The sequence below is a fragment of the Dysidea avara genome, chromosome 14 (genome assembly GCF_963678975.1).
Source record: "Dysidea avara chromosome 14, odDysAvar1.4, whole genome shotgun sequence".
NCBI lineage: Eukaryota > Metazoa > Porifera > Demospongiae > Dictyoceratida > Dysideidae > Dysidea > Dysidea avara.
In genome coordinates, this window is record NC_089285.1 from 8,234,297 (window position 1) to 8,306,385 (window position 72,089).

At 37.7% G+C, this 72,089-nt stretch overlaps 5 protein-coding genes across 6 annotated transcripts in view; 4 read left to right on the forward strand and 1 right to left on the reverse strand.

Moving 5' to 3' along the window:
• Positions 1-27,484: 27,484 nt before the first annotated feature.
• Positions 27,485-30,839, forward strand: LOC136244025 (uncharacterized). The gene is made up of 10 exons (XM_066035552.1): positions 27,485-28,667; positions 28,936-29,038; positions 29,090-29,313; positions 29,365-29,545; positions 29,615-29,785; positions 29,846-29,985; positions 30,034-30,142; positions 30,199-30,282; positions 30,398-30,465; positions 30,785-30,839. Exons 5-10 carry the CDS (start codon positions 29,687-29,689, stop codon positions 30,837-30,839), a joined length of 555 nt encoding a protein of 184 aa, XP_065891624.1. The 5' UTR covers positions 27,485-28,667; positions 28,936-29,038; positions 29,090-29,313; positions 29,365-29,545; positions 29,615-29,686.
• On the forward strand, positions 30,760-34,612 carry LOC136244270 (uncharacterized). Of its 2 annotated transcripts, none has more exons than XM_066035818.1 (5): positions 30,760-31,652; positions 31,713-31,771; positions 33,647-33,762; positions 33,813-33,915; positions 34,376-34,612. In XM_066035818.1, exons 1-5 carry the CDS (start codon positions 31,459-31,461, stop codon positions 34,525-34,527), a joined length of 624 nt encoding a protein of 207 aa, XP_065891890.1. In that variant the 5' UTR covers positions 30,760-31,458; the 3' UTR covers positions 34,528-34,612. The 2 variants fall into 2 exon arrangements, with proteins under 2 accessions (XP_065891890.1, XP_065891891.1); XM_066035819.1 differs by having other exon boundaries at positions 30,762-31,652; positions 31,693-31,771.
• Positions 34,613-37,152: 2,540 nt separating this feature from the next.
• On the reverse strand, positions 37,153-42,354 carry LOC136244271 (general transcription factor II-I repeat domain-containing protein 1-like). The gene is made up of 7 exons (XM_066035820.1): positions 42,311-42,354; positions 41,900-42,047; positions 41,666-41,743; positions 41,448-41,609; positions 39,019-39,111; positions 37,593-37,631; positions 37,153-37,545 (listed from the first exon to the last, which is right to left on the reverse strand). The coding sequence occupies exons 2-7, from the start codon at positions 42,006-42,008 to the stop codon at positions 37,406-37,408; spliced, it is 621 nt and encodes a 206-aa protein (XP_065891892.1). The 5' UTR covers positions 42,009-42,047; positions 42,311-42,354; the 3' UTR covers positions 37,153-37,405.
• Positions 42,355-71,481: 29,127 nt separating this feature from the next.
• LOC136244026 (zinc finger BED domain-containing protein 4-like) lies at positions 71,482-71,952 on the forward strand. The gene has a single exon (XM_066035553.1). The coding sequence runs from the start codon at positions 71,482-71,484 to the stop codon at positions 71,950-71,952; it is 471 nt and encodes a 156-aa protein (XP_065891625.1).
• A 17-nt stretch (positions 71,953-71,969) lies between these two features.
• The window catches only part of LOC136244027 (zinc finger BED domain-containing protein 4-like), a 1,005-nt gene continuing 885 nt past the window's right edge, over positions 71,970-72,089 (forward strand). The window contains exon 1 of the mRNA XM_066035554.1: positions 71,970-72,089. This exon is cut by the window's right edge and continues 885 nt beyond it. Coding sequence (XP_065891626.1) covers positions 71,970-72,089 — 120 coding nt within the window.

Sequence of the window (72,089 nt, forward strand, 5' to 3'; positions counted from 1 at the left end):
GAGTCTTGCTAGTACAAACATATTGTCTTATTATTTGTGTGAGTAAGGTTTCTAGAAGAGTTTACATCAAGAATCCCATTCCATTCCAGAGTCACCCAATGATTTTAACCCAATACTACCCAAGTTTTAAAAAATTGCATAACGCTTTATTATCGAATGGCTAATATATTGTCATAATAACGGTGCACATTTAAACAAGTGTATCATCTACAGTGAATATCTGATTAATATGCGATTTGCACCATTGTCTTGGCAGTGAAATAACCTTCCAACTCCTACCAAAGCTGTTAAATTTGGACAAAGTATGGCAGGGATAATGTCGCTGGAACTGGCGAGATTGTTAGAAGAAGTCTTCGACTAACAATTCGAGGGTGCACGTTTAAACAAGCATATCATCTATGGTGAGTATAAGACTAATAAGCGATTTTTACCATTGTCTTGGCGATCGAACAGGAATCCAGCTGCTAACAAAACTTTTAAATTTGGATGAAGTATGGCAAGGATAATGTTACTGGAGCTCGCACGCATGTTAGAAGACAGTTTCCGGAACAATTTGGATGAAGAATGTCACCGACGATTCTGATGATGATTTAGTCGATAACAATGGTGCTGAAGACTGTCCCGACAATTCTGATGATGATTTAGTCGATAACAATAGTGCTGAAGACTGTCCCGACGATTCTGATGATGATTTAGTCGATAACAATGGTGCTGAAGACTGTCCACTTAGATTTCCTGGAGCGATACAACGTATTTTATTGTGTTTTAAGTTGTAACAGAGCTGGAAATTCTTATTTCTTCTATTGGCGGACTTAGTGGCTGAGGAAATCGATTGTGTAGGCACAGTGGTAACCAACAGAAAGGAGTTCCCTAAATTTGGTAAAGCTCGCATGAATGCATTGGGTAGAGGGGACCATTTAGAGAAGCAGGTTATAGGTGATGCAGTCCATTGCTTTGTGTGGAGAGATAGGAAACCTGTGGCTTTTGTTGATACGATTTGTGACCCAAGTGAGACAACTGTTGTATCTCGCAGGCATAGTGATGGTAATCATGCTGCCCAGTAGCTGTTAAGCTTTATAACCAGAACATGGGGGTGTAGATTTGGCTGACCAACTGCGGAGGGCATACACTTATAGCACAAAATTTAAATCTAGGTGGTACATGCATTTGTTCTGGTTCTTTTATGATGTAGCTATTCAAAATTCCTACATTTTGTTTTGTGAGAGTCCAAACCATGATTTGCCTCGATCTATCTCTGGAAGATCAAAATATATCCACTTAGACTATAGGAGAGACCTAGTTATCATGACACATCAAACATAATCTATATTGATAGCAAAGTATATTGTATAATTATAATACTTCAACATGTTGGTACACTTTTCCTTCCAGTAGAGATCATACCGTAGGCACTTCTTTACTTTTGAAGTCTATTATGACATCAAAATGAACAGAAGAGCTACATGCCAATTGCATACAAGTTAAAAAAAAATTCTGAATAGTTTTCTTTGAAACTTGGGTTTGTAGATGTTACATAACATATTCAGTAATAGAGGTGTACCGATATAAGAAAACTAAACACCAATATGATATGGATTAATCATTTTGAAACTGATACGATATACCGATATATCTAAGTGTAGCTATTTATAGTTGAGGAACCACATATGCCATGTTTAACTTTATTTTAGCTACTGAAGATAGTCTTAAGATTATTGGCTATGCTTGGTTATCCGCGGTGGTGTGGCCTCTATTGACAGCTCAGACTATAAGGCACCCACGAATATTTTAATACATGCCCCTACCAAGATTAGTCCAGATTACTCTGCATTTTAATGGCTTGTAGAGATAGCTGGTTGTTTTATGCTGTGCTCTTGGTTCATCTTTTTGCTGTTTCTCCAGGCTAACCACTATGAGTGTTTGTTGTATGATTGGTAAGCTTTGTGACAACAAAACAGTAATTATCCACACACTTAGATGGCTTCACGCAGTGTACTGCTTTTACACAAGGAAGATACTTACTGTTTCCCACCCTTGTTAGCTAAATAATAGGGTTTATAATGTGGCTTGATCATTGGACAGTGTCCTTAAGATAGTTCAGTTGTACATCAGTGTATCGTATCGGTTTTTAGCAGCAATATCGGCTCCCACCGATGTAGTAGAAATGTCTACTTTGGTCACCGATACAATATGTATCGGTATATCGGTACACCTCTATTCAGTAATATTCTATTTAGCTGGGCTTTTCTGCCACAACATACAAATCGGTCCCATAAAATCGGCAGCAGCTTGTAGTTCAACCTGAGTTGTCCAAATGCCAGGTTTGGCCATAAGTGACTAACCTTGTAAACCAATTTAGTAAAAAGACATCCGGAAATCCACTCAACTGGAAAGGAAAACAGAAAAAGAGACAATGGAAACAAGAAAAATGGGAACTACAACGACAACTTTCCTTAAGCGAAGTGCAAGACCGAAGTAAGAGCTGGGATAGAGGGCACAATGATTATACTAAAAAATAGGTGAGATGGTAGCGATTGACTGCCAGCCAATTTCAATGGTGGGATTCAGACAAGTCTTGAAGTTGCTAGCAGTGCCCCAGTAGGAAATATTTTACTGAAACTATTATTCCAAAAATATACTCTGGAATTACCGTATATCGGGAATTGTTCGTGATAGAAAACTTTCGCGATAAGTCAATTGTCACAGCATTCGCAAGAAAACATTCACTAATTTCGTAATCCGGCAAAAAAATTTTATCGATTATCATGACAATATCAAATTTTGTCTAATGTCGGAAAGGAAATGGCACTATCAGGCGAGGCTAGCATGGAGAGTTGCGTACACGGATTTCACGTCTATCAAGACGTGTGGCTCCCTGTAATGGGAGAAACTCTACTTTGCCATAGAGAGACCGATAATTTAGAAGACAGACACGCCGTTGCTTACTATAAATCTGAAGAAGTTGTTGGCCACGTTCCGCGAAAGATATCGCGTCTATGTTCAGCGTTTCTAAGGCGAGGTGGAGCAATACGTGGTACTGTTACAGGAAGTCGTCGATATTCCAGTGACTTAGAGCAAGGAGGCATGGAAATCCCATGCAAGATGATTTTTAAGGGCCCACTTACAGAGCTGCAGAAAGTAAAGAGGTTCTTTCTAAGTGCATTTAGGGTTGAGGTTATTGTCTCTGGTCTTATGATCGATGATGCATCAGCGTCAAGCTCCGTCACTACCACCGTTTCAGACTCAACTGATTATGCATCAGCATCGAGCTCCGTCACTACCAACGTTTCAGTCTCAACCCCATCAGAGAAACGCACTGTGGACGCTAAGAATAGTGAATGCTCACAGGCCAAACGCGTGAAGTGTGTTGATTCTGCATCTGTATCAAACTTGGCTGTCGCAAGCTCCTTGACTGCTTCTACTAAGCTTTTACCACCAGCCGAAAACCGCACCAAAGGTGATGTTGCAGAGAAATTTGTCAAGTGCATTACTATAAGCGACTCTGAAAGCAGTTCTACAGTCCAGTCTATAGTAAACTCGACAGAAGTGTGGGTACGATTTCAACGGAGCTCTCTCACTATGGAGGACAAAGGTAAAATAGAGAATGGTTCCAGATTAACAGATAAGCATATTGGTTTTGCCAACTTACTGATTTCACGCCAGTTTCCTCACATTGGAGGACTCCGGTCTACTCTACTGCAGAACAGATATTACTGTTTTCCATCACAAAGCATTCAGCCAATATTTTGTAAAGAGCGAGAGCATTGGATTGTGGCTTCAAATGTCATGCAAGATCACAAGACCGTAAATGTCTATGATTCCTTGTTTACTGAATTAGACCGAAGAACTTACGACTTGATTTTGCAAATTTTTCATGCTCGGAACAATGATCAGAGGGCTACAGTTGTAATGAAGGAACTTCAGAAACAAAAAGGATCAGCAGACTGTGGTCTGTTTGCTATTGCAGTGATGACATCCTTGGCTCATAAAGAAGATCCAAGTACTGTCAAATATGACCAGAACAAGATGAGGCAGCATCTAGTGGACTCCTTCTCCAGCAAGTTCCTTATGCCTTTCCCAAAACTGTAATCAAATCCTAATGATTAAACATTCAAATTTTAATTCAATTTTAATAATAAAGTTTTTTGAAATGATTAATAAAATGTTAATGAAACATGAAATACACAAGTTTATCATTTACTAAAGCAGTCCACAATACCTGCTGCTTTAAAGCCATTTTGTATGATATCAGGTTGAGCAATAAGGTGATCATACATCCTTCGGATCCACTGAGCACCTAAAGGTTTCATCTGGCTCATGGGAAACTTCACAGGTTTGATTTCTGTTTGCAGAAGGATCGTAAGTTTTCAAAACTTCTACTGCATACCAATCTTGAAATTGAGCTCTCAAAAAGTCTTTGACTGATTTGTTCACACTCAGATCCATTGGTTGGAGCTCCCCTGTACAGTTTGCTGGCACAAACACACAGTCTATATTGTTATCCTCTAGTAATTGTAAAATTCCATCCGTGCATTGGGCTTTAAAATTGTCGAAAATGCACAGTGCCCTGTGATTGGCATCAAGGTGCAAATTTTTTCTAGTGTCTTGCACATATGGAACAATAACATTTTGAACATAGTGATGCATTGTTATTTCATTGCACCAATGGTTGGGGGAAAATGTTACATCCCAATCAGCAGGGAAATTTACAGTTGGTAAACATGCCTTAGTTTTCCCTTGATACACAAGCTGCAATGGCAATAATTTGCCTGTCATGGCTGCGGCAAGCACAAGAGTAATCTGGCGCTTGTCATCAATCCCTGCAATTGGAACCCGTTTAGAGCCTTCCTTAGCCATGGTCAAGTTTGATACGGGTACATAGTTGACAGCCGTTTGGTCCCAATTCAAAATTAAGTCCTGTGGGATTTCCTCAATTTCGACAAGACCTCGGATGTCTAGCAAAAATTGCTCCACAGTAAAGCTAGATTTTCAACAGCGACCTTAGCCTTGGTGGTGGCCTTTCGTTTTACATATCCCATTCTTTCCATTAAGTACTGGGCCCAGTGCTTTGTTAGGACAATGCGTCCACCATTCACTGCCAGTAAATTGCTGTCATGCCTCCTTACAATTCCATTAGCTGCTGCTATGGCAATGGACGTGTTAACAACGCCTCCGACATCACGAAGGGCCGTCAAGTAGGCCCGTACCTGACAATCCAACTCCTGCCCTAGTAATAGCGGCCGACCCTTTTTTACAGCAGGGAATTGCTTAATCGACAAGTCTTCGTCACCCGCTTTAACTTTGATGGCTAATTCACGCAAGTAAGTTGTCTTCCACCCTCTCACTGTACTGTCCTTCAAATTTGGCATGTCTTTAGCAAAATGGCGTAATGCTTTTGTTGTGCCATTCTCGGCAGCATACTTTCCAACTTTGGCCTTTTGTTCTAGCGTGGCTATCATATATGCAGCGCGACGTTTCTTCCCACTATCATCGACTAAGGCTAACTGAGCACTCACTTCCTTGTTCGCTTCTTCAATTGAAGAAGAAGGCACAGCTTCACTTAAGGGACCAGAAGGATCAGGCAAACCATCTTTAGTCTTCACACGACTGAAGAACTTCAACAGCGACATTCTGAACACGGATTTGAACATGTTGCTGACTCACATGAACTTTCAAAAAGAAATAATGCAAGAAAATGTTCGCGAATGCACCAGGATTCGCGAAATTCGCGAACATTTTCTATCACGAACAATTCCCGATATACGGTATTGATTAGGTAATTAATTGCGTGGGCAGCCAATGATTTTACATGTCTGTTACAGCCTTGCAACCAAACCTATTCATGAAAAGGCAAGCCAAGTAGTCAAATTTATTTCTTTGAGGAACAACTGCACTGTCGTTTAATTACAAAGGATTCACATGCTCTAATATATTAGAATACATACTGAGCAATTATAGCAATACTTGGAAAAGAGTACCAAAGGGTAAGCTTTATTCAGGATGTAGTTAGTGCGCATGCGTGAGGGTACGAACACGCATTTGTTTTAGTGTAATGAAGGTCAGTCTGAATCAGTTTGGATAACACCAGAAGATGTGAGTATAGTAGTTTAAATAGTGCATCAAATACTTTTATTATAGCTGCTGAAAACTTGCTCACGCTGTAGTTGATTCGTCCACGAGGAATGTGTCGGAGTTGTGCCATCACAATGCATTTTGTACTGTGATGTTCAGAAACTTTTTAAAGGAGATCAAGTTCCTGTTCTTTGGGACAATAGTCGGGAGTATTTGGCAAGATTTATCGTTGCAGGTAGCCATTAATGCATAGCAGTATGGTGTCTAGCAGTATAGCGCCATTTGATGCTGTTCCGTGTTCTTGTCATTTCAAGAGTTAGCGACTTTTGTATTCAATACTTTCTTTATTCTCTTAGAACCCAAAACTTTTTGTGATGCGGAAGAAGAAAACTTGTGTGTAACTGATGCTGATGATGAACCAGCTACAGTTGAAAAAGAGCAGCAGAGAGCACAAGAAAATAAAGAGAATGGTTCACCAGAAAAGAAAGGAAAAGGGGGCAAGGATAAAAAGAATAAGAAAGGAGAATTTTTTTAAAAACTGGAAAGCCACCAAAAAAGAGTGTTCCATTAAATGTAAGTTAAAACATTTGCAAGGGGTGTCATTCTGATAGCCGCAGTACTACAATCTGCAACCGCAGTCAAAGCCAACCATGATCGATTTTTGATTTGTCTATATTTTTGTACACTGCAACCTACAAACCCCATCAAAAATGTCTTGCAAGTATATTGCAAGAAATGGTCAAGTGTGTTGTTTGCTTGCAAGAAACTTGAATGACTTTCACAAGAATTATTCTTGAAAAAGAAACACCTTGCAAGTAAATTGCATGGTTGTATCTTATCTTTTAGAAACCAAGATACGTCTTTCAAGTAGCATGCATGATAATATCTTACCTTCTCTAGAACAAGATTTTTCTTTCAAGTAGCATGCATGATAATATCTTACCTTCTGAAGAGCAAGATTCTTCTTTCATGTAGCATGCATGATACTATCTTACCTTCTGAAGAGCAAGATTCTTCTTTCAAGTAGCATTCATGATAATATCTTACCTTCTGTAGAGCAATTAAGATTGGATCTTCTTTCAGCATGCCCTTACCCTGAAAGTAGCTCGAGTGCATGCATGCACCTTAATTCTGGAGTGCAGCTATAGTGTTGATCATTTGTATGTTTATAGTAAATGTAATTAATTAAGTAGCACAATTGAATATTTGGGATGCAAAACTGTCAAACTCTCAAATAGAACAGTCATATATGCATGCATACATGTTTACATATATTTATCTGGATGAAGTTTACACTTTTAGGCTGGGTTCAGTGCATATATACCTACTGATCTACTGAGGGTAGGATTCACTGCAAACTAAGCTAGAAGTATTGTTGCCTATGAATAATAAACACAATTTCATGAAAAACTATAAGCAAAAGCTATTAATAAAGCCTTACACCAGACTAGACATACAGCCTCACACCATTTCTTCGTCTGTACACTAGGTTTAAATGGTAATGATAATCAAGGAGCTATATAATAACTGTATGACTTGCTAGAACTTTGTATACTTTCAAGCCCTCTAAACAAAAGTATATTTAATTTGCCAAGTATTTTAAATAAAAGCATAATGCATAATGAAGATATAACTGTTAAATAGTTTATATGCTTGAAACTATCATAGAAAGAGGAATTGACATGATTGCTGAAAATATAATGTGCCCTAATCTTAAAGTTTGCATGCTTTTGCTTGTTGTCCACCCCTCAATGATATGCATAATGTTATTGCTATAGTGCAGGAAGTCATAAATGTCCATATGAACTTTGCACCATAACTTCCGCATATTACATCACACCACAAAAATTTTAGCGCCATTTAACTCAGCTCGTAAATACACTTAGTGTGCTACCAATTTTTTTGCGATACAATTATTTTGTCATCGTTGCCATGGTAACCGTCGTGTGAACTAACTGAGATTATCCAGTAAGTCACTTTAGCAGTTTTTAAAAACTTTCTGATTGTATGGATAGGTTTGTACGTTGTTTATAAATTTGTACAGCATCTTTTTTCTGAGGTTGAACACTGTTTTGGTTGATATCTAATTAATGCTCACCACCTAGATTTTTTGTGCTTATTTGTCCACAATGAGTGAAGCAAAGACTTGGAAAAGAAAACAGAGGTATTCAGCAAGTGTTTCTGCAGCAAGAGCGGCTAAACAACGAAAATTGCAACTTGATTCTGATGCAATGTCAGCCTCATCATCTGGTGATGTGCCGCTTTATGAATCTTTGGTTTTACCAAGGGTTGAACCTGAGATTGATGAACAGGTGGACAGTGAAGATGAAGAATTTTCTGAGAACACTGCTCAAGAATTCTACAAGGAATGGATTGAATGTCAGCCTAAATACACCATTAAAATAATGGCTGTTGTTTTAATGGACACCTTTAGAATACGCTTTGGACTCACAGATGTTGCTGCTGCTAAGGAAGCTGGTCTGGTGGTTGGGTTCAATGAGAAAACTATTTGTATGTGGCGTAATAATTTTTATGAATGCAAAGGTGGATTCTCTGACTCAGTTCAAGGGAAACAACCGTCCGTATGTATTGGATGACGAAGACTGCCGGAAAAAAGCACTAGTCTGGTTGCGTGATAATGCATACAAGAAGAACCAACCTAACTTGACTGCAGCCACATTTGCAGCTTGGGTAAATGAAGATCTGCTTCATAACTCCCATCTTCCTCCAGGTTTTCCACGGTGGATTACCCCACATACAGCAGGAAAATGGCTTCACGATTTACGCTTCCACCCCCAATTCTATAAAAAAGGTATGTACTTTGATGGCCATGAAAGGAAGGATGTAGTGGAATATCGTAAAATTTACCTCCGTAAACTGGAGATACTTCAATTATCTCACTTACCACCACCCAGTTGTGCTAATGGGGAAACGCAGGAAGTTTTGAGAAATGCTGATGCACAAAAGCGACTTGTTTTGATATACCATGACGAATCAAGTTTTCATGCAAATGAAAGCCAGTTATGGCAGCGGGCTGAAGAAGATAAATTAGCACTTCGCTCTCAAAGTCAGGGTCGAGGATTGATGGTGAGTGACTTTATTGATGAACATAGTGGATTCTTATGCCTAACCTCTGAAGAGCATGAACTGGCGAAGTTATCCCAGCCTAACCTTTCACGAAATGCTAGGATTTTGTTCAAATTTGGTGCTCAAGGTGATGGATATTGGAACAATGAGCATTTTATAGCCCAGGTTGAGACTGCTATCAAAATTGCTGAGTTTAAATATCCACCATCAGATAATACTCTGGTTTTTCTGTTTGATCAAAGTTCTGGGCACTGTGCTTTTGCCGACAACGCACTTCTTGCACACAAGATGAATGTGTCAGATGGTGGAAAGCAATCATTTCAAAGGGATACTGTGTGGGATGGCAAGCCCCAAAAAATGGTGACAGCCAGTGGTATGCAAAAAGGCCTAAAAACTGTATTGGAAGAGCGAGGAGTGAATGTGATGAATAAGCAGCATAAGGATGATAGGATAAAGATACTCCAGTAAATGAGAGATTTTAAGTTTCAGAAGACGAGAGTAGAGGAGTTAATTTTGAAGAGGGGTCACAGAGTCATGTTTACTCCTAAATTTCATTGCGAAATTAACCCTATAGAATGTGTATGGTGTCATGCCAAACGATACACTCGGGCTCATTGTGATTATTCTTTCGCAGGACTTGAAAAGATCATTGATATAGCCCTTGACTCTGTCACTGTGGAAATGATGAGAAAATTTTACAGGAAAGCAAGGGAGTACCACAGAGCATATAGGGAAGAAGTGACAGTTGGAAAAGAAATGTTAAAAACTCTAAAGGTGTACAAAAGTCACCGTCATGTGTATGAAAATGAAAACAAACTTAACGACACATAACTTCCTCATTTTAATTGACAATTAAAAACTGTCTGACAAAAGTTTTGTATATTATGTACCCTACATACACAGTAAATTTTAAGCTGATCAGATTGCTCCTTGATCTAAAATTTCTATTTTAAGAAACAGGGTCAAATTTGAAAAAAGTTGAATATCTGATGAACTAAGTACATATCTAAGAATTTCTCTGACAATTTTTTAAAACTCAAACGGGTTACTTGCTGGTAGGTATTAAAGACAATAAAATAATCCCTAATGTTTAAATTTCTAATTTAGTGAAATCACACTTGTTTTGTAGTTGCCTGAATATCTGAGTACCCATACCACATAATAAAATGTAAATTGGTATGCAAACTGTCTAATGAACATATATGTGCTGTACCAAATTTTAAACAATTATCTTGTACCATTACCAAGTTACACGAGATGTAATTTGACACATTGCCGCGGACGTTTATGACTTCCCGCACTGTATCTATGTCATAATTACATAATTTTCAGTAGTAAAAAGTAATTGGATTTAAAGATAATTTTATTGCAAATGAAAGATCATTTCATGTGCATTTCTGCTGCCATTATTTAAATTTTTTTTTTTGCACAGAGTGCAATTAAATGTCTCTCTTGGTCTTTTTCTAGATCTCCTTCCAGTCCTGAAGTATTCAATTGGAACAACCTCGATTTTGACCAAACCATCCTTTCCTGGAAATTCCATCGGAGCAGCTGACAAATTTCTAATGGATAAATATAAAAAATATAGATATAGATATATTAAATCGTGAAAAACACTTGACTGACTAGACTACTAAAGCTTTGGGAATTCATTTTTAAACAGGTTGGATCAGCTTACTATAGAGTCTGTTTTCTTTTCAAAAATGCTGTCTGGAACAAACATGTTCACCAGTGGAACATCAAGTCAGTGAAATCACTTACGTAACTATCATTTTTTGTAGTTGTGATTGTCATTTTTATGATTGTTAGCACAAGTTTTAAAGCGATTAATAATTTGCCCTTTTAAAGGCACTTCAGGTCTAGCTATATGTATAGCATCAGGAACTTTATGCTAAGAATTACAAATGTTTGTATACTGCTATTGTTTTATCATGAATCGCATACAGTACTATACCCCAGTACAGTGTAATACGCTTCAGTTGTTCTTGGTAAAGCCAATTAAGTGAGTGCATGGCTACCAATTTGCTTGCTTTCCTCCAGTTGTAAGATGGCTACAAAACAACCATCTCTCTCACCTTAGCAGAAGTTGTTACATAAAACAACTTAGAAAGTTTGGTACAGCCTTAGATCAGGTGCAATATTTCTTATTCTTATTTGATGTGCTGATTGAAACAATGCAACATATAGTATTTACATTAGCTACCCAAGATAGAGACGTCTATAATTTGATAATGTTGAGAAGCATGCAATTCTAGGAAATAATCGGTCTTTGTGTTCCTGAATCCCTGGGCCTACTGCTTTTACCAACTAGAAAGTACTTAAGCATAGAAAATACCCAGTGGCTATGGTAAAAGCTGTGATTTGTGGTGTGGACCTTTCCTGGTATATACTCAGTCATAGTGGTGTTACAAAATGTCCTGCCCGTTAGCATAAAAGTCTTGTCTAGCTGTCACTTTTTAGAGGTCTGCATGTATAAGCACCCCTAAACAAAAGTTTGGTCTGTTTCTCATTAGGTACATGTACTTGTACCCACATTCATAACTGAAAAGTGATGCATTGGGTCTCTATAAATACAGTATAATGAAATGCAGACTTAATAACAGCTGGTTCTCTTATTTACCTGTATGTGGTAATTTAGATTACTGCAATTATATTGAACCCAGCTTTAAAGCAGCTTACAATCAAAACCTGGTCACAGGAAATTAGGTCATCAAATACATACAGTGTGTGATTCTATAATATAGTTGTACATTGCTCACTTCTCAAGTATTAAATGTTGGATTGCTGTGCTAGAGTATACATAAAATTGTAGCTAGCTAGCATGCAGCTTATATTTGCCTGTAGCATCACTTAATTGTTCACAAATTTAATGCTATAGTTATAGATCTTGTGTGCATGTATGCATATTGTGCACTTCATTATGATGCTTATAGGAGGCGTAATATATCTGTTCATGTATGCCCTCCCCATCTGGCTACACGCCTGCCAGTAATGCATTCTTAAAACACATGCTGAAGCTGCAATAAACAACTGTATAGCTATATATTGCATGTGCAGGCAGGAAACATTATCAATCACAACAGGTGTTGATCAAGTGCAATCGCTTGCAGCATTCACATCAAATGAGTGTTAAATTACTTACCTGTACTTTGAACGCTCCTGAGTCTAGTCTCAGGATTTCCAAAGGAGACTTCAGGTGGAAACTGACTAACGACTGGAGTTGATACCATTGCGTCTGTCGATTGCTGACTAAGACTGCAACCTCTTGTCCACGTTGCTGCGGCTGGTAGTACTGACTCGGTGCTCTATAGGGTGAAAAGTAGCTTAGCTAGCTATGACTCTTTAAACATGCAATACCTGTGTGTTTATACACTGTTGAGGAAAAGCAGCTGACCACTGCGTCTGTCGATTGCAGCTGACTAAGACTGCAACCTCTTGTCCACGTTGCTGCAGCTGGTAACGGTACTGACTCGGAGCTCTATAACATGAAAAGTAGCATAGCTATAAACTCTTTAAACACGCAATACCTGTATGCTTATAAGTTGCCAAGGAGCTGACATCGCTATGTCTGTCAATGACATAAAACAGAAAGTGCTTGGCCACGTTTGCAATCACGGGATCTACGTAAAAGTGGCTGTTTTAGACAGTCATCTATAGCTAGCCAGCTAGCTATATAGTAGCTAAATCATGAAATTTCATGTAAACAACTATTTATGTATATACATTTGGATTTCACATGAAGAGATTATTGCTGACATTCACATTAATTTTACAAATTATGTTAAAAGGATGAAACGAAAAATAAAGCTATATAGCATGGATATCAGTTAAATATTTGCACACCTTAATATATGCATGGGCAGCGTAGCTATATAGCTAAGTGGCTGCCCAAAAAGTCGCATCCTTCATGCCGATGATATGCATGGAAAAACTACATAGCTACTATATATCTTAATTATGATGCACATACTATCCATTTGAAATGTGGTACAGTGGTACAGTGTGTGGCTATTTAATTAATGTTTTCATCTATTATATGAGAAAATTTATCCATCGTTGTGTATGGTAGCTATAGCTATCATTCATCAAGCCATTTAGCCAGCCAGAATCCATGCAGTAAATGTTGCATGTAACTATATGGGCAGCCTCTGCATGCATGGGTGAAACTTGGATCAGTAGCAGTGAAAGATGCTGGCATCGATATTGATGGTGCCCGTTCACTTGCGGCATCCAGCTTTGTGGGGAGTCATGCATTGTGGACAAACTGTGAATTGTATAACAATGTATAGGAGAAAATGATACAACAATATTATGAAGGATAATCAAGACACAAATTTTACAAAAATATAGCAAGCAGATGTGGTACAAATTGAAGACAATATATGCATGCAGATATATTATTTACGTAATTAATGGTGCTCATAAACATTAGGCTGATCAATCAAATAAGTTGCTCTATCCCCTTTAACCATGACAGGTTTGCCAACAATATCATCGACATTGACTGCTATCAAATTAGAACTAAATATTACTGGCTTAATAATGGTACTTAAAAAGTCTACTTCCTTGTGTATGCAAAGTTTCGGATTGCAAGCATTTCCAGCAGATTCCATCATCGAAACACTGCCAATATGGCACATCTTTATATAAGTGCAACTGGTTTTGGGTCTGCAACAAAAAGATTGATTTGACCATATCTAATGATGCCGTTTTCTATCTCTGAAACTACAGATGGTATTTTCCCTTTTAAAATCGCGATCTTTCACATAACTTGTAGAGTAATATGAAACCCCCACTTTATATAGCTGAAAAAATACATCATTAGACTCTTGATTAGACTCTTGATTAGTCTCAGTGGCATCCTTCTCTTCATTAGTTAAAGTTGCTCTTGCTATAGAACCGTTTATATAGCAGTGATCTCCAAGATCAGACATTCTTCTTCTAGGTGGGACTAGTACTGTAGCTGCTTCACCTGGAATATGATGGCGCATTAGTTGCATTGTAAGGCTAGCATCAACATTGTGTAAAATCTGATGGTGTACATCATCATTGCCATGAAAGAGGTGCTTGATGTGTCCATTCTTACTCTCATACCCAAATAGAGAATGATCTAGAGTGGACCCCACAACCTCACAAATTTACACAAATGTGTTAGAAGATGTACATTGTGAGAATAATATTTTTCTCCATATAGTTGTGGGATCAGATCACAAAAATCTACAAGCATTTCCTCTGCTGCATCAATTTCCTCCACCAATATGCTGCTTTTAAGTAGGATATGCATAGCACACACAAAAAGTGCATAATGGTGCCAAAACAAAGACGGTAACTTTCCTAGCAGCAAGGGTAAAGAATAAAACATTAGCCAGTACTTTAATTCTGATGCTTTCCAGTATGCTAAATGTCGATTAATTGATCTTGGTGCTCGAGAAAATTCAGATGGTGGTCGTTGTTTCAACATACTTTTGTCTAGTTCTGCAATGTTACGCCGTCCTAGATAAAAGCGTTTTCTGTGGTTACTTTTGTTTGTCCGACATTTCAGCAGCATTTTGGTGACACCTTCAAGACAAGCATGCATATAATCCACAGGTATAGAGTCTACCAGATCTATGAATTTGTCAGTGGTGATATTCCCATGATTCCAAAGCAACAGCTTTCATTGGAAGCAGCTCTAGTAGCTGTTGCTTGTAGCCCGGCATCAGTTCGAGATGGATGAACTTCAGGTAAGTACACTCTGGCATTATTAGGAAGGCGTTTTCAGGGTGGAGACAAACTGAGCATCCATATTAGCCATTAAATTGCTTGGCATTTAATACGGATGCTTTTGCAGGTAAGTCAAAAATTGCCATCATCAGTTGGCCAGTTATTGTAATGTTTCTTCCTGAAATAGTAATTTCAAAACTTTCATTTCTCAGTCGCTCAAGATTGAAAATGACTGGATCCAGTAGCAGTTTCATTGGTGGTTTAGTAGGTCCTACCCATAGACCAGCCAGGATAATGTTGCATGAGTTCATACTAACCTTCACTGGTAAGTTTAAAACCAATAGGTACACTGGCCACATGCTTACAGTGGATGATTTGAAAATTGGGACACCATCGGTTGATAATGAGAAGGCTAAATTGATTGTGTCGTTTTGAGGAACAGTACAAAAATTCTGCAGTAGATCTCCATCCCAAATATCTGCTAATACTCCTTCGTTAGATGTGCGTACTGGGTGTTGTAATGTTGACCAATGACCTGAAACAAAACCAATCATAATTATAGCACATACAAAGTAGATTTTCTATGTACAGGGGAGTTATTATATAGCAATATAAGAGAGCACTTTGGAAGAAACAATGTACAGTAAATTAATTTGCACAATATCATTAAATATTTAGTGATAAAGCCATATATAGTACATGTGCACACAAATACATTTGAGGATAATATGAGTTACTACCATGAGGGTTTCAAATCATTAATAGCCGTATGAGGATACTTACTTGAAACTATAGCTTCTAAAGGTTTTTCTATAGGAATAGTTATCAGGTCTCCATGGCTGGGATCATCACAGGAACAATTGGAACTATCCTTGCGGCATTTGGAGCATGCTTTATTGTGGCTATACTCAGACCTTTTAAAGCTATACTCAGACCTTTTAAAGTCTCTAAAATGCTTTTTAAGAAGGTAGACACTGTTAGGTAGTTTATTTGGTGTAACACACAAAACCTGCAGAAGTTTCAATAGCTCATCTGTTGCCTTGTATGTTAAATGATCGTTAATACAAAACTCCATAACAGACAACACTGCTTTGCCAGCTGTAACATTACTGCCCTCATAAAATGATTCAGTCATAAATGCATAATCATCTGATAATCCATTACAATCTTCTTCTGATTCAGAACTGTCACTGTCACCTGCAGGTGAGTCTGTATCACAAGTATCAGGTGAGTCTGTATCACAAGTATCAAACAATTCCTCATTGTGATCAGTTTGGCTTTCGCTAAGTAATGCTGATGCAGGGCAATAATCATAGTCAGGGACATCACGATAGTTGTCATAAGATGATGTAGGATAGGCTGCATCCAGGTTGTGATCATCACTATAATGATTAGATCCACATTCTGCACTTGCACTATAATCATCATGATCATGTCCAGATTCAACACTTGAAGATAATATATCAGTAGAGCTGTCAGTACTAGATTCGCTTTCACTGCTATCACCTATATAATTATAATAGTTATAATAATGCAAATATATAAAGCCAACTGAATAATTATGAACGCCAGCCAGAGTGTGAACTGTATCAACATTAAAACACAGTTTTTACCTCTGATGAACATAAGTATGTATATCATACAGTACAGTACTGTAAATTAGGCCTAAGGATCATAGAGGTTTGTGGTTTCTTGTATAGTTAAAGGCAACAAGGAAGCTTTAGCAATTAAAATCCTTGTATCCGGCAGTCATCATAGTGTGAACTATATCCATGAATCAACCCTTGATCCAGGTCTGACCCTGAGGGCACTGCCACCTATAGTATAATGTAATATCATTTTTATACTGAAGTATACACGTAAGCCTCAGGGAATTAAGCTCCAAATTTTAATCATTATTCTGTTTATTATTCTCAAGATGTACATGTTCATTATTCTAAATACTATTCAAACTTTTTAACAATAAATGCAATATACATGCATACAATATGTCCAATGCTTGAACTCACTATAGTATGTTCACGTTGAGCTGAACCCTGAAAAACAGCTAAAAATTAAAAGTGGATTTTTTCTCCACAGAGCTAACATTTCTGCCAACCAGATGATTATTGGTAACAGCAAAGGTGTCAACAACAGACATGTACGGTTTGGCTCCATTACAAGTTCGGGAAAGGGCTCTAATGGACACTGTACTTATATGGCTTCTCCATAGGAAATGTTATGTGAAAATTTTGATTGGCCGTAAATATTATGTCAAACATTTGAACAACAAGATTTTGAAATATTTTTAGCGGATCAAGCAGTACTACAAATGAGCCAAATTTCAAGATCATGTGTAATTGCATTCATGAGTTATTAAATGTTTTTGAGGATTCAGCTCAACATGAACATACTATAGCTATTTTATATGCATGTAAAGCCAGATTTAGCTAAGCATTTTTTGTCTATATATGACATCCCCCTGACACTACTGCAGAAACGTAACAGTGTAGCTAGCTATATAGGGATGACTCAGGCTCCAGCCTCAGCCAGCATCCCTCTTTCATGTTACACCTTTGACTGAGGCCGGTTGAACTAGCTAAAGAACTCTCACGAGGCTCAATTCAAGTTTCTAGAAACTGAAACCTGCGTCCCTCTATACTGAATTGCTGAGCCAACCTCACTGCGATGATAACTGCATGCATGCATGGTCCCGAGTTAGCGTTACAACCCGATAATTGGGTTGTAACATCATTATTACTATTAACATGTACACTTTAGCTAGATATATACGTAGCTTCATAATGACAGAAAACTAACTAACTAGTCTGACTGACTAACTAGTTAGTAGCTAGTTAGACTAGTGATGTGCCATAGTGATGTAAAGCGGCACATCACTAGTTAGTAGCTAGTTAGACTAGTCTTTCACTGTGCTGTTGATAGGTGTTGATCAGCATTGATCTATCAAAAGGAAACCTGCAATTGTTTATGTTAGCCTTTACCCATATAGACTACAGCTGTTGTTAATAGCAAAAGAACAACATTTCTCTGGCAGCATGGCTCATGCCATCATCCTTTTTAAATATCATCAAGATTGCCAAACACGATTACAATGAATTGTACCTCCATGTACATGCACATCACATAATTACATTGGTGTACACGTATGAGGTATAATGCAGAGCAAATTTAGGATATGAAGCCTCTGTAAATGGTTTATGAAGCCTTTGGGGGTGAAATTTAGGATATGAAGCCTCTGTAAATGGTTTATGAAGCCTTGGGGGGTGAAATTTAGGATATGAAGCCTCTGTAAATGGTTTATGAAGCCTTGGGGGGTGAGGCTCTTGGCAAAGTGCCCCATGCAGAATCTGTCTGTCAGTGGCTGCATGCTGATGCTGCAACTCGTCATCATGCAGGTATAGCTGTGGAGCTAACTGGCATATTCACAAGGTACCATGCCTGGTTACCTTGTGTGATCATTGATCAAAACATAGCCCTATAAATGAGTTATTCAAAACAGAGATATTTAATCATGTAACCAGTGTACTGTGTAGTATGTACATGTATCTAGGTTAAAGTAACCTCTTCAATAAGTGTGTTTCTATGACTGACTGACCTTTCCACAGATAAGTTGAGGTTAGGTGATCAAGAAAACTGCTTTAATAGTCACCTTCTGTGATAATAGTCTAAAATTAATAGACTGTACATGTACCTACATACACATGCACCCCACTTTATGCAGTTTGCTCTCAGGAGTGAACCATGGAGATCTACAGTTTATTGGAAATTAAGCGAGAAGACTTAAAATTAACTTGGGTTGTGCTTTATACATGCTGCATTATGTTCTCGTCAGCAGATGCCACTCAATTCTTATCAAGACCATGCAATTGGTTGCATAAAACGTAGCTAGCTATGTCAAGTCTTATGACACCAGCAGCTTATAATTATTTCTTTCAGCACTTTAATTATGAGCTCCTGATGTTACAGCTGTTACGATACAAGCATAAGTGGAATAACAAACATCTAGTGTATACCCCCTTTAACCATATATTATATACCACAACTATTATGCATGGGTGACCATATACTCAGATGTATCATATATACATTACACCATAGTACCGCACAATGTCCTGTATATCATGGAAGTTTCAGGTTTTGGGTTACTTGCCTAAAGAATCCTCCAAATGAAATTGTAATTTACCAAACTTTCTACTGACCAACTGAGAGACTAATATGCTGTCACATTGAAGGCTACAGGCTTGATTTTTCACTGTTAAACTTCAGCTTCCCTTGATTTGTCTTGGATCATGCCTTATATTACATCAGTGCTAATTTGTGGTATGTTTGTCATAATTATGGCTCTTGACTGCATTGATTGCAGAGAAGCTTATTAATCAAGAATGATGTTGTTTGCATTCTTGTTTGTCTTACAGGACCACCAGATGCACCTGTCAACCTGACATTGTGGGGAGTGTCAAAAGACCAAGCATATGTATCCTGGTCTGAAAGCAACAGGTCAGATGCATACCAAATTGTTACATGGAGCAGTAATGAAAATGTGAGTTGTAGTGTATGTCTGTGAATATGCCAAAGTAGCTATAGTGAAATTGTTAGAACACTGCATGGCATGCAGTGTCACGTTCAATACTTGGCTAGTCTCTTTTGTTGAATAAATTCTAAGAAACTTTTGCACCTGCATGGGAGAATTTATCTAGTACAGCAACCAATGCAAGTTGTGTACAGTTATGTTCACAAATCATAGAAGCTGAAGTCTTTATTATGTCTTCTAATATCATAGTATCATACTGTATGATGTCAGATAGCTGCTTACACCCATTTGGGCTGTATTTATATATGTATGCATGGCGATGCTATAACTATAAGAGATTGGTGCATCTCTTTTGTATTTAATACATGTGTGTTTCTGTACTTATTTAAAACATTGCATGGATTTCCTAATATGTATATATCATGCAGTCACCTATAGACCTCATTCACTGAATTAATCTTATAGCACTTTTAAACTGTTGCAAAGGAATTGTCCACATTACCATAACCATATAGTAACATGACATTGCTGACCAAAAGATGCCACGTGCAGTGCCAAACAATGGTAGAACAACAATCAATCTGGAACTCAAAATTACGTCTTAATTTAGCATCACCATAGTGAATAGAGGTCCTTGCATGGCTTAATGTGACATCAGAGGGTGCTTATTGCTATAATTGAATGAGGTCTATAGGTATGCAGTGCCAGTATCTGTTGAAGTGTAGTTTGTGTTTCCAAACCCGGGTTTTGATATCACTATCTTATGTGACATTGTATGTGTTCTACATTACTTTGACCAATCTCAATTGCCAGTTACAGTAAACTCATGGTCCACTGCAGTTATGCATACTGCAATGGTGATGTTTACTGCCAGCCCTTCACCAACCAGCTCCACAATGTTTACTGCCAGCCCTTCACCAACCAGCTTCACAGGTTTGTATGTATAGCAAACATAATAGTGAGTGCTCTTAATTATGACAGCAAGCTTATAATTTTGTTTTTTCCATCAAGAAATATATTCTGTCCATGATAGCTATTTGTTGCAGTTGATACTGTGTACATTATGTTTACCTAATTAACAGCCTTGTGTATACTACCATGCATTATTTTAATTTTTACAGCTTCTCAAATTAACCCAATAGTACTACCAGTAGCTGTGGTGTCTGGCCTGGTCATTATAATGATTGTACTGTTACTTGTTACAATGTTATGGACAAACAGTAAGTAAAATCATTATGTGCATTGTACGTGTAATTATCAATATTCACTTTTTCAGGACACTGGCATGCATTGCAATATTAAAACTTTTATAGCTACAGAAAATTAAATATTTATTTGCTGCTGTTTGTTGCTGTTGTTATAGTTCTTTTATGATCAGTTAATTCATATGGTTGTGTCTGCAGTTTAAAGTAGGGAGTTTGAAAACATTAGCTAAATGCATGGTGGTGTGAAGAATAAGCTGCCAATATAAGGATAGCATTACATGCACGTAACATGGATCTTAACTAATAATAACTGCATGCATTCACCATATCGGGAAAAAATTGCTCCCACTGTTAGCTACTTTGATGGAATACATGTTTGTCAGTTTGGTTATATATATACGTATATGCACAGGACACATGCAGAATCAATTAACTTGCGGTACATAGCTATATATTTATCCATCTGCATGATGATCAAAAGCTGCATGTACGTACCTGCGAACCTTTTTCTACATGCCTAAGCAGGAAACTGCATAATATTATAGCTATGCATATATACGTATATATGGGTGCAATCTGTTGGTTAGTACTGATAAGTAAATTAAAAATAGTTGCACCAATCAACAACAATTAACAATCACCCAGAATGTTGCACACAATTCTGAATGCAAGTGCCCTCACCAGTTCCTATAACTTACTGACCGGCCACCCCACAAAGAGGAAAAGTCGCTAGCTATATATAGCTATGGCTATATATATGGTACTAATAATGAATGTTCTGGCTAGTGATATTAACCATTCAGGAATTAATCTTCAAACTACCGGACTGGATGCGCCGGGCTGAGGATGCTAGTCTTGGATGAGGCTCCCGACCATGCATGGCAGGTCAGTATAAAGTATCATCAAGCTACTAGGCTAGTTAGTGTAGCCAGTTATTCAAGTAATTGTTAATGTAGTAGAGTTGTGACTTGAGTAGGTAGGCAGGGGCGGATTTAGGGGGGGGGGGGGGGGGGGGGGCGGGCCTTGGGGGCTGAAGCCCCCCCTTCACTTTCAAACTTATATGATGATGCATTAAAAGCTAAAAAGATTTTTTTTTGGATTAGCATGATCATTACATAATTATGAACACTACAAATACTCATAAAGTAACCAGTTTCTCTCATTACTTTTTCTGGACTGTTTTCAAGTTGTAGCTACTGATCTAGCTACAGCTAGTTTACTACAGCACTTCCTTTACTCATCTTGTCAGTTGCAGTGAGTCAAACACACTACAACAAGGAATCAAGCCTTGCATTTTTGTAAAAAGTTTAATTGTGGGTTTTGTATTTTTTTTACAAATGTATTGTGGGTTTTGGTTTTCTTGCTCTGGCTAAAAGAGGTAATTCTTGTGGGGGTCTACCAAACAAACTATCTCATAGTCAGTCAAGTGTATTTCATTTCTTCAAGGCCAGTGAAAGATACAGAAATAGAAATAATAAGTTTGGAAGAATGTTATTGCTGCTTACTTAGCTAACTAAACTATTCAGGGGCGTAGGCAGGATTTCCAAAAGGGGGGTTCTGCCCTAAGTATAGAATCTCCACAGAAATATGCCTATGTGCTACAACTTACTAGAATCTGGCCTTCTAGATTCTGCATGGATTCTTTTCGAAAAAAACTTTAGAATACCACCTGAGGTAGCACTTTTACGCTTCATTTATTTCATAGGTGTGCACATGTAAACACGTGTAAACCTGTGTATTCTTATAAATTCATTCGCAATAGCGAGTAGAGGTACTTGAATTCCTCTGCCTGAAGACCTGTAGCTACCCATTTCAGTGGATTTGTGTAAGTTAATTCAGTTCTAGTTAACCAGTATCATGATTTAAAAAACTTAACTCTGAAAAGGGGGTTCGTCCGAACCCTTTGAATCCCCCCCTGGCTACGCCCCTGCTATTAGCTTATATGCAATTTATATTCAACTGGAAACACGATTTATTTCATCACTTAATGCATTATAATAATTTGTTAAAGACTTATAAAATGGTTTAAGACTCCAGCTATGGATAATACACCCGAGTGACATCGTGTCTGAATTTATGGCTAGCTACTATTATGCCTGTTTCCTTACAGCAAATCTACCAGTTCAGTGGCTGAACAGTCAACATAATCAGTGCCTACTAATGATACCAGCTCCTCATCATCCTCTTCATTAACAGCAAACCATTTAGCTATTATCAGTGTCTTTGGTAGATTTTACAGCTGAGCTCAGATACCACAGTCCATCAGGGTCCATGCACAGTTGACCATACTAGCTCTTCACTGTCCACATCAGTTGACCATACTAACTTGTCAGAGCCCACATCAGCTGATCATTACCATACTTGAGCCAGAGTCTACAGTAGCTAACCATACTAACTAGCTACATTCTAACTAGATTTGGCTTCTTAGTTAAACACACCTGAAAAGGCATTACATGTAGCAGACAAAGACTTTTATCATTATAATAGCTATTTCAATGTAAAGGGTGAGATAAACAGCTATAAAAGTTTTACTGGAAATGTCACTAATATATATGCATAAATATCACTAAAATTGCTATATTTTGACGTCTAATTTCAAAAATTTCCTGTATGCTGGGCACTATGCTTTCCACACATACATTCCATCTTGTCACTACACTCTTGATTGATAGTTAGCCCCCCCCCCCCCCCCATTGAGAAATCCTAAATCCGCCCCTGGTAGGCTAGCTAGCTTTTACTTATTAATTTTGGCTTTTTTTCTGGTATGTGATAAATAATTGCATGACAGTATACTAAGTCCACCACCAATCTGTTCTGCCCATAGTAGAGAGAATGCAAACAGATTAGTGTCAATATGCAGTAGCCCTAGAAGTTTGATACCCGGTGATGCCACTTCCATATTGCTGTTTTTTTCCTGGAGCAAGAAACATTGCTTAGTTTCACCCAGTTGTATAATGACCAGGTCAAAGGTTGCTTGAAGCATTGGGTTTACATTATGTTGTGTACTTAACAGAATTTTGTAGTATCACTTTTAGGATGGTAGCAGCATTGCAACACATTTAAATTACACAGACTAACTCATATTTTGATTTACAAACAAAAATATTAGAATTGATATACGCCTAATTCCCAACAGCACACACTAGACACAAAAGTACTGTACACATACTACACACATGCAGACACACGCACACGCATCAAGATGCAAAGGCTGTATCGGTGATAACTTTCATCATCAGTGATGCGGTGAAATTAAAGTGTCTATCAATGTATTGCCTCATCCCACCCCTCAGGCTTGGGTGGGGCTTTACATGCCCAATATTTGCCTGAGGGGAAGGGGGTGGGGCAACACATTGATAGGTACAAAATTGAGGAAAGGAGTACATATAGAAATAAGAAAAATGCTGCCATTTAAGGCTGCAGCACAAATTAATGTGAGAACTTCAGTGTTGGTCACCAAGAAATGCCCACGCTACATTTAATACACACAGAATGTGCCTTATAGCTTGCCTCACCTGCTAATATAGACTATAGTGGGGATTAAATTTCAATGTACATACCATAAACTGTGACCGGTTCATACTGCTCGATAACTCTTAATATATCAAAAACCTTTGAAACTGGCAGAGTTTATTACCAACAAAAGCTAAATAGTTGAAAAAATGGTTTCTATCTTGTAAGGGCAGATAGATTTCATGTTCATTATTGCAGCTTTAACTTGGAATGGGGATGAAGATAACCTGATGCTGCATGCCAAAGTGCTAAAAGACTTGCACCTATATAGGCGTGTACATCTTGTGAATTAAAATAAATATTTTTGAAGTCAGATATATGCTCAACATCAAGTGTGGAAAACCTGTTCGAAATAGGCACAGCTTATAAAAAGCAAGTACTTATCATCAGAAGCAGAAAAATCATCAAAATCATGGTCTTCAAAGTTGGAACCAATGCCTGACATATCTTGCGCCATCACTTTAATATACACACCTGGATGTTAGAATCCTCACCATAATAATCATCAAAGGAATTGTCCTCCTGTACTGAGCAACCCTTAGGAGACCAAAATCGTAAAATCATCTTAGGCTAAGTTTTTTCTCTCCATGTTGTATAGCTCCACAGGGGCGGATCCAGGAGCTAACAAGGGGAGGGGCACAAACAGGCTAAGTTGTAGATGGTTGGAGAAAGCCAGATTCTCTAGTTCAGTGATGCATATATGAAGTAGCAAATAATCACCTCAGTAGTGTCTCACAGTTGATTTTTGCCTTTTTGGCCTTTTTAGATTGTCTCTAAAGTCATAAAAGTTATTTAAAAGGCTCTGAATGTCTTTAAACCAGCAACACGATAATTACTTTTAGAGGTGCTTAGTACGCACAAAGGTGCTGGGCGGCAATTTCACTGCTAGTTAGACTTTGGTTTCTTTTAGTTTCAGGTGAATTTGTATTAAATATTAGTAAATGTGCATATTTTCATGTGTTGATAAACTAATCTTGGCCTGACACAAAGTTTAGTAGCTAGCTATTTTAATCAGAAGCATGGCTGCCTCCTCCACCTTGGGGGGGCATTTGCCCCAATTACACCATGCTGGATCCGCCATTGCTCCATTACGTTGAAAAACGGAGTCCGCATGCCACTCAATCAATCTCGTTATGCGCAAAGATTCACCATTCCAGATATTATCGCAGATTAAATATCCAGTTCTTATGGGGTATCACCTCGGGTATCATGTGTTTCCTAATAGAGTTTTCATCACCAACGAAGCCTGTTGATCAGCTTCTCCACTAATGCAGTATGGGAGGTACCGTACGCAAGGAAATTTTGACGTCAAAAAACTTTGACAAATTCAGACTTCAGCAGATTAGACGAATAAAATGTTGAAAATGTTAAAAGGCAAAACCTGTACTTTTAAGGGCGCTTATAAACATTGACGAATTTAAATTTGACGAATTAAACGGACTCGTCAAATCCGTCAAATTTTTTTGACGTCAAAATTTCCTTGTGTACGGTAGTCTTGAGTGCTGGACTGGCGCTTATTTAAGCGCCTGCTCTGTAATTCGGAGCAGGTGCTTATAATTCGACGATAAGTGCGAAGAAAAAATAGCGGTCTGCATGACCACGCGAGACTAAAATTTTGGGCAATTAACCAGTGCATCCAAGAAAATAATCCGCCAGGAGAGAAGGTTAGTGCCTTATTACGTTAAGATGTAAGCACACACTGGTATTAGTCTTGCGTGGCCAGACCGCTTTTTCTCCGTTACAGCGCTTATCGATTAGAGATTATAAGCGCCTACTCCGAAAAAGGGTCTGGGCCAAGTCTTAAGCCCCACTCGTGCCGGACTCACAGGAGTCTTGTGAGTGTTGATTGCTTCCACTCGGTTCGCATTTCGGGTACCAGGTAATAAATAAGAGTTATTAGAAAATTATTACAGGTATTGCCTGCGTACCATGGTACGGACTTAGATATAAGCGTGGTAAGGCTATAGCTACTAAGTTGATTGTGGGCTCCATAGTGGTTAGCTAGCTACGTGCCGAGACTGCCTGTGGTGTCCTTTTCGGATTGTTGTTGGGCCTATCCTCTAGCTGCAACTGTAATAGATGAACATCAGAATAAAGAGAAAACCCCCTACTTACGAGATGAAGTTTGTGCGAGGCCTTAGTAGATCTGGATGTGTTCAGATTGAAAAGGTTTCTGTACCACTTGTACCAAACTTGGGAGTGAACCAAAGAACTCACGAAGAGGGGCCTATGAATGCCAGGGGCAGCGGTCACAGCATCAGTGAGCACTCTCATATAAATGATATGCCAAATGATGTACCAGGTATACTTCGTAATATAGTAACTGTGTGTGTGTGTTTGTGTGCGTGCGTGCGTGCGTGTGTGTGCCATAGGCACTCGCGCGTGTGTGTGCCATAGGCACTGTTGTGCGTACGTGCGTGTGTGTGCCATAGGCACTGTTGTGCGCGTGCGTGTGTGTGTGCCATAGGCACTGTTATGCGCGTGCGTGTGTGTGTGCCATAGGCACTGTTGTGCGTGTGTATGTGTGTGTGCCATAGGCACTGTTGTGCATGCGTGTGTGTGCCATAGGCACTATTGTGCGTGTGTGTGTGCGCAATAGGCACTGTTGTGTGTGTGTGCGCAATAGGCACTGTTGTGTGTGTGTGTGCCATAGGCACTGTTGTGCGTGTGTGTGTGTGTGCCATAGGCACTGTTGTGCGCGTGCGTGTGTGTGTGCCATAGGCATTGTTGTGCGTGTGTGTGTGTGTGCGCGCCATAGGCACTGTTGTGCATGTGTGTGTGTGTGTGCCATAGGCACCGTTGTGCGTGTGTGCCATAGGCACTGTTGTGCGTGTGCGTACGTGTGTGTGTCTGTGCCATAGGCACTGTTGTATGTGTGCGTGTGCATGCGTGCGTGTGTGTGTGTGTGTGCCATAGGCACTGTTGTGCGTGCGTGTGTGTGTGCCATAGGCACTGTTGTGCGTGTGCGTGCGTTCGTGTGTGTGTGAATTTACATACAGTTGTGTTGATAATCTCTCAAGGCCACTGCCAAATCACCTTCTCTTTTTGTAGGGAGAAAAGAGGGTTAAATTCCATTGATATGACAAGGCTACATCACAAGTATGAAGCCCCTGCACTAGACCTCAGCTGTAATAAAAAGTATATAGCAAAATATCTGAAGACTGTCTATCACAAAATAATACGATACCGATTCAATTGATTGTAGGGTAGATTCCAAAGCAGTTTTTAGACTCACACATGTGATTGATAGACATTGCATTAAATTTCTTTGCTTCACTACCCAAATGGATGGGTAGACTAGTGTAGGGTTCAAACTGTTTCTTTTCTCTCCCTACCCAATGACAAAGAGAGATATGATCTGGCAAAGAGTGTATGTGAACAACCAACGTATATTGCCTTCATAATTGTCAGCTTATATAATTGAGTTGTTGAGTGTTACGTTAATAATAGTTCTCACTTCATGTGCATTGCTATTTCTCTTGATGCTTTGATAGTTTTTTTTTGAAATGTATCATTTGTACCATTTAACTTAGTAGTACGTAATTTAGGGCTGACAATAAGTTAATTGAATTCTGAGGATTCTGAGTCATATGCACTTAGCCTGTCTGTGTTGCAATTTTAAAATAGTAATTGGTAAATGATAATTTATGTATAATTTTAGTGGAGTATTTATGTCCATATTTGTTTTTGTAATCACCTGTAAGCCTGTTCATGGAGTTCTGATTCTAAAACAAATGGAGATAACAATCCAGTTGTTTAAACTTCAAACAGTTGCCTCTTGTAGATAGGGCATCAGAATTAACATGTCTGTAAATTGGTTGATGTTATTAGTGAAGTAAATATGTATGTACCTACGTATCTATGTAATGGTAAGGGTCAAAACCAATAAGGTGGGGGTGTAGCTACCTACTGTTGGTATTAGTATGATTTTGTCTGATGTACAATTTGGATCAGTTTTATAAAATCTGTGTCACATATTATACTGTAAGTATACTTGGAATGAATGGGAAGATGTTTTAGTGCCAGACACAAACATTTGGGGAATCTAAATGTCGCTAACATTTGTATGTGAAAGCATATGATTGTACAAAAATTTGTCATTGGCATACGCATATAAACTAAAGCCCTAGAATCAGTACATACTGTTGGTACATTAACTTATCCTATAAATATAAAGTGTTTCTTGGTGCAGTTCTTTATAGTAATTATCCTATAGCTACCGACAATTATTGTTGTGCTGCATTAATACTGCAGATGATCCATCTTTTGATGATTGTGATAGCAGCAGTGATTCGGAGAATAGTGTAGCAAGTGAATCAAAGTATTACAAACGGCAACATAAATCAGCAGAAGCATGGGCTGAAATAAGAGAAACACTGCTTTATAATGTTGTTGCATCCATTCCACTTTCTAGTGGTACAGTCTGTATACTTTGCAAAGCGCAACAAGCAGTTGTGTTGTGCAAACAATGCGGTAGTCAGGGACATTACTGTGAGCAGTGTGCTGTGGACGCACATACAGAATGTAATTTATTCCACACCCCAATTGTTCAGAAGGTGTTGAGTATTTAAATGTATTACATAACAACTGGCATAATTTGAGTTTTTATGGCACAGTAGTATTGAATGTTTTCTGATATCGTATTTCTGAGAACAACGATTCTTGCATTTGGCAAAGACCTTATTGTTTTAGTTTGACTTATTTCTGTGTAAAGCTTAAACCAGACTTAGCGTTTATATGAGACCAGGTGTGTTGTTGTCATTGAGAGCTTACAATTGATAATTTTACAAATGCTGCATATGTACTGTCATTTATTGTTTACAGGATAACAAGCATTTGCCATTAGAATTACCACCAGCTAAATTAAAACTACCAAACCATAACTGTTCCAGTAGCTTCCGTACAGTTACCTGTGTTGGTTTGTCAGGTGGAAAAATATATTATTCTTTTGGATAATGTTATATGTATTTGACTGTAGGAGTCCAACGAGACATTTGTTTTGAATCATGTGCGTGCATTGATGAACCACAGGCACTCATACAAGCTGGATTTTTTCCAGACAGTCCAAAGCGACCACAATTGGCATTTGATATGAACTTATTTGATTTGCTACAAGCACTATTGCTGGAGTGTCAAGTGGCAGTTAAAGACTTTGTTTCTGCTTTGATGTACTTGCACAATGGTCTCATTGTTCAAAAGAAGGTTGTATTAGTGAGTCTAATGATTGAAACTATTTGTATTTCTTACTTGTAGAATCTAAAGATGCTTTAACCTGTCATAATCGATTGTTTTGAAGAATATAGGCTAGTTTAAATGTTACCACCTTAGTGTAATTTTGCATGTGTATTTTAGATTTTTAAAATCTTAACTTGATGAGCTAAAGTTTATTTGCCCTGATATTTATGACAGAACCAAGTGTCCTGCTTGTTCTCAGGTACATATACATAAACACATGTTCATATGCTCATATGAAATTATAATATCAATATTTCCATCATTATAGGACGGTGGAAATTTATATCTTTCGATTGATGGATTGTTTGGCCTATGCAGAAAAAAAGCGGCAGGGAAAAGTATGAGACAACCACTTTATGATGGAAAGTACTTTGAAACACAAAGTAATGTTGACCAATTTGTAAATCAATACCCTGTAAAGCCTGCTCAGCATGCTGTGGTTAGTACCAATTGCATATGTACTGCATATGCACTGCGAACATCATTAATTGTCTTTTAGGAGGAGTGTAATGAATTTCTTGCTGGAAATGTTCTGCGGACCAAGTTCCGCTATTCAGCACTTGATGAAACTGGAGTTATAGGAATAGCTTGCCGCCATGAACATCCTTACAGTTTTTACAGCTTACGACATGGAGAAAGGTAATATTAATTAAGTTAATGTGGTAATTGTATTGTCCCACTCTGTAGGATATCATATATTGTATATGCACTAGAGAAACTAAAGGAGCAATGTTCAAACCAATCTGCTGTCTATTTGCTCTATGATGTTGCTTGCATTTTAAAGCGCCATTTGCAGGTGCTGATAAAGTGTCACTATTTTCCATATCCTTATACGTGAATACATGTACCCAGAGTCAACAAAGGAATGACCTAACTGAGTTTTTTAAGCTAGTAGTGCCCGTGTTCCATGCATATGGCCACAAAGTAGACTGTCAAGTAAGTCAGTTCTGTATGCCAATCAATAATTATTCACATCTACAGTATGTACAATACTCTGTGTGTGGTGTTATAATAAGATTACATGCATATTTACATATGGGTTATATGGTAGTTCTCAATGAGTGCTGCATACCAAGCGGGATTTGGTCTTACCGATGGAGAAGTTTTGGAACGTTGTATGTATGTATGTATGTGGGGTTCATGGTCAGTGCCTCCGCGTGGCGAACCCCAAGCAACAGCATTTTTTCCAGTTAAACTGACTCGAGTTTGGGTTTCTGTGTCAATCCCAGGATGTCTCGTACCCCTGCTGAGGTGTTGCAAGCCTCTTGGGGTTACCATCTACACAAAGCAAAAATAGCCCTTTTAGCACGTGGAACGTACATTCAATGGTGGACACTGAATGTATGTATGTATGTATGTATGTATGTATGTATGTATGTATGTATGTGTATGTGTGTGTACATTAAATGTACTTTAACTGATCATTTTTCTATTACAGATGGGCAGTATATGGCTTCTCGCATTGCAAGAGCTATACAATGCGAAACTACTAAGCTGAAAAAGCTTATGACGCATTATAATCAGCTGGTGCCCATGACTGAGCAACTTTCATGGAATCAATTAACAGATTTGTCTTCATCAATTTGGATAGGACAAGATCAATTTGAAATACATGTGCCAAGATCTATCCGGCTATAAGCAATTAAGATACACCAGAAAATGCATAGAGCTTGTGAAGAAACTGATATCTTGAAGAGTGAAATGTGCAACACCATAGCGTTTTATATGAAACAATTCCATAGTTTAAATGAAACAGTCAACAACATCATGGATGCAGGTGCATCCCTGCAATCTTTTGACTTAGGGTGTGTATACCTTTGTGGAGCAAAGCTATCTGAATTAAAAAGATGCATATTTGAACATTGCCATTCTTTTGAACCATATATTGTTCTCCCAACTATTTCTCCAGAAATACAAGCTGAGTATGAGTGCTACCATCTTCCTTCACCCCCCTAATAGCTCAACAGCTGGATTTACTGATGCACATGTTTTTCCACATACTGAACAAGTATGCACTCTGCCTCAGAAATCATGCAGTGCTACACTTGTGGAGCAACCATGCAGTGACATTTGTTGTAATGTCCCATATCTACTGGAATTCAGAATGATCCTATGGAATCAGATAACAGAGGTCCACACGACAAAGTACCTGAAGAATTATACTATCATGAAGAACCACGTGCACACAGTCCTTTATTAGAAGATAGACCAATTGCACTTTTTTCAAGTCGTCACCACAGCCATCACCTCACCCTGACAACAGATTGCACACCTAATACAGATCACACAGAGGAAACCTCCTCAAAGTACATGCATACGTATATATATATATATGCAATTATATAGGGTTTTGCTTTTGCATTTAGTGATTATGAAGCCTTGATGTATGAAGATGATGAGCCACAGGCTAGTGATTATGATGATGGTATGTATTACCATTGCCTTTAGTTTATAAGCTCATAAATGTATTGCAGTTTAAGGAGATGTAGTGCAATGAGGTTCAAACGCACTTGCATCGTCATTTCTCTCATATATTTTAGTGTCTCCAATTGATACCAGCTCATTGTATAGCTGTTTTTCTTCAGATTGCGAGGATATTCTGTGCATGTACATATACCAAATTCAAATAATTATGTTGTGTCTTAGTGCTGCATGTACAAGTATTTTTATGTTAATATTAAGTGTATATAATATGTAATTGCAACATGTTTGAACTAATTCAAACATGTTGCAAACATTCAAACATTCATTCAAATTCAAACATTCAAAGTGTTGTTGCTAGAAATATCAACGCAATATTTGCTTACCTCTAGTGATCATTGTCAACTAACTTTTTATGTGATGGGCCTATAATGTGTGTTTATTCTGTGCACAATCTACTGTCTTTCATGACAAAAATGAGAGTTTTAATTGGATTTATGGTTTCCTGTTTTGCTGTTTACATGTTATGTAATAATGAACGCTATGTGACCAAGAACACTTCAAATGATATACATACATATTAACATGGTATATTTATACAATGGTACCAAGTTGGGTAATGATAATAAATTGATGTTTACAATTGAAGGGGCCAGCGGCAAAAGGGACAAGTGCCATTTGAAATTTTGGGTGACCGCCTGGTTATATGAAAAATAAAGCACTTGTGCAGGTGAGATCACAAGACTAATACAACACTCAGCATTACCAGTCTCTTGTCCATACCCACTTGTGGCTGTTTACCTGATTAGATTACAATAGTGACTTCCCTTAGTTGCTATATTCATCCATAGTAAGTTTATTTTTGCCATATATGCATACTATGAATACACCAAAGGATATGAGAGTCTATGAATATGCCATTGTAATATCCCCTGTGTAATGTATTGTTACTGTCAGGGGACTTCTCCATTTTAATCCTTCAGTCTTAAGTGTTACAGTTGTAAGTCAACTATAAACTCTTGCCCATGCCAGAATCTTAGTGGTACACAGTGTCACTAAATTCATTGTGACACAAAGAGTTTAATGCTGATTCTTGGTATACAGGTGTCTGTGATGTCAAGATTTTTTTTTGCGTTTGATATGTGTGTATCTACTGCAGTGTATTGTCCACATTGGTTATTAATCAGCTCATGACTATGTATTTTCCAAATTATACAGTCACTATGAGTATACTTGAGTGATGACCTGCATACTGCCTGAAGAGTATTCCCATAGCCTGACACTGGATTTGGCAATGGCTTTATTAATTCTTGCTATTTTGCCTAAAATGAATTGTGACATCATGTTGTATAAATGTACAGTGGAACCTGTCTAAGCTGGTCACTATTGGGATTAAATTTTTTGGTGGATTTAAAGGAAAAGTGGGTGTTTAAGACAGCATAGCTATAAATCTTCACTTGGGCCTTTTGTTCAAGTTGGCCAGTGGCTGCTAACACAGGTTTCACTGTAAACAATGATGTGATGTATAAATTTGTACATTGTAGCATCTTTATTCCTTTCTTTATAGCCACAATATTACTTTTAATATAAAGGTATAGCACAATAATAATTACGATGTCAATGTTTCCAATGTTCACATACGTACTATGCATATATGTGAACATAATTTGGAAACATTAGCATCAGTTTTGATGATGTGAATCTCACTTGTGCCCTAGAATATTGTATTATGACTTAATGTTGCAACATAAACTAAGCTTGCCATGCATGCAGGTAATACATCATAGACATATACGTATGTCACCAATATCTTTAGTAGCCAAATATGAAGCCGATTATTAGTATTATGTATTTAACGGGTTACACCAAATATATGCAGGTTCAGATATCAGTTGTTCTGATGATGATAGCAGTTCAAGGGATATTGACTTTGAAGAAGCAGCTCGATATGCAAGAATGATCAAGAACCAATTTGAAATGGATGACTTTCTTAGAGTGAGAATATACATTGATTTAAAACAATTTCATACGCTTCATGTACATAGGACCATGAACAACATACAAACTTACTGGACCTTCTTCCTAAAGTTTCCATTACGAGTAGGCAATTTCAAAGCAGCAAAGAAAACAGAAACCATCATGTCACGGGTAAGTTCATCCACGTATTATATGTACACATATAAAGAAACCACAAGTCAAATCTGGACTCATTCGTTATACTGTAGACCATAAACATTCACTTACATCACTGAAATCATAGTGTTTCCTCCAACCTCCTTGTATTCAGAAACAAGTGTTTCAGCATGCTAACATGATGGCTACAAGAATCTATAAGCTTAGTAAATTTTGCTGAAGACCACATGAACTCATCTCTGTCCATATTGCATCATTTTTCTTATCGCACCAATGACTTTGGAAACCATTGACTGAAAGCAGTTATGTATAGCAAAGTAAGGGAATTGCTTTCTGAATCATGTGAACTATTTAATCAAATTTGTCTTTAACTGTTGGAGGATGAGAAACTAATAGTTAACTTGATGTGACCTAAACAGTATAAAGTACAGTATACAACTAATGTTTATACTGTAACACATCTCTGACTTTGCAGGTCATAAGCGTAAAACACTCTACCTACATTGCAGTGAAGAACGGCTGCAGCAGTTGTCCAAATCTACTCAAGAAGATTTGAAGAAAGCAAAGATTGCTGAAAGATTTGCAAAAATGCATTATTTTGATGTGACACCCAAACAAAAACATTAAGTATTACTATTCAGTCTATATATAACTAATATGTTGTGTAACCATTAGGCATATTAACACATAAAACGTTATTAATAACATTATTGCTAACTAGCACCATTTTTTAATTGGATTGTGCTGCTATACTGTATGTAAATATTTGGTTTGCACATGTATCTTCTTTAGGCACACAGGTGCAAGGATACTTATACCTCTATAAGTCAATAACTGTACTTATATATATACACAGAGGCATGACTTTACAGCATGCAAAGGAAAGTAGGAGGCGTTTCCAAGGGGATCAGATTAGATTTTGCTTACAACCGGAATTGAGCACGTCCTTTAGGTTCATAGCACAATCTTTAATAGTAGCGATATGGAACCTACCCTCATAAAAAAGAAAAGGTTTATAAGAGATTGAGATATTCTAGCAGTTCACATAACTGTATTGACGGACCTATTTAAGGGAAAGGAACTTATTGTTGAAAAAATCAATTGATATGGAGATATTATCGCTGATTTATGATGGTACCATTTTTTGTCAGTTAGTATATTTTTTCCCATTTAAATCACTTAGGCATGCAACATGCATCCTACGTACTCATAAGTAGTTAGTTTATTCAAGTCATTCCGTTTGGCAACTTTCTGTGTATGCTCCAAATATGACTGTCAATTCACCATCACATAATTGCATATACTATAATTCTTATCATTGTTACAGTCCGTTGATTTTATTAGTGTTCAGGGTGCCTCAGAGACCAGTAGCTGCGGCACTCCTGTTCAAAAATCCTACTGAAATCCTTGGCCAGTTATATATCCCTCTGATAGACAATATATTTAAAAGTCACAGTGTTGTTCCATGCATGAGTATAATCTAATGTGTACTGATATATAAAAATACTAGACCATCTCACATATAAGACAAACTGTAGCTACCTCTGTACACCAATTATAAATTTGGTAAATGATTGTAAACACATACAGCTTAGGTTTGACCTACACAATTGATCTTGAGTAGGGACCCGCCGATTATGCTGGCATAATTATGAACATAATAGGTGCCTGAAAGCATTGAGCATAATGCTAGCATAATAGGTAGAATATTTTGTAACAGTATGAATTCTTGCTTATAAAAATAGCAATCGCAGAAAGATCGATATACTCTAATAGAACAATCATATAGCTGACTGTTCTATTAGAGTATATCGATCTTTTCTGTGATATGCATTTTGACAAGTAAGTTTTTGCTTCAGCCACTTATTATTTATCCATAAACTGGAAATTATTAGCAGAGTATGAGAACTATAATTGGGCATAATTTGAGCATAATGGGTAAGCATTGAGCATAAATTTAAGCATAATAGGTAAATTTTTGAGCAGTGCAGCATAGCATAATAGGTAAAAATATGAGCATAATCAGCGGGTTCCTAATCTTGAGGATGTCCAAAGGTTTGTAATTGTGTATATGTAGCTATATATGCGCGAACATAATGTTGATGTAAGTGCTGCACTATATATTATGTGGTTTTGACATAATAGTAAAATAAAGCTTACATACCGGTAATGTGGACTACAAGCTAATTGCAATACTGTTGGTGGGACACACACTGCAATCTTAGCTAATATCATACTATTACATCATAGCGTACATGTGCCACTTATAATTAGGTATCCAGCTCTATGCATAAATAACACATGAGTGCATTAAATTTTTTTTGAATATATAGCTATATGGAGAGTCCCTGGAACATGCAGTATGCAATGGTGACAATACAGTGTGTGGCCATGGGACGTGCATAATAGTTATGTACAGCATGTGGGACACAGTGACATAGTTACAGTATGTGGGGCACATTAAACAATTTATATACATGGCTGCATATATGGGTCATGGTGATATAGTTACAGTGCATGGCATGGGACATGCACAGTACGCGGAATATATATGACAGTACATGTGAAATGTTACAGTATATGGGTTGATGGTGACATACAGCATAGTTACAGTACGTCGTCATGGTGACACAGTTACAGTACGTGAGTCATGGTGACACAGTTACAGTACGTGAGTCATGGTGACATAGTTACAGTATGCGGGTAATGGTGACATATATAGTTACAGTATGTGGGTCATAGTGACATAGCTACAGTACATGGAGTCATGGCAACATAGTTATAGTACGTGCATGGGAATGGTGACAGAGTTACAACATTATATGTATGTGAGTCATGATGACATATATGGTTACAGTACGTGGGTCATGATCATGGTGACATAGTTACAGTATGATGACATAATATATAGTTACAGTACATGGGTCATGGTGACATAGTTACAACATGTGGCCACATCGTGGTGACATAGTTACAGTATATGGGTCATGGTGACATAGTTACAGTGTGTGGGACATGGTTACAGTTACATGGTCTTATGATATACACTACAAAATTATTGGTTTGTGGACACCATTACATAGTTACTGACTGAGAATAAAGTATGTACACAAGGAAAAATGTTCTCAAAAGGTCTGCATAATTAACAGACATAGTTATATACACAGCTACCACTGCTGGGATGCACATGTATGTATATATGACCATAAACATCAATAAAGGAACATGGCATTAATAGCATTATAAAGACAATTTCATCATGAATACCAAATTTTGATTAACCATATATTTAGCATATTCACAAACTAGTGCATGAACTACCTATAACATATTAGTTGATAGATTTAAACAGTACATGTTATATTATAGTGATATTACTGCTATGACGATTTCTTCATTAAAAGAAGTGGCCAGGCAATGACTTGTCCTAATGTAATATATGGACTGTCATCAAAAGTTGATGTTAACATCAGCTTCACACGGCCGTCAATTATGCTGGTGACAGCTACTTTCTGGAAGGAGAGTGGCACAGGCTTTCCATGCAGCTCTTCACCCTAACTGCATCACCTCTTGCAACTACTTTGCTGTTGTACAAAAGATCTAATTTCTCACCAAAAGAAAATCTCCTTGTTGACATCGGCACACCTATAATACAGTACTTAGTGTACAACATAGTGATATACAATACTCACCTTCACCCACAGAATTGTTGTTAGATCCAGGTCTTTGAACTATACAAAATACAAGGTATAGATGTACAGAATGAAGTAAATATTATTGCAGTTGCTACTTCAGTTACTATACTACTTACTACTTCTACTTCAGTTAATCCCTATGCCATTCTTACAATGAAACATACAAGTCCTAGCAATAACACAAAAAATCTTTATCCAGTGCAAAGTGAACTAAAGCCAAAATAGCTTTGAAATTGTTACCCAGCACCTTCATACTAAGCGCCACTAAAAATAATTATCGTGTTGCTGTTGTTTAAGACCTTCAAACAGCTTTTAAGACTTCATAACCACCTGAAAAGATCAAAATGGCAAAATTAACAGTGAGACACTACTAAGAGGTGATTATTTGCTGCTTCAAAAATGCAGCAACTAATAAGAGAATCTGGCTCTCGGAGAGCCAACCATCTACAACTTGGCCTGTTTGTGCCCCTCCCCTTGCCAACTCCTGGATCTACCCCTGACATGTGTCACTCTAGTCTGTATCTGCATAATCTGCTACTAATTTGTGTAATGTGCCTGTATCAATTTTGCTTGCATTACAATAGAATGCACGTACCACTGAAATGCATGGCACACTACAGCTACGTATACTGGTAGTCAATAATCCCTATTTCAGACATTGCTATATATAATGTTATAATGGCAAGCTTTAAGGCTGAATTACGATGTGTAAATGTCCACTAGGTATAGGTGATCGTTTTACCATTACTTCCTATTTATGTGGTCCCTTAAAAATCTTCAGACTTATACTAATTGTTATCCCACAAGGGACCTGTGAGAAGGCTATAGACCTGTAAATACACTGAGTCAAAATCACGTATTTAAAACTGTGAAGAATGCAGGAAAAAGTCCCAGACCCTGTGGTGACTTGTTTGCTCATGCCTTGCAACATGATTTCTGTTATCAAAGGGGACAACGTTTCTAAACATATTGATTACTCAAATGAAGTTGCTTGTTCCCTGACCATCAATTATTTCAAAAAATAATGTGGCTATTTGTGTTACTTTTCAGCTATGTTCCAGCTGTTGCATACTACCAAAGTACGTATATAATATGTATGCATTATATGTATTCGTACATAGCTGTTGTGGTGGGCAAAGAAGCATGTATTGTATGTAAATCATGACCATCTTACCAAACCCATAGCATTCCTGTTATACTTGGCTGAAGGCATCAGCCAGTGAGTTAGTATAGTTGAACAAAATTGTTGCTGAAAGTATTTAAGGTTGCTCGGAAGACCTATGGAGACATACTTGGGTTTGATAGGTCTAACAAAGAACTACTGCTAGTTACTGAAACAAAGGAGGCTGGTTTTGGTTAATATTTTGTGACAGGAAAAAGTGCAGATTTAATGATATTGCACTGTATAAATGATGTACTGTACCTGTCAGTGACTGTTGCATCTCTTGACTGGATCCTTGGTGATCCCCTGATACATGTTCACTAGCATTTGATTGCACCTGGTTGTGGTACCCCACTACAATAACGCAAAGGTTTAATAATTATATAAAAATACTTTAACTTTGCCACACAGTATACATTACAATATACTGTACATTACTATATGTACATGTATGTAGTGATTTACTGCAACCATATTAGGAGTATGTATATATCTTGAAATGTTATCCTGTATACATTTTGAGTACCTTTTAATTAAATAAAGCTTCTAACAGCATTGCTTACAGTAGATTGAATGCAAAAGTGAGACGCAAAACTAGCTGGAATTATTTGATTATGTAAAGCTGCATTGCAAATTTGTGACTGGATTTTGGAAAATTACCCTTATGGACACATTGTTGATTCAGAGAAAAATGTATTTAAAGCTTTGCTACTCACCAGCCTTGGCAGCTACACGTTTGGATTTTTCAGCAAAGATGGAGCAATTCACAACCTTTAAGAGCAGCTAGTGGCCAAGGTAATCCCTGTAGAGTTTCCCGCCATTTTAGATAGGTTTTTTCACCAGTGTTGCTGTATCACGAGTCCTAAAAAAGGGGTGGAGGGTGGGGGGTGACGGGGTGGGCAAGAGATAGACTACAAAATGGACGAGAATGTTAAATGAAGGCACCAGACCACAAAACAGCCCGTCAGAGGCAGAAAATAGACTTAATCTCACAAAACAGACATAAATCACACATTCAGCTTCCTGCTCATCTGTCCAGAGTACATGAACCCCCAAAACACTTCCCTGTTGTTCACAGACCTGTACAGACATCGGGGTGGTTATACAGGCCACCAGAGAATGGTCCACCAAAAGCAGACCCAACAAGTTGAAGGCGAGTCTGATATGGAAATCAGGGGCGGATCCAGAGTTTGGAAAGAGGGGGGTACCTTTCTGAAAAACAGTTGAAGACCAAAAAACTTGCTGAAAACCAGTTGAAGACCAAAAAAAGAAAAAGAAAAAAGGTCACGACAATAATAGCTAGTTATCCTTACCAACTATATCACGTCTGTTATGTAAAATAAAATCCTATTTATAGCTTCATAGGTAAGCTAACCGCCTCATGAACATTGTGACTGCTTTATTAGAGTAATTGACTGCTCTATTAGAGTATCTCGATCTTGTATGCAATTTCTTGAAGGGAGGGGGGGGCATTTGCCCCAAATGCCCCATCCTGGATCCGCCATTGGAAATTGTTAGCCTGATAGTGTAGCAACTTCATGCTGGTGTTATCTCACTATTTACCTTTTGCACCCATATGGTTGATTTTGCTAAATCTAATCACTTCAGTGGTTCAATTCAGTGATTTTACAAGTATTTTAAAGCAGCTACATCATTAGTGTTGGGAGTAACGTGTTACGTAATATTATTACTTATGTGGTAACTAAGTAATATAACAAAATACGCTATAAAAACAGGAAAAAAATAACTCAAGTTACTTTACTTGCAAATGTAACGCGTTACCTAAGTAATATAGTTACTGCAACAAATCTAATATTAGGTATATTATTACTAGAAGTAACGAAGTTACTAATCTCATTAGTAATCCACTGAGTAACGCCTAGCCACAATGAAGTAATGAAGCCTACTGAATGAAGCTTATTCACCAGCTTCTTACTTATAATCAAGATTTGCAGATTGTCCAACAACGCAATCATGTCACGTGATAAGGTGGTAATTTCACACGTGACAGCTTAAGGCTGTGGACACAAAGTAATATAACATGTAATATTATTATAGTTACTTTATTTTAATGGGAAATGTGTAACTGTAACTAAATAGTTCAGTTGCAAGTAATATGTAACTAGTTAATTTTAAAAATTAACTTTCCCAACACTGTACACCATTTACCAAACTGTTTACAATGTTTACTAAACATCTATAGGAGTAAGTTTCACTATCTTGTGTTACTTGAAAAGTGGGCATGGTCACTTGAAAATGTGGCAAACCACTTGTGAATATACTATAGCACTAGTTCTCATCTTAAACCAATGTTTTTAATTCATAGGATGGCAAGGGTGGCAAATCGTTTCCGTATGAGTGCTGCAGGATGCAAAATAGGATGCGGATGCATGGTTTTCATCATGCACCAATAATAAATTCCCACAATAGATTTTGGCTAGAGTTCTTATATAATGAAATTGGCAGTACTGCTCCCACATCAAGGCTATGGTACAATTAACATGTACCATAGCCAACCATGGTTTAATGTACCATGGCCAGCCAAGGCTTGTAAGATATGTAAGGTGAAATTTGTCTTTGAAGATAGGTGGCTTCACAGTAAATATTGCTTTGTATAGCAAATATAGTGCTATTTTTGTATCTTTTACTCTAAAGTTCTTTAAATGTACACATTAAAAATAATTATGTACCTTTGAAGTAGATATTGTCTGCATTCTCAACAATGAGTTTCAGAGTATTAATGCCGTAATGTGATGGGCGTTTCCATTCCACGCCAGGTGGCAACCCTGCTACAAGAGATGGCTGCAAAGACTCATAAGGCACATGAGCTTTGGGACCTCCAACAGCTAATGCTGTAAGATGCAACTATAATATACAGGTACAGCATCAGTCAACAGTAGAGCAATACCATATTTAGCATTTAGAATGTTTTGTACGGCTATCCGTAACAAAGCCTTTTCTTTTGGATTGACCACTTCATGAGTATCTATACAAACAAATCAAATACATGTACTCAATAACCGTGTATGCATGTATCATTGTTAACACAAGAGTCTAAGAAGTGTAAAATCATACTAGGCAGTAAACTGGTTTGTATCACAGCACTTGGTTCTGTGTATATATTCTTACATATAAAACATACCTTCAGTCTGTACAGCCAAAGTAAACCTTGATATATCTGAATTTTCTGACAGAAATTTACGTCCTTGTTTAGTGCCACCATGGTATACATTGTTATTGTGATGGACCATATATACTACAGGTATTTTACACTTTTCTGCCCATATAATCTATACAAATAATAAAACAATATCATTGTGCATGCATGCAGTATAACATACATATTATATATTACTATTGTAATACGTAGTTGTAACACAGGCATGTGAGCTTTGCCTGATATGTATGCCTAATAACCTGAGGGCCAGAAGGCTGAGGGCATACATACCAGGCAAAATCCTGAACGCCCCTGTGTTACACTTCTGATTTGTAGCGGGTGATAAATCCCTTAAACTAATATGAGTGCAATGCGGTATATATATTAAAACCATACCTGTTTCACTGCCCATACAAAAGTCTCAATAGTAGCCGTGAAATTTATCCGTGAAATTTATCCTGTATTTCACTGGTAGCAGTGAAAAGTTTTGTAATTGCAATTTCATTGGCTAGAATTTATGTTAACAATGTAGTGCCAATTAGTGTTGACACATGTTTAGTACATAGTGACAAACTGCATACATAGCATGCGTATATGCAGAGTATGGTTTTAACTGGGAATAGCATGGGTATAGCAGTGAAATTTGGGATAAATACCACTTTTGCTGCATTGAAAATAAAAAAATCAATGCAACACTAGTGGTATTTATTCCAAATTTCACTGCTACCCATGCTAATATTAAAACACACACACACACACACACACACACACACACACACACACACACACACACACACACACACACACACACTTGTAAAACTCAGCAGTAATAATGTTGTATGAGTTTGGCACCCGGATCATTTGAGGTGGCTTCTGTATTGGCTCTTCACTGTCCCCTGATTCTCTTGATTGCTTCCTCTTTGCTCGTTCATTGTCAATCCAATTCTAAAGATATTAGCATCAGAAACATGTATTGCAATAATTTATAATGTTGCAAACCATTATATATATATATATACACTGTTGGGACAGTTACTTTTAAAGTAACTATTTACATATTACATATTATTTACAACTGAACTATTTAGTTACAGTTACATATTACCCATAAAATAAAGTAACTATAATGATATTACATATTATATTACTTTATGTCTCCATCACATGTGAAACTACCACCTTATCATGTTACATGATTGCGTTGTTGGACAATGTGCAAATCTTGGTTATCAGTAAGAAGCTGGTGAATAAGCTTCATTCAGTAGGCTTCATTACTTTGTTGTGGCTAGGTGTTACTCAGTGAATCACTAACGAGATTAGTAACTTCATTACTTGCAGTAATAATATTATGTAATATTAGATTCGTTACAGTAACTATATTACTTAGGTAACGCATTACATATGTAGTTATAATTATTACCTGTTTTATGGTGTATTTCATTATATTACTTAGTTACCACAGAAATAATAATATTACGTAACGCGTCACCTCCAACACTGTATATATATATATATTCTCCTTTACAACTATCCCACTATGTATAGATACAACTAAAAGCATACACAGCAGGTGTGGAAGGTAGGCTGTAATGACTGTAAGTTAGTAAGCAGGCATAAATAGCTGTGAAATTGAATAAATGCAATCATTACATGTTGTATGAGCACAAAATTATTTTTTTAATAAGGTGAGGCTGAGTGAAACTTTCATTTTAATGAAATTCTGATATGGTTTCCAGTAATGGCTCAAATTTTAATCAGTATAACAGTTGTTTACCAATTTAATGGTTGCCTATATAGAAACTGATTTCAAATAGCAACCATACCAAAACAGGCAATATTTCCCGCTAAGAGTAATCCATTGTTGTAATATACGGCTTAACTTTTTATCTTCATTATGTTGTATTCAGTATTACTTCTAAACTGTGCCCAGAACTGGCCACAGGCCAGTTGTAGGAAAGCACAGGGTTGTTTTTATATAAACATGTATGTGCATCTATTATGCTTGTCCGTGTACACCCATGTGAACAAATCCATTAAATGGTAAGCAATAAAGCCTCATACACGTATTCTACAAATAGAACAACAATAATGATCAGCTACATAACACTGTGATCAGTGTAATATACTCCTCAATAAAACGATTTTTACGTAATTTATAGTGGCATTTAAAGTGTGTCCAACCTCCTCTGGCACTGAAGCATAAAAAGCACAGCATATAACCTTAAAAAAGACCATTCTCTCATCACTATCAAGTACCTGATAAAGCAGCAGAACACGATACTGCAAAGAATATCCTTTGCCCATTTTATCATGGGCTCAATGGCTTTTGTAATTATTATTTTTTAATGTATTTCCTTACCATGCCTACATTAACCTTGTATAAGTATAGCTAGTCACATGTGCATAGGCTCTATGGGGTCCCTATTGAAAAATAAGTTTTCTATATTAACAGATAGCTATAGCTAGCTGTACTTCCTTTGATAATAATTAATAATGGAACAATATTGCCCACCTGCATCAAAACTGAAGAAGTGGCTGATGAAAACTTTACCTGGCTCACCTAAAATAACCTCAAATTCCCTGCAAAGAGCACCTCTTTATAAAGGACATGCTTGACAATCATTCTCTTTAAGTGTCAGTCAGTATTTAGAAGTTCAACTGTAGCTAGTTAATACAATTCCAAAGTACCCGGTTAGGAAGTCAGTGCTAGACTGTGCCCGGCAGTGCAAGGCCAGTGATAAGTTGAAACTACTCAGTCACCCCAAGGCAGTCTTAGTTACCTAGCCAGTAGCTGCACTGACACTGAAACTATGCACACTGAACTGACGCCTGGGACCCCCTGACGCCGCGTGACACACACTAGCTAGCTAGTATCAGTACAGTACTGTACCTCAGGCGAGATATCTGATACGCGTACCAAACTGAGCCTGGGAGAAACTGAATGTCCAGGTGTGTACTGTCACTGTCTACTCCCAGTAGCTAGTAAGTCAAAATAGCTAAACACTCTCACACCGAAACAATAGTCGATGAACACCGTAGCTAGTCACAGTTCAGTATACAAATTTAGTGGGCCGCTCTTTTGCCTCTGTACTCATAGATTTATAAATATATATATGAAGTGAACCATACATAGCCTCACTGCGCTTACATCCAAGGCCGTACCATGGTATGCAGGCAATACCTGTAATAATTTTCTAATAACTCGTACTTATTACCTGTTAACCGAAATGCGAACCGGGTGTTGCTTCATGTGACCATAAGCGCCTCTTGTTTGCCGTTATGTCTGTAAGTGGTCGATGGCTAACTCGGGTATTAGTACTGCAGCATTGTGAGGGCTTTGTTCTGAACCTACAGATACTTCTAATTCAGGTACATACAATAAATTGTTGGGCGTGCTAACAAGGAATGGATTGATTTTGTAGCCAAAAATAACAGAAAGGTTCTGTACAACAAGGCATGTGCACCTGAATTGGCTATTCTCAAAAGTGAGATAGCTAGAATTAGAAGAGTCCACATATCAAGAATCAGACAGTTTGAGAACCCTAACGTTTATTTGTGTCGTCAGTGCCAAAGTCTTCTTAAGAACAAAGAGAAAGCAGAGGATGATCTTTCTAAACATTCTAAGACCATTGAAAGTAGATTACTTGCAATGGATCTTCTATCAGTAGAAGGCACGAGAACAGTTTTACATGAAAACTGTGGAATGAGAAATTTACCTCCAGATGCTGATGTGATTGTAAGGCCATTTAAGTATATTACTGTTTGCATACTTATACTATATAGGTATTAGCTCGTGATAAAAAGACCAAGAAGATGAAACGAACTGTGATCACACCAAAAAGACAACCAGTTGTACGCTCTTTATCAAGGCGCAGTTATAAAGCTGCAGTGTCGACCTTTACTCATCTTCCACGGACACCGACATACCTACTGCAGAGGCTCGTCAGCCAAATCAGAAAAGAAGTTAATGATATTTTTTCTTTGAACCACAACTCTATTCTAAGAGGTAACCATCAAACATTGAAAACATTCTGCTGGACTAGAATATGGCATGAACTTAATCAGAATGTCCCAACATTAGTCAAGCTTTTCCGGGAACTGTTTCCTAAAGCAGGAAGAAAGTTCATTTGTTTCTTGACATCAATGATTTTAAAGAAGTGTATGCAGATGTCATTAATTCAACGTGCTATTTCCTTTTTATTGTATGCAAATGGGACAAACAGAGAGGTTCAAATCAACTGAATAGATTTATTTTATTTTAAGATTGTTTAGGTATATACGTACCTGCAACCTTTCATGGTATGTATGGCACCATCAACCACTAACAATATTGTGGACAGTTTGATAGATGGGTATGATGCAGATGTTTTGAAACGGGCTAAAGATCTGGGAGAAGTATGTATTATTGCTTAACAAAACTTTGGTATAATGTTATCTCCTTTCAGGATGCCCTCGTTTCTTCATTGGTATCACCTCAAATCAGTTTGAGAGACCTTATTGGTGTTCCAGAAGATGGTGTTTTTGATGATAATGGTGACACTGATGATACTTGTAGCACCTGTGACAGTGTGTATAGTGTTGGAGAAGTTTCTATAGTATCAGATGAAGATGATGCATTTACTTGTGATAAGCGTGATGAAGGAGGGCTTTTTGCTGTGACTGAAATAGTCCAAGATGACAAGAAAAGGGACAGTATTGAAACAGATGGTATGGTTGTTCATATCATGTAATCCCCTTTAATTCTATTCATTACCTGCCACAGGTCAAGGTGATGATACAAGTGAACACAATCCTAATATTCAGCATAATATCCTGAATGTTGAAGAGGCAAGGTGTGAAACAGGTGAATTGGAGACTACCATTCAAGGTGATGAAGCAATGGATGTAAATGAAATGGGAGCAAATATTCAATACAACTTTCAGAGTTCTGATACAAGTGAAGCCATGCAGGTAGCTTGTGATAGAGTGGTGGAGACAAGTGGTGCTAAATGTAACCCAGGGTTTGTACTTGTAATTGATAACATAGATATGAACATTAGACGAAGTGATCAAAGAGTTGATGCCACGACAACTTAATATCACTTTTGCCATGCATTTGCTTTGCTGAACAGAGTAAATTCTACAGTCCTTGAGGACAGTCCACTCTCTGGTGCGCTGTGTTTAGACCAAATACTACCATCACAGTCAAACTTTCATGCAATTTTGGAAGAGTTTCAGGTCTTTGTATCAAGGTACAATGTATAATACATTGCTGATTAATTATAATTTGAGTATATTTTAGAATACTTGTTAGAAACATGTCTGAGTTTAGCAATGAGAAGAAATCTGTGGTTTCGCATAGTCCATCCATCTATGCTGAAGAAATGTCAACTCAATCTGTTGTTGTAAGTGTGTATGATACATCCACGTTCCAGTATTGCACTACTTTTAACGTTCCAGTATTGCACTACTTTTAATCTTTTAGGTACCTTTAGGTATTCAGACAAAAAATGAGGCTAATATAAAAGAAATGGCAGAAATATTGGATGGACTTGGTGCCTATATCCCTGAAAAGTGTTTGTTTGATGTTGGTGAAATTTACAAGATTCGACGGGTAATTTATGGAGATCAATTGACAGTAGCCCGCATCCGAGGTGCTGTAACACTACGATCCTCTGATATTGTTGAAACAAAGCAGCTGAATGGTTTTACAGAAGTAATATCAGATTGGCATACAAGATTGTGCTTAGTTACGGTATGTGACTACAGTAGAGTTGCACCGATAATCGGTTGAATTATCGGTAACAACCGATATTAGCTAATTTTACAAGTATCGGTATCGGCAACGAAGCGGAAATAACCTGCCGGTTAACCGAAACCCACAATCAATCGTTAAGTTGATGACAATGAACAGGTGAAAGTAAAGAAGGTGGTGAATGTAGCAGTAAGTGGTTTGTTGTAACTGTTTTGTAGCAGTAAGTGGTTTGTTGTAACTGAGTTTGTTTGTTTGCACAAGTGTGGTTGCAAGGCTATAGTAGGCTGTGTATATTTATCGGCTGCCCACGCAATTAGTTGATCACTCTTCACAAAGGGTCTGTAGTCCCACTAAAACACTGTTTGATTAGCTGTTTTATAACTACTTGGCTTCCTTTTCCATGAAAGGAGATAGTAGCAAAACTGTAAAACATTGTAAAAGTCGGCCGCCCACATAATTAATTACATTGATTACATTATCATTACAAATGCAGTTTATACGCATAAACTTTAGGTGATTTTCTGCTCCTCCTCCTCTGTTCTGAAGAAATGAAGAATATCGGTAAATATCGGCATATCGGTTAAAGGAATAGGCAAATAATCGGTATCGGCAAATGTGAAAAAATGCATATCGGTGCAACTCTAGACTACAGTATATTGTACAGATGTATTTTTAATGAATTTTGCTGTAGACCATTGTAAACAGATTTTACAATACAAGTTCAAGTGCAGACAAAGGCACTCTATTTCAACTGAAGCAGTTGGTTAACCTCACCTCTTTTGGAAAGGAACCGAAAAAAAATATGAAGGCAACAGAAGATTTTTTGGAACTCGTCGTAACAGTCCATTTCCTCACAGAGGATAAAATAATCAATTATATTAAATTTTAATGTCAGTTGCAAGAATTACATTTATAATTATACTAAAGTTAATTGTCAATCACAAGAATTATGTCAATCGCGAGAACTTTCACAATCCTCACAAGAACATAGTCTTGCACACAAATCACAACACTGGCACGCTTTTACTATCCCTGCTACATCTTCCTTCTCATCATTGAACAAGAAACTTTCAAACAACTTTCTCCTTCTGCACATACGAGTGTTTACTTTGTACTGCTTCATTTCAGGGGTTACTTTCCTCCCTAATGTTGTTGGATATAAAATTGCCTCCACTGTATGCCCATCTCTTCCACCTCTTCCAGTTTCTTGGACAAGCTCCTCTAGCGTATTTGGGCACCCCCAGTTAATCACTCTTGCGATGTCTGGACAATCAACACCCATGCCAAATGCTGTGGTAGCAATTAGCAATCGAAGTCTACTGCCACTCTTGCAGAATTCTTTCAATAAAGCTTCTCTCATCTCTTGTGATGATACTGCAGTGAACATGTCAGCCAAGCGGAAATCCACAATTCCATCGTAGAGAGCACCAGGTGGATCAGTAATGTTTTTGCCCATCCTTTTCCTGACAATTCTAAAAATTGTAGCACAGTTCTGCAAGGTCCGACAAAACACAACTGTTTTAGGCATGTTACTCCTCTTCAAAATTAATTCAGTAGTAATCTTCCGGGAAAACTCCACTATTCCTGTGTGGTTTTCCACCGCGTATCTTATGTTTGGCCGATTTGGTGGCAATCCAATTATTGCAGGATTCTCCAAAGAAAGGCTACGAGACACACAGTCCAAAGTATCCTTTGTAGCCGTAGCAGTCAAAGCTAAAATTTTTACTGAGCTTGGGTTCAGACTGCGAATGCTACCTATCTCTACAAACGCTTTGCGGAACTTTTTTCCCCTAAAAGACAAATATAAAATACTTTTAAATTTTATATACCTACCATAACTTTATACAGTGAGCTTCATCAATCACCAGGGCACGTAGATTTTCTTATATTTATCTGACAATAGCATGTTATGGAACTTGGAGTTGCACAGAAGATTCTCGGGGCTAACATACACCAACTGAATGTCTCCATTCACAACAGCAGATATTGCTGTTGTATCCTTCTGTCCCTGGCCAACAAACTCTGCTTGTATTCCCTTCTTAGTGAACTTATCATGCTGATCTATCATTAATGATATCAAAGGAGTGAGTACAATCACAATGCTTCCAGATATGCCTAGAAAGTTCAAAAACAGGTGTGCATAAACAAAGAAACCTGAATGTAGTCTACTTTTGATAAATTATCAAGGTACATTCTTATCTGCCTTACCCAACAATATGCCAAACAGCAATGGTAGCACAGCAAAAATAATAGATTTGCCATATCCCGTAGGTAAAGCTACAAAAGTGTTCCTTCCTGAGAGAAATGTGCTTAAGGCTTCTATCTGCTTAGGTTTCAATGGTCTCAATTCCATACGCCGACAAACCTCAGCAACAGCAGCATTGAAGTTCATCCTTCCAAAAGCACAGTGCGCATTTAACTGATAGAACCAAATGGCTATAAAATCAACGGCTATAAAATCGACACTTTCATATGTGACAAAACGAGTGGGGCTTAAGACTTGGCCCAGACCCTTTTTCGGAGTAGGCGCTTATAATCTCTAATCGATAAGCGCCGTAACGGAGAAAAAGCGGTTTGGCCATGCAAGACTAACACTGGTATGTGCATTAATTAGAAATAGAAGTACAGTGAAACCTCATTAATAGGGCCACCTCTGGGTCCAAAAAATTGGCCTCGATAATGAGGTGGCCTTATTACTGAGGTTAGAAAGTGTATCAGAGTGATTTCCGGGACCTACTAAAGGTGGCCATTATAATGAGGTGGTCTTATTAAAGAGGTGGCCGCTAAGTGAGGTTTCACTGTAGTAATACTGTATAGAGGTTATGCAGGGGGTGTTCCCCACCGAATGCAACGCCAGTGGAATGTTTACCAATCCCCTCAATACATTTAAAAATGGAAAACTGGCTTTTCTCGAACATCAGGAATATATAGTTTTGCTGTAAACATATGTGCTGTTTAGAATGGTGATTACTTAAGTTAGGTGTGCCTAACTCTGGAAAGATTTCATTATTGGAGCTCTATATTATGAACCACTATCATGGTTCATGATAATTTGAGATTATATAATGGATCGGCTGGAAATTTTTCCAACACTCTAATATATGTGACCCGCTGAGCAAAAACCCGACTAGTTTGCATTTTTCTCAAACTTCATCTTATGACTTCTTGGTTATCTAGAGGGAAAAAAACAATGGGCTGCCAAAGTTATAGCTTTTCTCTGATGAATATTTGTGGAGTTATAGCGATAGACAGCAGGAAGAGCATAATAATCGATTTGTACAGTGCTTATACGGATGAAAAATTATAGGCGCCTGTGTAATCCATCATAACTCGAGAAAGAAATAAGCTACAGAGATAAGATTTGGCTCATTCTCTTCCTTATGAAATGGGGAACCTAGTAAGGTAAACTAGTAAGCCTACAGATATCCACAGATTTAAGCATGAATGCTGTTTAAGCTTAAAAATGGCGACGTGACAGCCAGTTTTTACCACAACAGAACTAACACTCATAACTCACATTTGCTTCATGGTACTGAAATGAAACAAAGATATTCTTACTCGCCATTAACTGGGGAATCCGTTGGTCACTTAGTTATCTTGATTTGAGTTTTGTTTCACTGTTCACTGAATGGATTAAAATTCGCGTAAAATTATTTTTGCAGTATGCATTTTTACCCAATACATTTCAATGGGATTTATCTCAAAATCAGAATTATGCAGTCGGGTTTTCGCTCAGCGGGTCACATATATAGAACGCACGCCAAAAGCAGCCTTCCAGGCTTTACAAAAACCTTCCATATCTTTCCCTAGTGTTTTAAAGGCTGATCAACAAGTTTTATACTCAATTATTATTAAATACAGAGAAAAAGGCATTATCTGTGAGTCCTGCTCATTACAATAGATAATTACATTAAGAATAAAAGTTATCAATCAAAATTTTAAAGTTGTCAGTAGAATTAGACGACACTACATAATTGGGTAAATTATTCCATGAATTGATGGTTCTTACTGAAAAGAATTTACTTCGAACATTCTTTTGGGCATGAGGTTTAAAAAGTTTGAAGTCATGTCCCCTTGTGGCACTTGACAAATTCAGGTGGAAAAATAATTCAGGTTGAAGATTAACATTCCCTTGTAAGATATTATATACCATAATCATGTCAGCACGATGCCTTCGATATGACAATGTAGGAAGCTTGAGGGTAACCAGACGTTCATCATACTCCAAACTGGACAGATCCTGAACACATTTAGTGGCTCTTCCTTGCACTCTCTCCATCCTGTCACAATCTCCAATATAATTGGGTCCCCATACAACATTAGCATATTCAAGGTGAGGTCTTACCAGAGTGAGGTCTTACCAGAGCCTTGTAGAGTATTGGAAGGGTCTTTCTATTTAGAGTGTTAAATGATTTTTTGATTAATCCCAATACACGATTGGCTTTGTTTATAGCAGAGGTTGCTTGGCTATGGAACTTTAAGCTAGAATCCACTATTATTCCTAAGTCTTGATGTTCTGATACTACCTGTAGGGGTTGTCCATTCATATAGTATGTATGACATGGGTTAGAGTTACCCAGATGCATAACAAATGTCTTAACAATGTTGAAATTCAGCAACCACTTCATTGACCACTCTTTTAGTAATAAGAGATCTTGTTCCAATTGAAAGTTACTCTGGCCAATCACAGATCCTTGAGGCACACCACTGATCACATTACTTGTAGCTGATTTAACACCATTAATCACAACAGCCTGTTTCCTTTGAGAGAGAAAAGATCTAATCCACTGCAGAACTTTTCCCTGTATGCCATAAGCTTCAAGTTTTAATAGTAATCTTTCATGTGGGACAGAGTCAAAGGCCCTACTGAAGTCCAAATACAGTACATCAACAGGGATGCCTTTCTCAAGAGATTCAGTCCAGTAATGTAGTGCAGTTAAAAGTTGTGTAACACAGGAGCGTCTTGGCATAAAACCATGCAATAGATAGTCAAACATTTTATCTCTGATCACTGATTCCAATACCTTGCAAATCAGTGGAGTCAAACTAATCAGTCTGTAATTAGATGGGAGTTTACGGTCACCCTTCTTAAACACTGGAGCCACGTCTGCTAGTTTCCAATCATTAGGAACTATACCTGTGTCCAAGGATTTCTGAAACAATACCGCTAAAGGTTTTGACATTTTGACAATTCAAGAGCAGCTTCTTTGAAAAAACGGGGATGCCAACCATCTGGACCGGGTGATTTATTAGCATCTAAGTGACATAGCTTGTCATAAATATCGTTATCAGAGATCTGAATATCAGCCATTGGTACATCATTAAATACATCAGGTAAAGACCTCCAAGTATATGTATGTTGTACATATTAGAGAAGTGTATGTTCAGAGTACTTGATCATAACAGTTACTTTGTAAGTAAACAAATGAGCTTATTTGAGCAAATTCTCTGACTGAACCAGTACAATGGCACTGTACCATTAATCTTTAGTGCTATGAAGAAGTCTATTATGCTTAAAATTAACCTATTATCATAATTATTATGACCGTAACACTTAAGTTTCCAATCGTATGTTAAAATTGGCTGCCTTGTTAGCATGTTTCAATCTTTTCAATGAATTTTATGTTTGCACTAGTATCTCAATATCAATTATATCTCCAAACTACTCAATTATTCCTGAATATTGCCCACTTGGAGACCAACATCTTTAAACTAAAAATGTGTGTTCTGAAGTAGCTTAATTGTCATTCTAATGTGGTCTGACCAATTTTTCCTGAATATTGCCCACTTGGGAGACCAACATCTTAAAACTAAAAATGTGTGTTCTGAAGTAGCTTAATTATCATTCTAATGTGGTCTGACCAATTTTTAGGCTTTGAGTTTGGTGGATGAAAATTCCAGGAAATGTGCCGTACAGGATGAACATAGCTCCCAGACTATATTGTTTTCCCTATAGGTTTATTAGATCTATCGTCATTGTTCTCCTAGGCGTGGGTCTATCTTCATTGAATTGTGAGTTGACATCTTGTTGTGTTATTGCTTAATTACCTACAAAATGGAAGTGACAAGTGTAGTGATTTTATATTCCTTTTGAAACAGTATAGAAATGGCCGCTTACATGCCACTGGATATTTAATCCTTTACGTGTATAGATAGGGAAATGAAGTATTGAGATTGGGAGCAACCAATGTAAAATGTTTGATTAAAGTTATGTTAATGGTTTCATGACAACATTACTTTAGGTGTCATCATAGCCAATATAATCGATATATAGTGTACCTCTACAACCTGCATACCATCTGGAGCATCCACAATTAAATTACAGATGATTTTGTGAAGTTACTGTGTGTGTAGACAATTTTAGGCTTTTTGCTTTAGTGAAGGGCAAATCCCTAGATATCACCATGAACCATGATAGTGGGTTCATAATAGAAATCGCCCATGTTTTGTGCAAAAACTCTGATAGAACGCACACCTAAAAACCACCTTGAAAAGCATCCTTCAGGTTAAAACCACTCTCCAGTAGTTCATTACGGATTGTAGATCCCCTAGTTAGTATCAAGTAAAAAGGAAGCAGTATGTGAATATCAGCCAAAACTGAAATTTTCCATTTTGCTCATATTTTCATATTCATGATAATTATTATTCTTTCACTGACATGACTAATTGTGACCGGATTTTGGAAAATCAGCCCTAATGTCACATTTTACAACTAAAATATTTATTGTTACAATAAGCATTTGAAACTTTCAATAGGCTTTACAGAGATTAGAATCACATGAATCATATGGGAGATCGAGATACTCTAATAGAATAGTCACCCTAATAGAGTATTCAGCTACGATTGTAACTTACTTGATTATAGAATTATATTACATTACAAGTTATTCTGTATGGAGTTCAGCTACAAAAAGTTAATCTTATAGACAATTCAACTACAAGCAAGTCACCAGAGAGTTCAGCTACAACAAGTCACTCTGTAGAGAATTCAGCTACAAACAAGTCACTGCATAGAGGGTCACCTACAAAAAAGCTATCCAATAGAGAGTTCATCTAGATCAGCTACAAAAAAGTTACTTTATACAATGTTCAGCTACAAGTAAGTCACTCTGTAGAGAGTTCAGCTACAAACAAGTCACTCTGTAGTACAAACAAGTCACCGTGTAGCTGGAGAGTTCAGCAATCAATCAAAAAAGCTACTCTGAAAAGAGTTCAGCTATACAAACATGTAATAACTCTATAGAGAGATCAGCTAGAAACAAGCCATCCAGTAGAGAGATCAGCTACAAGACATCACCTTATAGACAAGTCAGTTACAAGATATCAGCTGCAAACAAATCGCCCTGTAGAGAGTTCCAGTCATCCTGTAGAGTGATCAGCTAGAAAGATCACCTTGTAGAGAGTTTAACTACAAACAAATCACCCTGCAGATAGTTCAACTATGAACAGATCACCCTGTAGAGGGATCAGCTAGAAGAAATCACCTTGTAGAGAGATCAGCTACAAGAAGTTACATTGTAGAGAGATCAGCTAGAAGAAATCACCTTGCAGAGAGTTCAGCTACAAAGAAACCATCCAGTTGAGAGTTCAGCTACAAACAAATCACCCTTTAGAGAGTTCAGCTACAACCACATCACCCTGCAAGGAGTTTAGCTACAAAGAAACCATCATGTAGAGAGTTTAACTGCAAACAAATCATCCTGTAGAGAATTCAGCTACAAACAAATTGCCCTGTACAGAGATCAGTTAGAAGAAGTAACCTTGTAGAGTTCAGCTATAAAAAACCACCCTGTAGAGAGTTCAGCTGCAAACAAATCACCTTGCAGAGAGTTCAAGTATAAACAAGTCACCCTGTAGAGAGATCAGCTACAAAGAAACCATCCTGTAGAGAAATCAGCTACAAACAAGTTACCCTATAGAGAGATCAGCTAGAAACAAATCATCTTGTAGAGAGTTCAGCTACAAACAAATCACCGTCTAGAGAGTTCAGCTATGAAAAGATCACTGTGTAGATAGTTCAGCTATAAGAAGTCACCTTGCAGAGAGTTCAGCTACAAAGAACCACCATGTAGAGAGTTCAGCTGCAAACAAACCATCCTGTAGAGAACTCAGATACATATAAATCGTTCTGTAGAAACATCAGCTAGAAGAAGTTACCTTGTAGAGAGTTCAGCTACAAAGAAACCATCATGTAGAGAGTTCAGCTTCAAACAAGTCACCCTGTAGAAAGATCAGCTAAAAGAAGTTACCTTGTAGAGAATTCAACTACAAAGAAACCATCAAGTTGAAAGTTCAGCTACAAACAAGTCACCCTGTAGACAGATCAGCTAGAAAAAATTACCTTGTAGAGAGTTCAGCTACAAAGAAACCATCATGTAGAGAATTCAGCTACAAACAAATCACCCTGTAGAGAGATCAGCTACAAACAAGTCACCCTGTAGAGATATCAGCAGGATACAAGTTACCTTATAGGGATCAGCTACAAACAAATCACCCTGTAGAAATATGTGTTGGAAACAAAATCATCTTTCATTGTTAAATATACAAATATTTATATATGCAAATATTTATAATAACACTGTTAACAACATTTCTTCCTTTGTTCCAATATTCCTGCAGAAAAGAAAAAAAAACAAGTTAGAAGGAAGCACCAAAACCAGTTAATGGCTGGCTTTGCGGCTTGCAATTCAAAAAGAAGTGATATCTAAACCAAAACAGCCAAGCTGTAAAAAAAGAGTGCGGCCCCAAAAAGGCCAGGATGAAAAAAGATGTGAAATCCAAGGTGGCGGCCAAGAAGTGGCTGTGATGGTAGGTCAATGGCAAAATTTTTAATTACTACAATTTAGGTGAATTTGGTGTCGAATCCTAGTGGAGGAGGCAATGCAAATTCACCTGAATTGTCGTATTTAAAATTTTTGCCATTAACCTACCATCACAGCCATTTCTTGGCTGCCACCTTGGATTTCACATCTTTTTTCACCATAGCCTTTTTGAGGGCCGCACACTTTTTTTACAGCTCGGATGTTTTGGTTTAGATAATAATTACATGATCATTAGTGAGTGCTGAGTTCTTGCCACTGTGAACTGACATGCTATGTAATACTGGCCCACCATGCATACATCACTTCAAGAAGCATTGTTATGATGTATTGGACATTCTGTTGGATTGACATAGTGACAGTTCTACTGAAGGGTGGTATACAGTCTTGCATAGTCCAGATCCTATTTCACTGAAGCAAGCACTATAGCTGCAAAAGGAATATGAGCCAGTTACACCCACTTAAAATTATACCCACTACCTCACGATCATCACAAAGTCCTTCTCCAGATGGTTCAGTCTTCCGGAGACAAGAGGATATACCATTGTCGTCACTAATTTTTGTTACCTTATTTGATGATCTCTGTTTCTCACCAAAGCGTAGCTGTCTCTTGCTGTGTGAGCTAAACTTCCTGATAGTAGCTGGACTGGCAGTGTGTGATAAAGGATACGCCATTAACTTTCACTGCGCAAAAAAGATATGCTTCCATGATGTTTCTGTAATGAAACTTAAACTACTTTCAGGAAATGTATAAGTTTATCACAAAATTGTCATAATTCATGCACATTTCCTGAAAGGAATTAGGAACATTTGTATATATAATTACTGAAAGGTAAATTAATTGTGACAATTCCATATACATTTCAGAATTACGCACATTCGGGCAATTCTGACTCAAGGAATTGTCATAATTCATTATGCATGAAACGTCAGGAAATATACTTTTTTTGGGCTTAGTTTTTTGATCTCCCACCACTAACAGAAGACACCATGTTCGACCTTTTAGCATTGTACAGAGTTTACACTCAATGCACTCCAGCCAGATTGCAACCATGATACAATATAAAACAACTACACGCTGATAACCACACTTTACTACTGTATGCAAGAGCCCATAATTTAGTACTTCCTTCGTTTTGATGACTTTATGATTGTACTCCAGAACTAGGTTGTTTTGTCAATTGCTACAAGTACCACACAGTAGATGGAAGATTGACTTGGTGATCTTGGCTTACTGTTTAATAGACTTTAGAAGAGCAAAATTAATGGTAAAATCAAGAGTACATAATAATAAAAATAATAGGGAGTGTCCTATGGGATAAGCCTTTTCCATAATGACGCCACAATTAAAAAATGACGATCTCTATTTGGGGTAATCTAATATTTTAGAGTAGTGTTTCCTATGACGATGATGTCTTTGATGAATGATCATACAGTACAATAGTAGTGTATAGTAGGGACCACAAAGCAGTAGATGTGGCCCACGACATAACATCACCTTCCATTGCTAACCACCTGATAAACAACTCAGCTGGTAAAGCACCTCCCTGAAGTACTGCTGTGTAGGATGTGGGTTTGAATCCCGCCAGTGACACAACTTTTTTTTTTCATTTTATATACCTTTTTGGCGCATACTTTTTCTAACTCATCCTGGTATTGCTACACTGCATATGGACTGTTGGAAAAGTATATAGTAGCACATTTGATAGGTATGGGCAGGCCGATTGAGTGCATCTTTTCTTTGTAACTCCAATTCTTTGTGATGTGATGAAGTGTGTACCTGTGTGTTAAGAAGTTAATTTTACAGCTTGCAGTATAGCTAAGTGCTTTAAACTGTTGACCACGTTATTACAGTACCTACATGATAGGATAGCACCACATAATTTGCACATGTCTTAGTAATTATTGGTTTAGCTTACATAAAGTTCTGCTGCTTAGTTAACTCCATATTCACATCACTGTAACTTAATTAATTATTAGGCTTGCATGATGGTAGAATAAGGTTCATAATATCACCATGCATGGTACTTAAGGACTTGATCTTTAATGCTTCATTCATATTGTTTGTTTGTTTATTGCTGTTTATAGACCTCAGTTATTGTGGTTAATGTGAAATGATCCTACACATACGGTTGTTCCTTCATCCACTACAGCACGTTGAAGGCCATGATGTAGAGAAAACTTCAGCTGCATTCCATTGCTAACTCATAGCTTGCTCACAGCATGCACACTGTTGGAAAACGTATACAGTAGCACATTTGATATTGTAGGTATAGGGCAGACGTGGGCAAGCCAATTGGGTGCCTGTATGTTTGTGTGTTTCTCCTGTGTGTCCTATTAGAGTAAGTCTTTGATTCTTTGTGATGTGATGAAGTGTGTACCTGTGTATTAAGTTAATTTTGCTCAAACCTTTGCTTGGAGTATAATAGCTACTATAACTGCTGTAAATATTGTTGACCACAATTTTACAGTGCCTGCATGATAGGATAGCACCACATAAGTTGCACATGTCTTAGTAATCATTGGTTAGCTTACATGCAATTTGTTAACTCCATGTTCACATTATTAGTTTTACTAATGTAAAAATGTGAATGGTCCTGCACGTAGGGTAGGGACCAATGCTAGTTGTATGTATAAAATAACTAACTTTTGTCGGATTTTCATTTAGGGGAAATGATGATGATGATGATATTGAAGTTGGTGGTCTAGCCTTTGGTTTGGTAGCATGGTTAAAAAATCACTTTCAATATTGCATATTCAATAATGCGTTTCGATTGTCATATATGTACATGTACAGTAAGTGTCACCTTAGCTATTCCTAGTGACATAGCCAATTGATGGTTCTCCTGTCGTCTCTTTGTTGCAAGTTCATATTCTGATAGAGGCATGTCGTAATCTGATAATGAGATCAAATTGTCTTCACCATCAACATCATTGTAGCGATCATCGTTGCAGTGATCGTCATCATAGTCATCATCAGAAATTTCCTGTGATGCTTTAGCCTTATGGAAACACATGTACAGTGCATACAGTGTATCAATTACATGATCAGTTACAACCTTTGTTTTCTTCTCTTCCAATTCCTTCCTTAAAGTTGCTAGTTCAGCCTTCAGTTTCTGAATTTCATTGTCATCTTGTTTTAGGAAAATTTCCTTCGCAGCAATATTGCTGGCTTGTACCCGCATTGCAGACACTGTCCTTTTCTTCTTTGAAGCAACACTGGAAGAAAATTCCAAGTGCACTAGCTGCCCTAACCCTTCCTGTGAGAAATTAATTTCTGAAAATGACAAACCATACTTCATTGAAATTCCCCTAGAAGATCAGCTCAGAGCCCTTTTTAAACGGAAAAGATTTTATAATAGTATTCATCACCAATTCACTCGCAAGAAATCAAGTGCACATGAAATTGAAGACATTTGTGATGGAGTTAAGTACCAGGATCACATACAGCCAGGTGGCTTTTTATCCGATTGTCATAATATTTCATTTACATGGAATACCGATGGTGTGCCAGTATTCAAATCCTCTATGTACAGCATCTGGCCTTTGTATTTTGCAATTAATGAACTGCCTCAACAGAAAAGGTGGTCCAGTGACAATGTCTTACTTGCTGGATTATGGTTCGGACCAACAAAGCCAAACGTGCTAACATTTCTTAAGCCATTCATTGATACTCTCTCTAAACTGCATGCTGGAATCACACTGCATTCACCAGACATTAATAGTGACTGGCACATGTGATTTGCCTGCAAAGGCATCAGCATATAACATGGTGCAATTTAATGAATTTTATGGGTGTACTCATTGCCTGCAAAAAGGAAAGTCATTGCAGTTGGAGACAGAGGTACAGTGCGTGTTTATCCTTATATTCAAGATAACCCTTCAGGTCCACAGCGATGATGAACTTGATACTAAATGTTGGAATGTGCAACACCAGCAAAATTAATGATGGTGAAGCCTCAACTGCAACACTAGAGGAACTAATCTTTGAATTTCTTCACCATTCAAATAACCTGATAAACTTCAATTTCTTCACTGTAGCTTCAAAATATTAATAACTTTCAGTCTGAGAACTGTCTGTTCTGAATATGTAACACAATTAAACAGACGTACTGGAAAAACTAGATTAATTTAAAAATTTAAAATCGAATCATTTTTCACACCACCAAAGTGACAATTACACTAAAAACCATGTTTTCCATACTAGTTATGAATGCTGTGCTGTCAAATTTATTCTTATTATAAGAACGTAGTTTGATTGATACCACTACCCTACGGCAATGACCCCAAAATTGGAAATGTATGCCGTGTTGTGATCAAGAAATCAATGATTTTCTGTCGACTAGTAGCGATGTCTTGCATTATAAAGCCTGTGTCTCCTGAAGCGAGGTATTTTTCTGCTATAAGCATAGAGAATCACTAGGCAACAAACATGGCCTCTAAACTTACTATAGCATTTGAAATAATGATGAATTACAGCAATGAAAGATTTTCACGATGAAATATGGTGTAGTGCTGTTCCCAGCCTTGTAGAAATGTAGTGTTGATATTTTCCACACTGGCATGGGGTGACCTTCCACTTGCTGAAACAAAGTTGCTAGAGACTTCTGCTGAGGTAAAATTGCTTCTTTGTGCTTTACAACACAGCAAATCTTTATGAACTATATACCACTGTGATGCTAACAACGTGAAGATTACAATTTTGTTCTTATAATAAGAATAAACGGTACAGTTTAGGCTCCCAAGAAGATTTCTTACCTCGCTCCCATAGACTTCAATTCATTTTAAAGGACACCGGATGTTGTGCAATAGCATATTATAAACCACCACATTCCTTAGCCCTTGGGTGGAAATGGTCTATTTTAATAAACCAACAACACATGGTGGGGTCTATGGAATACATTCATGCTTACTTGATGTTGTACATTTTCCCATCTAGCACCACTTTGCTGTACTTCTGAATCAGCTGAATCACGGTTTCCCTGTAGTGATGGGAAAAGCACATCTGCAATCAAAATAGCCATATGGACGATTTCGAAGGGAAGCCCCCTTACAAAAATAACATCCTGTAACAGGCTAGTATTACGTATATTTATCACTAATTTCGTCCTGAAGCTGGCTTGTAAACTTGGTGCAGGCCAGTTGCATGCCTACTGCAGTCCTGTATGTAGTTTTGTGGACAAGCTTGTGATAGGCCTGTTATAAATTTTATGGCCTACCACCAGCCTGTGTTAATAATGCAAGCCTGTCCCATGCCTGTTCTCGCTGTGTAGACCGTAATGTGAGGAATTGTACACCCACTAATATCGTCAGTTGGAAATATTGATTGCTGCAATCCTACAAATGGGGCTACACAGCAAATAAGTTTGAAAGTTTGTAACAAAATACAAGATTTCTCCAAGGTGCTGTTCATCATGCCACTTGTATGATACAGTGTAACTGTTTCGTTTCTTAGCTTGGGTGTGTTGAACGAAATGAAAAGTAGGCAAAACTACAACAAGCCGACTAAATATACCTAAATTCTTGTTTTTAGTTGTGGTTCTTAAAACATTTTGATGGTTGGAATCATCTAAATGTTTAGTCTTCACAATATTTCCTAGAGCATGACAGCCTTCTCCAAGTAGTGTCTGCCTATCTGATACTTGTTTTGTAGTTGTCATTTGATGGTAAAGTTGATCTTGCTCAGAACCAGTTGTCAGTACTGTTGCTGCGATATAAGGCAAGCTTTGTTTTATAGTCACTTTCTCAAGTATCTGTTTCTCAACATGTTGAGTACCTTTAATGTACTTCAGCAACTGACCATTCAAGCCCTCGTATACGAAGCAAGAGTATCCATACAGTGGTCCACACTAGGGCTGAGCGATACTGCCATTTTAGTATCACGATCGATACTAAAGCCACTATTCATGATACTGAATACTTCACGATACTGAATACTTCACGATACTTACAAATATGTCAATCATAGCTGGTGCTACATAGTGTATTCCTCAGTATTCCTGCAGGAAGTCTTTAAAAGATCAAACTAGCCACTGTCAACTATGTTTACAGTAACAGTTATTGTAACACATGCTTTGAAGTTATTCACACCTCTCTGCAGGGGTAACCAAGTTATGACTTACAAGGATTCTTGAGCCTAGTACAGCACAACAAATGGTTTTTAATGACAGTAATGTACAGGCATGGTATCACGATAGTTAATAACAAAATATCGTGATATCGAAACTTTCAAAATATCGCGATATATCGCTAAAACGGTAGTATCGCTCAGCCCTAGTCCACATCTACGTACAAGAGTCAAATACGGTAGATGGTGTACATTAGCTGTCATAAAGCGTTCTCCATAATAGTGTTGAATTTTGAAACAATAGTGTTGGATAAACAATTCAACTTTTGATACATTTGTACGATCTATAGATTCTTGCAAAAGAAGGTAAATTGCTTGTACCAACAACATGTGGTGGCCGAAATAATCCTCAGGAAGGATGCCTAACATCACCGGAATGGAGTAAAACAGTAACCAGGCTCTATACTCTGAAGCTTTCCAATAAGCTCTGTGTTTTTTTATACTTCTTGGAGTCCTAGTGATAGTCAATGGGGGCTTTATCTGTAGCAACTTCAAGTCAGCTTGATGCACCTCAGTTCCACAGTACCACAATTCACTTGAATACTCGGAGTCAAACCAGAATTTAAGCAACATTTTTGTAATACCCGAAAGCACACAGTGCATGTAATCAACAACATTTCCATTAACTACACTGTAATTAGGAATCGCTGACAACCAAGTGGGTCCTTTGACACTAATCGCTTCACAAGTTATCACTTTTAGAGTCGATGATAAAGTACTATTTATTTGATAAATTAGATGAAGTAGAGATATATTCTACTGTATATGAAATGCAAACATTTGGAAATACTTGCTGTAATCCACTTTGTATTCCGCTGTGTCTAGGTTGCATGATTACTAACCAGGTGTGTGCCCTGCAGCAGGCCGAAGGCTGGCTGCAGGGTACACGCCTGGTTACTGTGATTGTGCGTGTGCGTGCGTGCACCAAAGGATGAGCCAAAGGACTATAGTGCTGGACATCATAACTTTCCAAAAGTTGTTTTCTGTGTTTGTGAGGTCATAACTTTATGTGGGTTTGGTCAATGTTAATGAAATTTGGACAGGTGGAGCATGAAGCCATTGTGGTTAACCAAACGGAAGTTGAAGCCATACCAATGTGAACGCTTTGCGCAATGATGTAATAATTGGTTAAATTCAGTATTTTACATATTACAACATTTCTCCATGTAGGTGTAAGCCACAAGCCTGAATCTTGGTGGGAATAGAGAACAGTGATAGCTTTAACTTTTTGTAAAACAGATTTTTGATATCTTTTTTTATTTTGATGTTATTATGTATTTATGGCTAACACAACTGACAACTTTTCTCAACCAAACAGCCATCAATGCTCATCAAACTTGGTATACACATAAAATGGAACATTTAGAAAAAATTTGTAAACCATATTTTTGAAAAATTGTTTTAGTCAAAAGTTATGGTTTTTTAAAGAAGAGAGGTACCAGCCCTAGCGGAACTCCCATCCAGCACACTATAGTCTATGCTATAAAAGGGATTTAGCCTACTACAGAGCTATCAAACAGGGCCTACAGAACAAAGGAAGAACAAAGATGAGTTGTTGTGCATGCAGTGTATACATACATACCTATGCTATAAAAGGGATTTAGCCTACTACAGAGCTATCAAACAGGGCCTACAGAACAAAGGAAGAACAAAGATGAGTTGTTTGTGCATGCAGTGTATACATACATACATACATACATACATGCAATAAAAAAAGTTAGTCAGTGTTCGCATTGTAGATTTTCTGGTGTGATTTGTACTTCTTCACTGCTTTTTCCAAGTCAGGCCCTGCAGTCAAGCCTTCCTTATATGCAGCTATATAGTCTCTCATCTTCCTAAAAAACTTCCTAATATTTTCCAGAGAAACATCATCAAGTGCAGGACAGATATGCAGCTCAAGACCCTTGAAAGAGTAATTGCAATGCGCCCTGGTATATTTTTTGCTATGGGCCCACACTCTTTCAATCGGGTTCAACTCACAGTGAAATTTAGGAAGAAAAAAGCCTTGGTAGCCATAAGATAACAACAAAGTCTCCAACTTGGTTTTTTCAAACATAAAGTCATGATGGGTTCTCAATTCTGCACGCAATTTGTCTGTATTTTTCCCCCTATCCTCTAAGACAAGCTTCATTCCCTTAAGCTGACCTTTTGTGGGACCCTCCTTAGTTATGACCATGCTGTACAATTTGCCATTATACATTGTATCATGGATTTTTTGCGGTTAACGTTTAAGGCATTGTCAGCAAAGGCAGTGTGTCCTGAACTATGGTAAAAAAACCAAAGCACATTGTAGTGTTCCGATGAATACTTAACTTTAGCAATTTTAATTGCAACAACTATTTGCTGTAAAAATTTATCACTATTCCTTCAAATTCTGCTCCAATTTTGAACAAAACTCTAGCCTGTTGCTTAAGATCAGGGTACATTAGTTTACCCAGTTCAAACCCAGTGTCGGTTAAAGCCAAATAGCCATTGTACGCGTCAATAAAGTCACCATAATGCCCCTACCTTGCCCTTTAGGTTTAATTACCATTTTACCCTTCTCACCCCACATCCACCCCTGGTCATCAGTCACATGAAACGTACTTTCATCATGGAAAATAAGAATAAGTTTCCTAGGTGGCTGTCCTGGGGGCAATATTGGAACAGATACAGAAGATTGTGAGGGTTCGTCATTGCACAGTGGTGGAGGAAGATGTGTCTTAGCCCACACATCCCATTTTGTAATGTAAAGCTTTCGATATTCAACTACGTCTGCCCGTACATGACCATCAATATAAACTCCCTTTTTAGAACTCATTGGCTCAAAGCCTAACCAATGGAGCCATCGATGTGCAGTACGTTCTGTGATTGTAGTGGGAGCATTAGCATCGTTTTCTTGAACCTTTGGCAAAAGAGTGGAGTTAACCCAAGTACGGAATTCAACCGAAGTCATGTTTGGCTTACCTTGTTCATAAGAGTGCGTCCGAACCCATGCTAAAGCCATTTTTTTATATTTTTCGTCCTCTAATGCAAAATATCCTTGGTGCTTACTTCTATTTTCTTCAAAGCTTCTATGGTTAGATAGATAGGCTTTTCTCCAGGACCTATTGAAGCACCAGATAACCAGCAAAGTTGTGCAGGCCAAAAGCTACTGTACCTGATTGTTCTTCCTGTTAATCCAAAGCAGTGGGCCACTTCTTCTGCAGTTTCTGTCTTTGGTATCTAATTTGTTCAATTTTTTATTACTGTGCAGACCTCACAAGGAGCATGTACCTTGAGTCGCTGGACAAATATATCGTACATCATCATGGCGAACATTTGGGTATCTTCTCGATCTATTTCATCCAGCCAATCCATGTAGAGTGACGGTATGTCCTCTACTGAGATGTCTTCCACGTAATCTTCATCATCAGAGTCCAAATTCTCTCCCATATTATCGTCCATAATAGTGGAAGGGGCTGGAAAGATAACAGATTCATTCAGATCCACGGAAGAATGAGGTCCTTCGCTCAATTGTTCCACCATTGTATCTTGCTGTTTCTGAACCTTCGTTTCCCGCATCCAGTTTGCCTTATCCTTCAGGAGATTCTTTCTCTTCCATGGTGTTTGTTTCTTTCGCTTCCATGGTGTTTGTTTCTTTCTCTTCATGGTGTTTCTTTCTCTTCCATGGTGTTCATTTTAGCACAGTATAGATCAAACAAGAACGATAGTTTCAATGAGCAGAGATAACAAAGTTCATAAGTATGCAATATTATACAGACGCGTAACCGATGTTTATACTTATTACCATAACAACTTACCAAAATCAAAAGTGCCGCAAGCGATACGATTGGGTAGAAATCATCACGCCATATCTCGCCACTACAGACGTCTATTGACGTCAAATTTGAGTTGCTATTTGCGATAAATGACGTCCATAGCCATGCCAAACGCCAGCGCTCCAGGATTAATTGTACTAGAGTTATAGCGCGTCGCATTTTTGGAAAGTTATGATGTCTGGCACTATACATTACTCACCTTATCTGTGACCCTTTCAATTAAAACCTGACTTGTTTGCACACACATACTTTTTGAATAAAAAGAATAATTTGAAATTACGCGTGCTATAATTTTCATGCTAAATCTTGCACTCCTCATTATACATAATTTGTACTCGATATCACTCTGTTTTTACTTTTACAGCAGTTGTTATTTATGTATAGATTGAATCAATTACTGCTTTGTCTCATAATTTCCCCTGCCCAGACCAGATAATTCTTTCCCGCCAAGTCTTTCCATACAAGATCACTATGTCTATAACAAGATTCAATGATACAAGAACTTTTTTTATACCACAAGACATTTTTTTATACATCAAACTCGACCACAAACAAGACTTACTTGCCCGTATCTTGGCCAGCCATTGGAGAAAACTGTTCTATTAACTGGGCAAGCAGGAAAAACTATGACAAAACAACCACTACCAAGCAAGCAAACACCAGATATCCAGCCAGATAGCTTTTCGCACTCTTCATGTGAGAAATAATGAAATGAAACCTCAAAGGGTGCTAATTATCTCTAATATATAAGTGCCCTGTGGAACAGCAAAGTTAATTAAGCAGACTAAGGTGTGATTTAAAAACCATTCTGTTCAATTCTAATGACCAAAGGGGTTCTAAAAAGCCATGCATGTATCACTGATACCAGAAGTGTATGCAAAGACTACAAGAACAGAAACATAGTATAAACTTCAGCATGACATGACAAGTTTCTTCTGTGGAAAAGGCCACTCAGTGGCTTCCACCAAAGCAGCTTGTATTGCTCAACCAGTTGTACTCAGTGGACTATGGGACCCAGTTTTTTTTCTTTTTTAACACAGCTGGTTGTAGTTATTGCTACATTGAACGTAAAATACACAGGCACTTATATATTAGAGATAATTAGCACCCTTTGAGGTTTCATTTCATTATTAGGTGACCTGTCTACATGGTTTTGCCTGTTCATCTTAGGATTGTGCACAGTTTTGCATAAAAACTCTCTTGGAATAACCTCTACTCTTGACTACCATTATCATGAAGTAGAAACCATACAGTATATGCGTAGCTATGTAATGTTGTAGTAATCATCCATCCTAAATAATAGTTAGACACCAAGACCAAGGGAACTAAGCGATTTAGAATGCCGATGGCCTGAGGCTGTAGCGTCCCGAGTGAGGACGCTACTAAGGGCCAGTGGGGTTACTAAATCGCTTAGTTCCTATTGGTCGCAGTGTCTAACTTATTTAGACTATGGTTTAAAGTACGTACTTTTATAGCCAGAGCATGAGTGTGGGGTGAAAGAGCAATGCAGAAAAATGGAACGGTTCCTTCCTGAAGTCCTTACATCGCCCACAAAAATAATTATTCGACTGGTAACCAAAGCAGCGACTAGAGCTACAGTACATACACCGGTTTAGTCTACTATTTGTCCAGAATTATTTGTGGAACATGGAAAAGACTATTACAGTATTATCAAGTACTGCAGTGTGCCTTTTGTGTTATAATTATTTTAATATCATGTACAACATTGCTTGAGGTCGGGTTACTAAATGAACATGTGTAGGTGACTAAATGAGCATGTCAGGTGACTAAATGATTTAGTAACTCTGTAAATGAGCTGTACCATAGTCTAAATACATGTGTGATGACATAGAATAAAAATGGGGAGCTTACGCACACCATACATTATCCAGAAAAAAGCATTTAAAAGTAGCGAAAAACAAGCATGGATACTTACGTAATATCTCATAAACGAAGCATGGTAATAAAACAAAACTTTAGACCATTATTAAGCGCACCCTAATCTAGTTCGAGCCCAAAGTTGGCATTATTTGGAAACACTAAAGTAAAATGGTGGACGTTTGTAGAAAGCGAGGTAGAAAGCGTGTACAACAAAGTGTTGTGCTACGAAAAGAACAGGAAAATGACTGCACTAGTTCTAGCAAAGATTTGTCTGATAAAGATTAGGATTATGATATCTGTCAAAAGCGTATAAGACGAAGTGCCAGTGTTGAGGAAGAAGATATGTTGCAAGAAGAAGAGCAAGACGATTGTTTTAGTTCTAGCGAAGATTTGTGTGATGAAGATGCTTTGTGTAGTGACGATTTTAGTACTTCTATCAGTGAAACGCCCAACAGTTCATCTTCCACAAGGATAGGTAGAAAATCCAATAAGAAGCACCGATATGTTACAGGAAACTGTAGAAATCCATACAGATTGTCACGCGATTTGCAAAAGGCACTCGGTGATAATGAACCCAGTACGTCAAGCAGCCAGGCTATGGCATGCCACGTTGAACAGAGTACATGGAATAAAAACGTTTGTGAAAGCTGAGGGAAGTGAACTGAAACGAAGGAAACTGATAAATCCCCACCCTAAAAAGCAAGATAAAGAACTGATGTCGGTGTGTTCATCATGGTTTGGGCATTTCCTTTCAACGGTTAGCTAGACAGAGAAAAATCAAAAAGAAGCAGTTCAGTGAACCGCTTTGGTCATTTACCAAATCAGAAGTTATCTCAAAAAATTTAGGTCAGAATGTGGTAATGCCAGAGGGTTGTGACATATCTTTCATGGCATGGTGGAAACAGCTTGATAATTCAAGTACTGTAATGGTTCGGTACCCTCATGAACGTCATGGTTCAGCAGGAAGTGTTTCACATGCTGCCAAAGTCGATACAAAACAAGAATTTCTGAACTTCGTTGATTTAAACTCTCAACCAAATGGACGAAGTGCTGAAAGCTCCTCGTCCACCCATTATTTCTTACCTAAACTTAGAACAATCCAAACTCCTAAGGTTGGCGTGAGTAACTATGAAGAAAGAGTGAAGCAATCATTGGTTGGTGAATTTAACCGAGCACAACAGGAGCAACACAAGTCTACCATGTCAAATTATTCAGCAAGTGCCTGGCTAAAAAAGGAAAAACCAAAACATGCCATATATCCCCATAAACTGGATTACTGTGATACTTGTGCCAAGCAAAAAGAGTTATTACGATCCAAGCAAACTATTTTAAATCGTATTCGTCAGACAGGTTCTGCTGACGAAGATCAACAAAAGTCTATTGAGGATGAAATGGCTCAGATAAATGAACAAGTGAAAGTACATCGACAGCAAGCCCAACAATCACATGATTATTACAATGAGGTAAAAAGTCGATGCGAAATGGAATGGAAAGAAATTTGTAAACTAGAAAACAAACAGAATAAAAGCAATGAAGAAAATGAAACACTGGAAAATCTTCGACATAATTTTACAGCAGTTCTTAGCATGGATTTTCAAATGCAGAAGCTTGTTCCATACTGGGGGTCATACTATATCACTTTTAATGGACTACATCAGGAGCAATGCTGCTTTCCCATCATGGATTAAACGGGTACATATATTTCTAGACAATACAGGGAGCACAAATAAAAATGCCTATTTTATGGGATGGGGAATGGAAACAATACAGCAAAAATACTTGGATTATTTGCGCTTCTCGTTTCTTGTGGCTGGCCATACAAAGTTTGATGTAGATCGAGTGTTTTCAATTACATCAAAGGCATTTAACTCTTCTGATGTATTCAACACCAGTGAGCTTGTAAACGTAATGTCCCAACCTAATCATATTACAGCCAAACTAGTGAAAGGTGACTTGATTTACAATTGGCGAGAAAAAATTAGTGCTAAATACAGCAAGTTACCTGGTATTCGTGAACTTCATGACTTTGTGATAGTTACATCTCCAAACACTGGAAATGCCACTATGTTAGTACGTGAAGGGTGTTATGGCGGGAGATCTAAGAAGTCACCTTTAACACTGAACTCGGGGTATACAGCAGATATTAATGTTTTCCCCTTAGAAAGTGATACATATGACCAACTGAAGAAAAGGCGTGAAATAACTGCTACCAAACTGACGCATTTAACTCAGATGTGCCGAAATTTTATCCCTGAAGAACGATGGGTTGATTACGTTACAAGAAACAACAGTTGTAATTGATTTTCTTTTATTATTGTACTTTCATATGATGCATTGGTCATGCTTCCAATTTTATTCTATGCAAAATAGCTTATGCTCATTGGGGGTATTTTAAGGGTAAAACTGGGACAGTGATGCTCAAAATTGGTGAACTGCTTCATTTAAAGCCAAATATTTAAATGTACTAAAAAACAGTAATTGGCCAGGGTGTGCATAAGCTCCCATTTTTATTCTATGCCATCACGTGTTATAGTCATCCAATTATTAGTTATTCCATAGCTGATACATATCTGCAGCTGGGCAATGTTAACGAGTCTGACATGATCACACATTTCTTTTGTATGTGTGTGGGCTTATAGTATGTGCAGGGGAGTGGTTAAACTACATGAAACTAACAACCAGTTGCCCAAATATTTGGTAAAAAGAGGAAAATAACTGAGTCCTGTAGTCTAGCCTACTAATTATCATGCAATGATGAATACAGTGCAGTCCCATTGTCATTATAACATAACAAATGACCTACCCAATTGATGTACTCGCTAATAAACAATAGTGTTGCACCGATACCGATATTACTATCGGTATTTACACCGATATAGCCATATCGGTTATATTGGCTATCGGTTAAAAAAACATAGGGTAACCCAATGATTTTTGAGCGCATGCACAAAAGCGATAATATGGGAGTATTTTACAATTGTGGTGGGTAATGAGCACTTCGCTCGTTGTGGGACGTGTGGTGACCGGATTTCCAGGGGTGGCAAGACGCCGAAAATTTTTAACACGACGAACATGAGAGACCATCTACAAAAGAAACACCCTACGGAATACAGAGATTACGAAGAGAAAAAGTAAGAGAGTTGAAAGAACAGAAGGATAAACAATCCACTGGGAGCACGACGGGGAGAACGACAGGCCAACCTACAATGGTGGAAACGCAGGCTTGCGTAAAGCTGTGGGATATAAACGATCCTAAGGTGGAGCGCATTCATGTGAAGATAGCTGAGATGACGGCGCTAGATTATCAACCGTTATCAGTTGTTTCTGATGTGGGATTCACTCGCCTTTTACATACCATCAAGCCTAGGTACAAAATGCCTAGCAGGAAGTATTTTACTAATAATGTACTGCCTAAAATCAAGGAAAACATTGACACGAAGTTATTCGAGTTGTTAAAAGACGTGGAGTTTTTGAGTCTGACTACTGATATCTGGAGTACCAGTCTTTCAAATGAGTCATTAATAAGTATGACTGCCCACTGGATTAGCAATGAATTTGAACGTACGTCAGCTGTTCTCCATGCACAAAAGATGGAAGGATCACACACTGGAGTAGCAATGTCGAGCTTTGGAATCCATGTTGGAAAATTTCTAAAAGCAGAGTGCATATGGTTGTAGCAGATAATGCTAGCAACATGAAGAGAGCTATGAAGGAGGGTCAGTTTGAAGCACAGAGATGCTTTGTCCACACATTACAATTAGTAGTGAATGATGGCGTACTATCACAACATGCTGTTATTGATACCCTTGCAGTC

Coding starts and splice junctions, on each gene's coding strand:
- LOC136244025 (XM_066035552.1), top strand. CDS start 29,687: ATGAGACAACCACTTTATGATGGAAAGTACTTTGAAACACAAAGTAAT. Junction 29,786..29,845: donor AGCCTGCTCAGCATGCTGTG/GTTAGTACCAAT, acceptor ATTGTCTTTTAG/GAGGAGTGTAATGAATTTCT. Junction 30,466..30,784: donor GAAGTTTTGGAACGTTGTAT/GTATGTATGTAT, acceptor TTTCTATTACAG/ATGGGCAGTATATGGCTTCT.
- LOC136244270 (XM_066035818.1), top strand. CDS start 31,459: ATGGAATCAGATAACAGAGGTCCACACGACAAAGTACCTGAAGAATTA. Junction 31,772..33,646: donor GGCTAGTGATTATGATGATG/GTATGTATTACC, acceptor AAATATATGCAG/GTTCAGATATCAGTTGTTCT. Junction 33,916..34,375: donor CAGAAACCATCATGTCACGG/GTAAGTTCATCC, acceptor CTGACTTTGCAG/GTCATAAGCGTAAAACACTC.
- LOC136244271 (XM_066035820.1), bottom strand. CDS start 42,008: ATGGTCCATCACAATAACAATGTATACCATGGTGGCACTAAACAAGGA. Junction 41,610..41,665: donor CATTCTAAATGCTAAATATG/GTATTGCTCTAC, acceptor TGCATCTTACAG/CATTAGCTGTTGGAGGTCCC. Junction 39,112..41,447: donor AGACAATATCTACTTCAAAG/GTACATAATTAT, acceptor GCGTTATTGTAG/TGGGGTACCACAACCAGGTG.
- LOC136244026 (XM_066035553.1), top strand. CDS start 71,482: ATGGTGGAAACGCAGGCTTGCGTAAAGCTGTGGGATATAAACGATCCT.